General features: G+C 38.6%; 10 protein-coding genes and 1 non-coding gene across 28 annotated transcripts in view; 4 read left to right on the top strand and 7 right to left on the bottom strand.

Annotated features, from left to right (window-relative positions):
* The window catches only part of LOC133710795 (uncharacterized), a 3002-nt gene extending 1046 nt beyond the window's left edge, over nt 1-1956 (top strand). Inside the window, exons 2-6 of the mRNA XM_062136925.1 lie at nt 1-66; nt 467-503; nt 743-848; nt 974-1084; nt 1610-1956. The exon at nt 1-66 is cut by the window's left edge and continues 187 nt beyond it. Coding sequence (XP_061992909.1) covers nt 1-66; nt 467-503; nt 743-848; nt 974-1084; nt 1610-1726 — 437 coding nt within the window. The 3' untranslated portion in view covers nt 1727-1956. The remainder of the gene's footprint in view (nt 67-466; nt 504-742; nt 849-973; nt 1085-1609) is intronic.
* Nucleotides 1957-2762: 806 nt separating this feature from the next.
* On the bottom strand, nt 2763-4731 carry LOC133710794 (cytochrome b-c1 complex subunit Rieske-4, mitochondrial-like). The gene is made up of 2 exons (XM_062136922.1): nt 4472-4731; nt 2763-3629 (listed from the first exon to the last, which is right to left on the bottom strand). Exons 1-2 carry the CDS (start codon nt 4662-4664, stop codon nt 2983-2985), a joined length of 840 nt encoding a protein of 279 aa, XP_061992906.1. The 5' UTR covers nt 4665-4731; the 3' UTR covers nt 2763-2982.
* Nucleotides 4732-5268: 537 nt separating this feature from the next.
* LOC133710793 (glycine--tRNA ligase, mitochondrial 1) lies at nt 5269-9286 on the bottom strand. The gene is made up of 9 exons (XM_062136921.1): nt 8778-9286; nt 7829-8211; nt 7559-7676; nt 7153-7350; nt 6838-7068; nt 6464-6523; nt 6302-6382; nt 5809-6214; nt 5269-5693 (listed from the first exon to the last, which is right to left on the bottom strand). Exons 1-9 carry the CDS (start codon nt 9267-9269, stop codon nt 5461-5463), a joined length of 2202 nt encoding a protein of 733 aa, XP_061992905.1. The 5' UTR covers nt 9270-9286; the 3' UTR covers nt 5269-5460.
* A 3917-nt stretch (nt 9287-13203) lies between these two features.
* On the top strand, nt 13204-16996 carry LOC133712159 (E3 ubiquitin-protein ligase ORTHRUS 2-like). The gene is made up of 9 exons (XM_062138243.1): nt 13204-13835; nt 14286-14809; nt 14889-15014; nt 15297-15399; nt 15496-15557; nt 15644-15746; nt 15841-15988; nt 16083-16300; nt 16474-16996. Exons 1-9 carry the CDS (start codon nt 13368-13370, stop codon nt 16783-16785), a joined length of 2064 nt encoding a protein of 687 aa, XP_061994227.1. The 5' UTR covers nt 13204-13367; the 3' UTR covers nt 16786-16996.
* A 116-nt stretch (nt 16997-17112) lies between these two features.
* On the bottom strand, nt 17113-18758 carry LOC133712161 (uncharacterized). Its single transcript, XM_062138244.1, has 5 exons — nt 18407-18758; nt 17930-18293; nt 17764-17834; nt 17457-17555; nt 17113-17342 (listed from the first exon to the last, which is right to left on the bottom strand). The coding sequence occupies exons 1-5, from the start codon at nt 18620-18622 to the stop codon at nt 17253-17255; spliced, it is 840 nt and encodes a 279-aa protein (XP_061994228.1). The 5' UTR covers nt 18623-18758; the 3' UTR covers nt 17113-17252.
* A 109-nt stretch (nt 18759-18867) lies between these two features.
* Nucleotides 18868-18948, top strand: TRNAL-AAG (transfer RNA leucine (anticodon AAG)). Its single transcript has one exon. It is a non-coding gene; the product is annotated as a tRNA-Leu (tRNA).
* A 6241-nt stretch (nt 18949-25189) lies between these two features.
* LOC133710449 (ethylene-responsive transcription factor ERF113) lies at nt 25190-27774 on the bottom strand. Its single transcript, XM_062136516.1, has 2 exons — nt 27269-27774; nt 25190-26113 (listed from the first exon to the last, which is right to left on the bottom strand). The coding sequence occupies exons 1-2, from the start codon at nt 27387-27389 to the stop codon at nt 25518-25520; spliced, it is 717 nt and encodes a 238-aa protein (XP_061992500.1). The 5' UTR covers nt 27390-27774; the 3' UTR covers nt 25190-25517.
* Nucleotides 27775-31393: 3619 nt separating this feature from the next.
* Nucleotides 31394-35627, bottom strand: LOC133711041 (uncharacterized). The gene is made up of 5 exons (XM_062137209.1): nt 35510-35627; nt 34689-35157; nt 33241-33357; nt 32712-33106; nt 31394-32180 (listed from the first exon to the last, which is right to left on the bottom strand). Exons 2-5 carry the CDS (start codon nt 35148-35150, stop codon nt 31808-31810), a joined length of 1347 nt encoding a protein of 448 aa, XP_061993193.1. The 5' UTR covers nt 35151-35157; nt 35510-35627; the 3' UTR covers nt 31394-31807.
* Nucleotides 35628-38848: 3221 nt separating this feature from the next.
* Nucleotides 38849-42276, bottom strand: LOC133709707 (uncharacterized). Of its 17 annotated transcripts, XR_009846355.1 has the most exons (6): nt 41696-42273; nt 41106-41135; nt 40869-40943; nt 39966-40780; nt 39648-39801; nt 38849-39137 (listed from the first exon to the last, which is right to left on the bottom strand). XR_009846355.1 is itself a non-coding variant. In XM_062135539.1 (4 exons), the coding sequence occupies exons 1-4, from the start codon at nt 41151-41153 to the stop codon at nt 39039-39041; spliced, it is 273 nt and encodes a 90-aa protein (XP_061991523.1). In that variant the 5' UTR covers nt 41154-42276; the 3' UTR covers nt 38849-39038. The 17 variants fall into 17 exon arrangements, 3 of the variants coding, with proteins under 3 accessions (XP_061991523.1, XP_061991524.1, XP_061991522.1); XR_009846351.1 differs by having other exon boundaries at nt 41106-42274; XR_009846358.1 differs by lacking the exon at nt 41106-41135 and having other exon boundaries at nt 39966-40016; nt 41696-42274.
* A 1109-nt stretch (nt 42277-43385) lies between these two features.
* Nucleotides 43386-46949, top strand: LOC133709329 (OVARIAN TUMOR DOMAIN-containing deubiquitinating enzyme 1). Its single transcript, XM_062135037.1, has 10 exons — nt 43386-43520; nt 43811-43993; nt 44077-44142; nt 44238-44321; nt 44452-44574; nt 45230-45282; nt 45397-45446; nt 45527-45627; nt 45970-46250; nt 46631-46949. Exons 2-9 carry the CDS (start codon nt 43814-43816, stop codon nt 46231-46233), a joined length of 921 nt encoding a protein of 306 aa, XP_061991021.1. The 5' UTR covers nt 43386-43520; nt 43811-43813; the 3' UTR covers nt 46234-46250; nt 46631-46949.
* A 1331-nt stretch (nt 46950-48280) lies between these two features.
* Nucleotides 48281-55886, bottom strand: LOC133708441 (protein MEI2-like 4). 2 transcript variants are annotated; one of them, XM_062133897.1, is made up of 15 exons: nt 55231-55886; nt 54742-54826; nt 54523-54568; nt 53026-53340; nt 52414-52841; nt 52149-52307; nt 51909-52025; nt 51673-51824; nt 51306-51403; nt 50834-51208; nt 50087-50735; nt 49632-49716; nt 49444-49512; nt 49187-49366; nt 48281-49027 (listed from the first exon to the last, which is right to left on the bottom strand). In XM_062133897.1, exons 2-15 carry the CDS (start codon nt 54811-54813, stop codon nt 48872-48874), a joined length of 2901 nt encoding a protein of 966 aa, XP_061989881.1. In that variant the 5' UTR covers nt 54814-54826; nt 55231-55886; the 3' UTR covers nt 48281-48871. The 2 variants fall into 2 exon arrangements, with proteins under 2 accessions (XP_061989881.1, XP_061989882.1); XM_062133898.1 differs by having other exon boundaries at nt 50834-51184; nt 55231-55885.
* Between the last annotated feature and the right edge of the window lie 11423 nt (nt 55887-67309).

Below are 67309 nucleotides of genomic sequence, written 5' to 3'. Positions count from 1 at the left end.
AGGGGCGCCCCATTGTTGTTGTCTATGGTGGGAGGCATAAGCACACCAAGCTAGAGGAGTTTAAACGTATGTGCCTCTGAGAATTTTGTTTTCAGAAGAAACCACGAAATTACAGTATTTAGGGAAATATACGATATATTTAAGACCTGCATATAATGTGGCTCTTTTTTTTTTTTTTGACTTTGTCAAGGGGAACCCAAAGGCTTCCTAGGCCCAAGATAAACCCCTTCGGGGTATGTGAAATGCTTCAACTGTGCATTGCAGCCCAGTGCCTGGCCACTTTGACAGCTTCGGGATTCGAACCTAGGTTGGGGAGCACACCCGACTAGGCAAGAACCACTAGGCCACTTGCAGTGGTTGCATATAATGTGGCTCTGATACTAGAGTATCAAATATTGAGACCTACATTCAGTTAAACTTCCATATCACTTGCATTCACCTTAAATTTTGTTACTTTCCTTTGCAGGTTTTGTAGTCTACACTCTTGAGAAGATATGTGCCAGGTAGCTCACACATCATTATACCATTGGTAACGCACATCATTATTTGTAGTTCAATCAGCTCAATCAGATTTTTAATGGGTTATTGTAACCACCAAAAAAAGGAAAGGGGTTATTGATGTTTTAGAATTGTTCGAGAAATTGAGTGCTGAAGTTAATATGGATGAAATTAGGTTTGAATTCGTAGCCAGTTTCTCTCCCAGAGAGTAACCATGATATTGACTGTTGTTTTTATCTTTCAGAATGCCAGCGGGGCAGGAAAAGTTTTTATCCATTGCAGATCTTGAAGGATGGGGGTATGCCAACAGTGATGTTCGTGGATACTTAGCAGCTCTAACAATCTTACAGGTTCGCTGTTGCTTGCTCCTTTTCATCAAATAAGATGCCAAGTGATTTCATCAATTGGTTAGGTGAATAAATAAACATTTAATCTCACCTGATAAGTAAATAACACATATTTGTAAGCTGGACAGGATTGCTATCCGGAGAGGCTTGGCAAGTTATTTATTGTCCATTCACCGTACCTATTCATGACTGCTTGGAAGATGGTTTACCCTTTTATCGATGACAAAACCAAAAAAAAGGTAAAGTAGTTTGTATCAGGAACTACATGATCATGCCCATTTGCATATGTGCTGCCATATTTAAAAATGAATGGAGACACTGCTTCCATTGTTTAAGGTTCTGCTGACAATTCTCGACCTATTCAACTGGGAAAAAAATCGAAGGGTTGATTGGATACTAACTGCTAAGATTTAAATATAGTTAAAAGAGAAGCATCATACATTTAGGGCAGAAAAACAGGAAATGAGTCTCTCATCAGCCAAAGCAGTTTGTGGATGGACAAGATTTGAATCAGTAAACATGGTGTGGAAATAAGGTTGATGTATAGAAATTAGGGATAGTGGGAGGAAAGACATATCATGATATAGTGACTCTGGCATGACTTGAAACATTTCGCATCCCAGGAATTTTTCTGTTCTGTTATTAGTTATATGAGTTATCTAGAATGAACGAAGGAAGCATATTTAACTGATATTTCATAGTAATTGTTACTATCATCTTCAGCCTAGTTCAACTCATCAGTCTTTTACCATATATCCTTGCAGATAATTTTTGTTGAGAACAAAAAGCTGAACTCCACATTACTCGGTGATATTGATGAGAGCCAACTACCGGATGTATATGGCGGCAAACTGCCATTAGTTCCGATCCAAGACTGCTAATGAAATACCTTCACGCCCTGCTCAGTGATATTGATGAAAGACAAATACATATAAACGCTTCTTCATTCCAAAACAAAGTAGTAGCTTCATCTTCTCTTTTATGTTCTACTACTTTTATGTTATACTACTTGATAACAAATTCTACATTCTTAACCCTTAAGACATCTGCCACTCGAAGGGGGTCATATATTGTATTACCATTTTGAGTTATTGCTACGCTTGTCTGCTCATGCCCTTGTTTCTACACTACTTTTTTTTTTTTCTCTGATTATACTCTTTGAATATGTCTATCTTGTCTATCATTAGGCTTTTGAATTTGATCCAAGCAGATGTAGCTTCAGATACAAGAACACCGTTACAAGAGGGTTTAGCCCATTAGGCTAAAATTGATCATTGACCCTTTACCGATGAATGAGAGGCTCAATGATCAACAGCCTTTGTTGAAGACGCCCGGGGTTGTTTTTCAAATTAATTTGAATAAAAGTGGTTGGCAAATGTTGAAGACGTTTTTGCTGCTTGATTACAAATTTACAAGGTGTTTAACCGGTTACAGGCATCCAAAGACAATTTTGCTGCTTGCCCTGAGTATTGACCTTCTCCAAATTTATGCAGAAAGCAAATTCAAATTCAAATGGAAATATTGATGTATATTAATATTACAGGGCCTTACAAGTTACATCTCATTTGGGAAAAGTAATTCCTGATGCCATAGTACGCAAGGCTATCTTATTAAAGAAAACATAGCTTTGCTCCTTCCATGCAAGGAGCTAAAGATTTCCTCTGTCAAAAGCCAATATTAACATGGCCTATAACCAAAAAGAAAACAACCAACCTGCCACGTCCATAGAAATTTACACTCATTTTACTTAGATGGCTCAAAATAACCATTTACTTTACGGTACTCATTGGTTAAGGCTTAGGGAAACCCTAAACTAGTCAGTCTACAAGCAAATCAACAATCTGTGTCGAAAAACCAACAGTATACCCAAACTTAAATTAATCGATTGAATAATTAGATACCATAAAACATTAAACATGGTCAACAAAAATTTGATTATTTTTGTTATTCAAAAATCTGAACTCCATCCAGTGCAGACAACAGATACAAAATCCAAGTATAAATCACAACTGAAATAGGCAAAAAGAAAAAATTAAGGTTGCAAACATCACTTTTTCCCTGATGTAGAGGAACTATGAATAATGAGACCTCATGTAAAAATTCGGCACCAGAAAAAAAAAAAACTGCCCAGCAATTCTCACCCAATGAGTAACTTGTTCTCGGTCAAAAAACTGTAAGTGGGTACCTCAAGATTGTAGGGTGCAGGCCCCTTGCGGATCCTACCAGAAATGTCATAGTGTGAACCATGGCATGGGCAAAACCATCCGCCAAAGTCACCAGCATTTGGCAAGGGGATGCACCCCAAGTGAGTGCAGACCCCAACAACAATAAGCCATTCTGGATCCTTAACCCTCTCTGAGTCCTGTTGAGGATCACGAAGTGACTGAACATCAATACTATTAGCCAACTTGATGTCATCTTCAGTTCTACGCCTAATAAAAACTGGCTTCCCCCTCCACTTGACAGTAACAGTACTGCCAGGCTCAATGCTGGATAGGTCAACCTCAAGGGAAGCAAGAGCAAGGACATCTTTGCTGGCAGACATGCTCAAAACAAACTTGAGGACCAGAAGCCGGATCAAGGATGCATACACAAACCTTCCACCTGTCAAGACAAAATAAGCAAATGCACGCTTGCTGGGATCACCAGGTGGGTATCTTTCATGGTTGTAGTCATCATATACAATCTTTGAAGAAGGATTCTTCAGTGCTGCCACAGTAGCTGGGACATCTGAGATCATACCACCAATATCATGTCCAGGAGCGAGGGCGTCAGAGGAAAATCCTGTAGAGAGAAATCAAACTTTCAATAAAAATAGTTCCATAAACTATTATCTCAATGCATATAAATTTCAATTCTAAACTGAAGAGAGACATAACATTTTCCATCCCACTGCTACTGAGAGAGGTGTATTTGGCAAGGCATATTCTAATCAACTTGCTAAAAAGATGATAACGAAACCTTACTACAGTTCCGACCCACCTAGCCACATACACACGGAGTTTTAGAAGGCAAATGTATCTGTGCTACAGAAAGACCAGGTGCAGACCAATCAACAGAATAAGCAAGCATGCTCAGTCAAAGCAACAAATGTCCATTTTTCCCAAAAACCTCAATCGCAACAGCTAACATATGACACTATGCACCGCCGCACACGGTCATTGTATCGACTGTGCTAATGAAATTAACCACGACTCGTATAGAAATAAGATTGAATGCATATAAAAACATTTTTTCAGATAATAGATAAAAACAAACAAAGGCTTAACTATAATTAAACGATTTCAGTCCTTTCTTTTCAATTGTAAACAACATTGAATCTCATAAAACAAAAGCAGAACATTACTAAGGACACATTTGAAGCCAAACTTCATGCCAACCCTGGTGATTAGAACGAACACAGATTCAGCAATACAGTAATGGGGCTAGGTTTCCAAATTAAAAACCAAAACCAAATCGAAAACAGATGGATCCAGAGAAAACACAAAAAAGTCATAAATCGCTAATCCAATCGCAAATTCCGAATCTACAGAGCTAGAATCGCGATCAAATATAATACGTACAAGCAAACAATCAGAGCAAGCCATTATAGATAAGAAAACCCTAGGTGAGAGCCGAGGGCTGACCTCTGATGAGAAATGGAGATTGGGAATTGAGGAGAGAGTGAATGGGGGATCTGGAACGGACGTGGGAGGACGACTCGTCGTTGTTGTTGAAGGAAAGTGGATGGGATCGAGAGAGAAAGACTGGGGATGTCTGCGACAACCTCCACGCGCCGCCTACAGAGGAGGAAAGCCTTCTTCCGGCGACTCTCAGCATCTTGTTCCTCTAATCGCTATTGCCCTCGCCGACCCAAAAAGCTCTCTTCTATTTTTGTTCGCAGAGTCCAAATCCAGCATTTAAGATACGAGCAGTTACAATGAAACGACAGCGTTTCCTTTACCCCATACACTCATAGCAATTCTATTCGGGGTAATTACTGAAAATAATTCTCTTCCAAATAATGTAAAATGTTTAAAAAATTATTGAAAATCACAGTTTACAAAAGAATTACTACGAAATCCCTAAAAAAATAAATAATAAAATTACGAAATATTGTAAATGACTATGTCCCTTAATTAATTAATTGTGACCGAGGGCGAGGACTGGTTCCTTCCCAAGGGACTGAAAAATTAGAAAAGATGGTATGATCACTATGATATAATTGTAATATGTATCATTCGCCGCCATAAAATCAAACAGAAACGATTTTGGATAGGAAGTTTAACTTTATGTATCAATATATTTTAACTTTCATAGTTATAAACCAACTTGATGCAATGGTAGACCTCATCAATGTTCTGCAAACTGGCATTAACGTAGAGAAGGCTTATAGATAATTAATTGATCCAGAGTGTGCTGCTGGCATGCCCAAGGCTGCATATTCAGAGGAATGCTTTGTTATTGCACAACCTTGTATTGCAGTGGTATAAGTAAAAGAAATGACAATAGAAGACTGTCGAACAAATTTAAGAACAAGTATGTATCCAATTAGCAACCAAGTATGCTTTGTATTGTAACAAAATTCCAGACTCAAAAGCTACATCATATGTCGACTATGATGGTTTTAAATAGCCTACTCGTCTGCTGAGCCAGAAGAATGGTGTGGGAAAGCCGACCACACATCCGCCCATGTCCTCACTCCCTCAGCTATATCCTTGACAACAGACGCCGCCTCACTCACATCAACCCGGATCTGATCCTTGCTGTCTCGTTCCCGGATTGTCACAGAAGATACGGAATCAACTGTGATTGCAAATGGTACACCCAGTTCATCCGTCCGTGCGTATCGTTTCCCGATTGAGGTACCTGAGGAAAATCCAAAATCAAACAGTTGACAAACTCATAACCAATTGGTTTATAAATTAGGGTCAGTAACCCATTAATTCCAACTAAAAGCATAAAATGGCTTAAGTTCCCATACCTGTAATATCAATTTTATGTGATATCCCAGATGCAGTCAATGATTTGGAAATGACTTTAGAAACTTCCTCATACTCTTGCTTCTGAACCAACGGGAAAACTGTGCACTTGATGGGTGCCACAAGAGGGGGAAAACGGAACACATTAAACTGTTCATTCCCATCTTTACTTGGCCTCATGTAGTATGAGTGCTCATAGAGGCAATATATTATCCGACCGATGCCAAAAGAAGGCTCAATTACCGAGGGCGTGAATACTCTCTGGTGTTCTTTCTTTTTCTCCTTTGAAATTGTTACCATACTTGAATTAATAGATACTTTCTTCTCTAGAGTGCAGACATAAAACTCTACCTCCCCTTTTGACTCTAAATCAGTCTTCATTTTCAAAGCTTCTTCTTCTTTCATGGCCTGAAATGCACAAGGCAATACATGCATAAACACAAAATCCCATTTTCAATCAAGTCACGAAATGACAAACCAGTAGAGTGAATTCACCTCCAAAGCTTCAAGTACTTTCTTTTGGTCCCCCTTGAAAGCAAGACCAATCGCTTTCTTTACAGGAGATATAACCAATTTCTGAAATTACAAAAACAAATCAGTAATGAAAAAGCATGTTTACTAAACACAGTGGCTGTTCACAGGATGAAAATGCATTACCTCAACTTCTCTTGGTTCGGAATATTTTTCCTGTGCCTCAAGATCAACTCTACTTTTCTCCTGCCATAAAACAAAAAACAATAATCGATGAGCATATAGCTATCATATCAAGCCTCATAGCAACAGTTTATGCTGTAAATCTTCTATTCTGAGGGTATATGAATTTATTTTAAAAAGTGAAATTTTAGTTCACATTCAAAATACCACTGAACCAGACGTATTAAATAGAACAACAATAGCAATTGCTTTCTTGATTATAAATCCTACCATCTGGTTATAATGATCACTGACAAAGAAGACTGCATATTTATACTTTTTGACTGCAAATCTATACTTTACTTGAAGTCCGTTAGCAATAGTTAACAAGTCATTACCGAATGAGCCTTCAAGTCATACGCAGATCTATCTGCAATACCCACGCACTCAATCCAGCCATATGAAGTCTCAATCTCAGCATCCCAACAGTCCTGGGCATAGTGAGCCATTTCATTTGCAAGGTGCTGCCGGAACCTTAACCGGTTCTTGTCTATGCCCAGACGAGTGAGGAAGAGGTATACTCTCCCAATAAAGTAGCCAAGGGTTTCGTTGTCGACAATTTTAGAATCCTACATGATATTAAGAAACAACAATGTCAATGAAATAGGGAGAAGAACACAACCAAGGTAAGGTCAAATGAGATAGAAACCAACCTTAGAAGATACAGCTTCACCTAGTGAGATTATCCTTGCAGACTGGCCAGGCTTCTGTTCATCCCTTGGGAACATCAGAAACTCCAAATGTGCAACATCAGAGAATTTTGGGTGAGATTTGTCTTCGGGGTCAACGAAGTGCTCAATCTCTGCAAGTGTAAACTCACGGACTCTCAAAAGACCTTGGCGAGGAGATATCTGCATCAGGAATAAACTATGAGTCCAACAAAGAAACAGAATCTGGACCTTCCATCAAGAAGAATGAGCACAGAACCATTGGCTGGTAGGAGAAACCACATATTACAAACCATTTTTATTTTGTAATTTCACAGCCATATCAATATATAAACAAATATCTGCCCACAAGGAAAGCAGTATCACAGAATCAAACGAAGAAAAGTATGACCTCATTTCTAAAAGCCTGGCCAATTTGGGCTGCAGCAAAAGGGAGTTTGTTCCCATTGTAATAGTACAAGTCCCTAAAATTCACAAATATGCCTTGGGCAGTTTCTGGACGCATATACCTGCAGCAGAATATATGTTATAAGACACTATATACAATAGGGAGGATTAATGGAAAAAGGAAGCTTTTGAAATTATCTGGACACATATCATGTAGGGAACTAATACATAAACAAAGGAACAAAATATGTTTCATGAGTTTTTAAAACCTCACCCGGTGCTCACACCAGAAGGACCAATTGATGTTTGAAACATCAGGTTGAATGGATAAGGATCCGAGAGAGTGTTCTTTGTGTCAGGGGCTGTAATACCATATTTCTTTATACATGCACCCAGCTCTTCAGCGGAGAGGACATCTAATTTTGAAAGTACTTCTTTCAGTTCCATTGCCATCTCTGAAGTAATTCTGAGGTCCTTTTCAAGCTTATCTTTACAGTGATCCTTGAGTAAGTGATCAGCTCTGTAGCACATCCCAGACGCCTCATCCTTAACCATAAGATCGGTGAATTTCTCCACATGACCCGATGCTTTCAAAACAACCTCAGGTGTGACACAAGGGCAGTCAACTTCCAACATGTTCTCTTCAAGCACAAAATGCTGCAAAATTGAATCCCATAAGACTTGAAACACCATGCCACTCTTAAGTTTCGCTTGCCAGTTAGAGTAAATTTTACAAAGATATCAAGAAAACTAATACAAGTAGAAGCAAATACCCACGTATGAATAAACTACGATATATGAAGTTTGGAAAAAAGGCATCTGATCCTTATCTAGTTCTATTTGTTGTTCAATTGTTTCAATTTGTTCTCCCCATCTTTTCAAAAACAGGACTAGAACCGAATACATGAATCCATATCAAAGTAGCACGATAGAATCAGCACAAAAGACACATGATTAAAATTCAACAAAACAAGTATGAAGCCTCTAGCATTTAGTAATGAAATACTCATAGCAAACGAATACATTTTGCTTCTCATACAAGTTTCTGTTTTCATCTATTCTCAATCCATTGTAGAACATGAACTTATTCTTCATTTGTATGCATAAAAATTGAGTATTAGCAGATAGAACGCTTTAATCACTTCAGTATGAACAGCTTGAATTGCAAAGCAAAATAAGTTCATACCAATTTAGCTAAAAATTGGAGAAGAATCGTACTGTACCTGACGCCAAAACCCTAGGACATTGGACTTGACGGCGCAACCAGGAGGGCCGTAATCGTAGAGGCCAGCAACGCCGCCGTAAATCTTGAAAGCGGGAATATAAAACAAACGGCGCTCCAGAGTATTCACCACAGCCTGACGTAACGCCTCCTTGTTAACGGAGCCGCCGTCGCCGCCGCTGATGGTGGCTTGGAGGTCTTTCTCGATCGACGCCTTCTCAAGCTTGAGCGCGTTCAAGGCCTCAATGGCGGCGTCAAGTTCCGTCTTGGCGGCGCCGGATTTCTTCAGAGAACGGACCTGGTTGCCCTGGCTCTCGACCTCCGAGAGCTTCTCGGAGAGGGCTTTGCGGAGCGAGTCCTCGGAGGAGGAAGAAGCGGCCATGGTGGCGATGGTTCTGAAGCGGAGAGGTAGAGACGATGAGGAGTGAGTGAGGCGAGTGAAGAAACTGTGGCCAATTGGTATCGATGAGGTTAGGAAAGTGAGGATGCGCATGCGAAGAGTGGATGATAGTGCAGAATGCGACTGTTTAGGGTTTAGTGAGAATAAACCCCCTGAAACGACGTCGCGTTTGGGGTGCGGATCTTTACCGTTGATTTCTGGATATCTTGAAACACTGTAACAACCACTAACCAGAGTAGGTGGCGAATAATTCGGGCCAATATATATATATATTTTTTTTTTCTCAATTGATATGCGCGATTCTTTGTCTAGAAAAAATTATCCTTGAATTGGATGATTTTACGAACAAATACACCATAACTAAAAAATAAAAATAAAAACAATTTTTTTTAAAATATTAGACTGAGTGATAGCGCCATAGCAGTAAGATTTGTTTGTTGGAATAAATAAAAATAATTTGCTCAGTACTAGTACCATTTTTTTTTTAATATATGGGGCTATTTTATAAACTTATCTTGGGTCTCAAAATTCCAGGCTCCATCTGAGATACAATTAAATGGTTTAGATGTTTAATAATGCGATTATTAAATTCAACAACTTTTGTATAATGTGAACAAAGTAGGGCACGAAGTTGAAATGTACAAAGTTGTTTTGACTTGTAGCTCTAGAGAAGGTTAAAAGTATTAAGTCTTGAAACCCTTAGGCCATGTTTGGTTGGTGGAATCTGGGCATTGGGAAATGAAACACTTTCTTTTCCTGCGTTTGGGGTATTGGTTCCCCCCCCCTCCTTTCCTTTCATTTCCTTTCCACCAACCAAACATGGCCTTAGTCCAAGTGGTGGAGGGGTGGGGGGTTGGAAATAATTTAGGATAAAGCTAGGTCAAAATATCAATCTCTCTATAATATAAAAGAAAAAGTACAAGTCTCGTGAATTGAAGATAAGTAAATAATCCAAATTCCTTACTTTTTTGTAATAATATAAGTAGATAAAATTGGTCCCGAGTTCTCAGCCTCTAAATGATATAATGTCTCGGTACAATTAGTCTCATATCTTTTTAATGTTCGTTTCCTATTTTACCCTTACTTAGGGTAATATACAATTGCGTTTCTACACTATTGATTTTGCATCGAAATTGTTCCTCAGCCTCTCGTGTGGCATTCGAGTTCAAGTTGGAGTTCTAGGTTGCAAACCTAGGCTGCTAGGCATCGTTGTACGATTTTATCATCTGAGTTCGACACTATCGTATTTTAAGGTTTGCGCTTTATTTGTCGTCTTGTTCAATTTGAATTTATTAGATTTTGTTTTTGTGTCTTTTTATCCATTTCCAGTACAATCTGAAATTGAATCTGTTTATTCAAACAAATTAAGAACTTAAAATGTGAGGAAAGTGTAAAGAACAATCCGATGACAAAAACCAATGCACTTACATTGCGCTTGAAAAAAGAAATGATTGTAATCCTATTAAAGGTGGAATAGGTTGAACGATTTCGCTTTTGATCTTATATGTTGTCCCTTTGCATTGTCATCAGTTGTATTATTCTTCACTTCAATCATATATGATCGAGTTATCATCTGAAATTCAATCGTATTATCTATCTACAGTGTGATCTGAGATTGAATTATTGTTCAATTGAATCAATTATGAAATTCATATGACACTAAAGATAATCTGAAACTGAAAGAAAAACAATATAAACAAACAGATTACAAAATAAAAAATTAAACTTGTAAGGATAAAACTGATTATGTTATATGGATTAAGGTTGAACAAATATAACTTTACCCTACCTCAATTCGTTTTTTGGTGGTGCTTGATTTTTTTTTCCTGTTTGTGTAAAAATAGTAAACTATTTTCCATTTATTTCGATATTTTTCAGATATTACTTTCCTTCTATACCACCACTTCCATGTATTCAATATGACATTTGATTTCTTATAAAACGTTGGTAGCAGGTAAAAAAAATAAAATTATAAGTCTAGCCATCTACCCTTTATATTTAATTTTTTTGATTACATCAACAATTGAGAATTACAACAACCAGTCTTTTATGAGCTAAATTCACGACGAGACTTATGCCACTAGACCAAATATTTATTTTTCCACAGATTCCACCACAATGCTACATTCATTTTGTCATGTCAGAATATTTACTCAAATACACACCAGATAGGAGGTTTAATTTTTTTTTTCCGACCAATGCCTCCGTAAGAACTTCTCATTACTTTTTTTTTTTTTCACTCCCCCTCACTATTCAGATTAACTCTAACAGCTTCACAAGTAAAAGCTAGATTAAAATAATACAAAATAAAAAAGTTGAGTGAATTTACTTTTCATGACGTGCAAACTACGACTCCATTGACCCTTTTTTTTTTCTTCTAATTATTTAAAGGCACAGGTTGAAAATAGGATTACAGACATCAAAGGTAATATGAATGGAGAAATTTGTAGGTTAGTCGTAGTCCCACCAAATCTCAAATAGCATTGTCATTGACATTAGCTAGGAGTCATGTAATGGTGCTATGGTGGTCAATTGATTATGTACTCAGTCGTGCTCAACTGTCGTTAGAGTTAAATTCAACATTGGAGAACAAGGAGCCAAACAAATTCATTCTTTTGTCCTTATTATTGTTTGCCGAACATGAATGAATACATAATCAAATGATCACCTAAATAGGGTTCCATTAGCTACAAAAAAAACACAGATAAACACATATGTTTATAATAAACATAAGCACACTTATTCACAAAGTGAAAGTAAGAGATAAAACAACCACTGCAAGTGGCATAGTGGTTCTTGCCTAGTTGGGTGTGCTCCCCAACCTAGGTTCGAACCCCGAAGCTGTCAAAGTGGCCATGCACAGTTGGAGCATTTCACATGCGCCGAAGGAGTTTATCTTGGGCCTAGGAAGCATTTGGGTTCCCCTTGACAAAATCAAAAAAAAAAAAAAAAAAAGATAAAACTAAACCAAGATATAACACAATTAGATAGTCTCGTTAGTCAATTGATTTTGTAGTCAGCTGTGCTCAACTCCTATTAGATCTAAATCCAAGAGTGTAGAATAATGAGGCAGTTTAAATGAATGTATTTGTCTCATTATCCTTCATTGTTGAATTTAGATTCAACCATAGGTGAGGAAAATTAGTTAATGAATCAATTAAACATAACTTCATAGCCATAATCCCTGACAACCACGAATCTTCACTAACAAGAAACTAAGGTAAGTGACAGAGTAATAATTATTTTTCTAGGGTACTAATAGTCTGTCGTTATATCATAGATGTTACTTTTAAGCTCGTGGATGTCTTATTTCATGTGATTATTGTTTTATTTGCCATAAATGTGTATCACGTTGACTATTTGATCGAAAACAACAGACTAACCAAATTGCGGCGCAACCAACTAAAGGTAAAAGATTGCATTTAAAGTTTTTAATTTTCAAAATAAGAAAAAACAAACAAAATAAAATTACGGTGCATCTAATCTACGTAGACGATTGCACTAAATAAGGAGGAAGAAACAAATATACAAACAAAATGTCGGCGCATATAGTTGTAAAGCGCAAGAGAGAAATAGACAAACGAGATTTTCGTGTATCTAGTTTACATAAATGTTTTCACTAAAAAAGGAAATAAACAAATATACAGCAAAATATTGGCGCATCTAAACATACGGCGTAAGGAAGAATAAACAAAAGAAATTACGGTACATCTAATATATGAATCGAATTATGGGGTGCATTCAATACAACAATAGAATTCGAGAGTTAAAAACACTGTTAAACTACGTAATCACCTGTAATTTCTACCCCAGTACCCAAAAAACATGCATGGTGGTAATTTCTACATTCTCCTCACCTGCCCTTCTCGTTTTGGTAAATAATCCCAACACATTTGTATCCATCTAATTTTGGTCATGCATTAAAGTTTTGGAGCGTGACAGTTGAACGTGTACGTACCTGGATATTTTCCCTTATATATCGCCCGACTCATAAACCAGGGTAGATACAAAAAAATCAAAATTTCATACCAAAAACCAAAAAGTTGAAGTTTTTTCAAACCCCCGCCTATGCTATAAAAGCCCCACTCACATCTTGACATCTTCCCCACCCCCTGTCACAGAAGAGGAGTCTGCTACTCTAGTTTTTCGTGCTGGACCCCACAAACTCACGAAATCCACGACCTCGCTCATATGGCTGACGTCTCCGTTCTTCCCTGCAACGACGGCATTTGCATGATGTGCAAGCAGATGCCGTCGCCGGAGGAGATTCTCCCCTGCAACACATGCACCTCCCCCTGGCACGTCTCCTGTCTCTCTGTCCGTCCCGATACTGTGGCCGAGGCTTTGGACTGGGAGTGTCCGGACTGTGCTCCGGCGGCCGATTCCGAGCAGGCTGCTGTGAATTCTGTCGGCGCCAGAGGTGACGGAGGCGGCGACGACGGTCTCATCGCCGCTATCAAAGCCCTGGAGGCCGACGAGTCATTGACGGAGAGAGAAAAGGCCAGGAAACGACAGGCGTTGATGTCCAAAACCGCATTGCTGCCGTCCGATAGCGATGGCGCAGATTCCGAGAAAAAGATGAACGGTGGTAATGACGCAATACTCCTACGGAGCTTTTGCTGCACGATTTGCATGCATCTTCCTGAGAGACCTGTTACGGTTAGTACACCACTCTCTGCAAAATTCTATATCTTCTCTTTCAACTATATTTTGTTTCGGATAATTCTCAGCTTTCAGCTTTATTATTAAACAATTTCGTTTTAAATTTTCATGATCCGAACAATTCATTTATGAATTTATCGAAATCTAAAATAAAATGTCTTAACGCAACTCTCTTACAGAAAAGTAATGAAGCGGGCCGGGGTTAGAAATTGAATTAACATTTAGGTATCAGGAGTTCGATTAATGTTATGTTTGTTCAAATAAAAAGTACGTGTTTATCGAATCTTGGGAAATATATGTTTTTTTTTTTTTGTCTCACTGATTTGTATTATTATTATTTTAATTGTGTTGTGGAAATTAGTGTCAAATGTGTTGACGGAATTGAATTTTTTTTTTTTTTTTTTGGGACATGTGACGGAATTGAATTTACTGATCCTTGTTTCCCAGACACCTTGCGGTCACAATTTCTGCCTGAAATGCTACGACAGATACGTAGCACAAGGAAAACGACAATGTGCAAATTGCCGCCAACCGATTCCATCGTCTCTGAGAATCAACGAGGTTCTTGTGAGGGCGATTCGTAGAGCGAACGTAGACAAACGCGCCACCGCAGGCGACGGCCAACGCCCCGTGGCGCATTACCTTCACAACCAGGACCGTCCGGACAAAGCATTCAGAAGCGAGCGAGCGAAGAAGGCTGGAAATGCTAATGCATCGAGTGGAAGAATATTTGTTACTACTGCTAAGGACCATTTTGGTCCCATAACGGCCGAGTATGACCCGGAGAGGAATGAGGGTGTGTTGGTGGGGAGGACTTGGCAGTATAGGATGGAATGCAGGCAATGGGGGATTCATCGCTCTGTGGTTGCAGGGATTTCGGGGCAGAGTAGGCATGGTGCTCAGTCGGTAGTTTTGTCCGGAGGATATGAAGACGATGAGGACCACGGCGAGTGGTTCATTTATACCGGAAGGTATTGAAAGATGACAAACTCATTACTGTTATTGATTCAGCTTCATTTTATTTGTTGTACTAATCTCGTTTGGTTACAGTGGTGGAAAAGATTTAAGTGGAAATAAACGGACGAACAAGGAACACAGTAAAGACCAGGAGTTTACGCACATGAATGAAGCGCTGAGGTTAAGTTGCAGAATGGGTTATCCAGTGCGAGTTGTGAGGTGAGTTGTGTATAGTTAAGTTTTGCTCTACTGCTTGATTGCTATTGCCTCTGAGTCCCAACTCCTTAGGAATAAAGATAGTTTGGCGTTGACAAATCTGACATATATAGTTAGATGTTTTCCATTAAAAATCATGCCTTTCTTTCCATATAATGGCACAAAAGCTGAGTAAGTATGGATTCCCAAAGAGATTACAGTGTCGCCGTAATAGTTCTCTAGGTAAATCTTTTGATGTTTTAGCAAGCATTTTCTCAATTATTTTAGTTATTCTTTTTTGGGCAGATCCCACAAAGAGAAGCGGTCTTCATATGCGCCTAGAGAAGCAGTGGTGCGATACGATGGGATTTACAGAATTGAAAAATGTTGGCGAAAGAAAGGAACGCAGGTAAACAATCACTCATGATTGCAATAGAATAATTTACAAAAGCAAGTCTTAGATTCGACTCTCAATATGTTTGGTAACAGAGTTTTGTTCTGGCAGGGATTTAAGGTATGCAGATACCTTTTCATGAGATGTGATAACGAACCTGCTCCTTGGACATGGTATGGTATAATGAATTCCCCACACCTCCTGCTCAAATCTCGCTATTTCTATGTGCACAATTAACTTTTGGAAACTCATTCTGTAGTGATGTTCATGGGGACCGTCCAAGGCCTCTGCCATTTATAAAGGAGTTGAAAAAGGCAACCGATATAACAGAAAGAAAAGGATCTCCATCGTGGGACTACGATGTAAGATTGTTTGGATTGCTGCTTTAGTAGGATTTAGCTTTACATTTCATATCGAGTTAAAAATGTGACTGGACATGTCATTTCTGGGTCTCAGGAAGAAAAAGAGTGCTGGTTGTGGAAAAAGCCTCCACCACTTAGCAAGCAACCAGTGGAGGATAGTGGGGATGCAGAGGAGGGGAAGAAAGTAAAAGTGAAGAGAGCTCATCGGCAGAGACAGATTATGGAAGAAGAGATCCAGAGAGGTATAGTTTTCTGATCGCACTATGTATGTGATGACTTGTTTTACTATTATTATGCATAGTGATGTGTTTACGGAACAAAATGTGGCCAACGCAGAGTTTGGCTGTCATATATGTCATAAGGTTTTGACTTCCCCTGTTACAACACCATGCGCTCACAACTTCTGCAAAGCATGCTTAGAAGGTGCCTTTGCTGGTTTGACTTATATAAAAGAGAGGACATGCCATGGAAGAAGAACACTGAGACCACAAAAGAATGTCATGAATTGCCCGCTGTGTTCGACTGACATAGCTGAGTTTCTCCAAAATCTAAAGGTATGGCTGGCTGCTTTGTTGGGAAGGTCAATTGTAATGTCTTATGTGTTCATCAATTTAACCGATCGAGTTGATACTGATACATCTAATCTGAGCTTCAAATGGTTACAAAGTTTTACGAGTCAGTTGATACAAGCGTAGTTGACTTATTCTATGATTTCCTCATTTGACAGGTTAATACGGATCTCATGAATGCCATAAAAGACATGCAGCAGAAATTGGAAGATTTGGAAGAGGAAGAGGAAGCTGAAAAGGAAGTAGAAGATCAGGAACAGGAAGAAATTGACAATGACGGTAAAGAGACTGTGGATGAAGCCAAAGAAAGCATCTCACCAGCACCCCAGACTGAAACTACACCGCAAGAAGCTTGTGAGCAAAAGAAACCAACTCGTAAGCGAAAGAAGTCAAACAATGCCGAAAATGCGGTGGATGCTGGGGTAACGGCCAGGAGGAGTAAGAAGAGTAAAATGGCAGTGGCAGTCTGATGGATTCATGATCAAGTTTTTCTCATGGTCATCCTATCAAGTTTCCTTCACCAATTGGCCTATCAATTCGTTAATAAATCTATTGTTCTCAATAAGAAAGCTGGTCTGCAGCTCAATAAAGTTTTCTCCTATGTCATTCTTGAGTTCAGCTTTGTAAATGGTTGCGACTTTTTACTAAGCTTATAGTGTCGCTTCTCAGAAGCAATAAAATTCAGGTCTCAATTTGATGTCAAGATTAATGGCTCGCAGACTTTATGATCTCATATGTAAGATGAATAGTTCTAGTTCCTATCAATTCAAAATAACCAAGCACCAAGACACCGTGAGAATGTGAAGAACCATTCTACATTTGGTGAGTAGCTTTACACTAGGCTTGTACAGTATGTTTAGCACAAAATTCTTGTTCAGTAGAACTATAGACTAAACTGCCATTGCGGCTCATCATACTAATTGGGATTCTAACTAAACTACTGTTGCTCAAGCTTCTTAACCAAGGCCTTCTTCTCGTCTTCGGGCAGAGACTGGAATATGAAGACAGACTTGTCACCGATGTCATCCTTGAAAGTGAAAATACAGTTAGTTCATTAGCAAATGCATTGCACATTGATCTCAAATGGTAACAGAAACTAAAAAAGGAATCTTCATTACAACCAGGTCAATTAGAAGACTACCTTAATGGGTTGTGTGAACTTCCTTCCAGCAAATAATACAAACAGGGCCATCCATGAACCCAGTAGAGAAAGTTTCACTCCATCATCCATCAAGCCACTCTGTATTTCAAATGCGTACTTCATCAGTGCCTCGATGAAACACGATATAAGAGAAGGCAGTTGTCTCGGGCCCTTAAATTTATTCTCCTTCTCATTGTATTATTTCAAGTGTGTATATGGAAGATCGATGACCTGATTTCTATAATTCACTTCGCATTCAACATTCTAAGTGATCAATTTGAACAAGACATATGCAAGAGCAATATACCAGGTGCCCAAGAAGAACAATGGGTATAATAAATGTGAGAATTCCAGCTTCCAACTTTCCATAGCAAAGACCTGAGATAAGTTCAATACTCAATTTAAAAATTACTCTGATAACAATGCAATATTCTACTTCTACATAGCTCTCATTTTGATTTATTCAAAATTACCTTCCTTGAAAACCAGTCCTGTGAGCGCTGCAAACAAAGGACCAACAAACCAAACAGCAACTGGGTTATCAACAACATACTGAACCAAGCCCTCTCCAGCTGGTTGAGCCAAGCATACATATGTAGCCAAAGACCCAACAACACCAAGCCCCCAAAACGCTTGCAAAGTGCGCTTAATCTCAGTCACATAAATGTGAATCAGAACCAAGGACAAACCCAACCCACCAGCTCCAATTGCGTATATGTAATCAAGATTGGGCTTAACAATCTCAGTGGCCAAGAAACTGTCGGGCAAAAAAGCAGTAGAAGCTGCAATTACAAATGACGTAGCTGCAGTCACCAATCCTGACCTGTACAGAATCACCTGCCACACCAAAAACAACAGCCCAGAAACCAAAAAGGTTTAAGCTTTAACAGTTAAGATAGAAAACTCAATCTGGGTTTTATGGGATTGGTTATCAGAATAGCTAGTGGTACCTCTTTAACGTCGGTGGAGTCAACAGACCAAGGGCCATAGACGCCCTGATAAACAGTCTGAGACTGAGAGCTTGAGCTTTGAGCCTTGCACTTGAAAGACCCGAGTCGAATTGGAAGTCTGGGTGGTGATGAAGAAGAAGAAGGCCTTGGAAGCTTGGTGAGGTTTGATGCAGGAGTAGGAGTGACGATGGATGCACACAACATATGTGAAGCCATGGCCGGACCCAGAAGACAGAAACTTGTGTAGCTAATTAATGCAACTTCAATACCAACCGGGTGTTAATTTTTGGTGTTTTAGTCGATAATGGAAACCGTATTGGCTCTGTTCGGATGTGTGGACGCTACTAGAGCAGAGCGAGTGTGTGAAATTCAGTTCGAGTCTTCGAGAGATGGTCGTGTCTAAAATTCGATAAGAAACTATATATTATAAATAAGAATTTCTTTAATTGTTGTTCAACAATGTTGATATGGCCGAGTTGGTCTAAGGCGCCAGATTAAGGTTCTGGTCCGAAAGGGCGTGGGTTCAAATCCCACTGTCAACATTTTATTTTATCCCTTTGTTTTTCCCTAAAATTGACCTTTTCATGTTTGGGCCAACTTGAAACTTTGAAAACTGTGTGGTTTGGGCTAACTTTTTTTTGGTGAAATTTATGAAAATTTTAGAATTGGATTAACTTGTTTTTGTCTTAACTCAATTCCCACCTTAATTGGGCCATAAATAAATGAAGAAAGCTGCTTGAATCGGCACAAGCATTATAAATTATTTTATATATCGAATACATCACACCATATGTTGCTATATGATATAATTGTTGAGGTCGTTATTGCCCGCCTTTTGCATACCTTTGCTAACAAGTAGTGATGTTGGGCATGCTCCTTCGACAATTTCACATTAGGCATGCCAGTTTTTTTCCCTAAAATTGACATTTTCATGTGTTAACGTTAGTGATCCGTGGGATCTCTAGTTAGCTTTAGAGAGAGAGAGAGAGAGAGTGACACAAGCGAAGTATAGTGGTTCACCTCCCGCCTTAGCGGGAGACTACGTCCACTTGAATGTTGTACTAGTGTGTGTCGAGCCTTGCGGCCTAACAAGATTACAAAGTGTGTTGTAATGGGATGTTGGATGTTGAATTGGTGTTTAAGTGGGAGGAGGCATTCCTTTTATAGGTGAAGAAAGTCATCTCCTTTACATGGTTTTCGATGTGGGACAAGCAAACAACTATTCTAGTATAGAAATGCCTAGTTGTGGAGGCAACTTGGCAAGGCCGGAAAGGTGGCTTCCCGGCGGCGGATTTGCGACTTCCGGATACCGTAGCGTAGCTTGAACATAGGGCTACAAGATGCAAGTAGCGGTTGGGCCTCACCATGGCTTGTGGGTGTCCCAAAGAGGGTGTTAATTATGCTTGGTGATGTAGCAAATAGCCTTGGTAGTGTAGGTATGAACAAGTCCCCGAAGTCCCCGAGTAAGAGTAGCTTCTTGGTTGGGGAGTTCAAATCATGAAGTCATCAAGCATAAGTAACATCCGAGAGGCGCACGGCCCCTACAAGTCCCCGAGCTCCGCAAGCAAGAAGGGACTCGCCATCCTGCATCAAAAAAGACAAAAAAGTTCGTATATGTAGTTACATCGGCGGTGCACTAATGTATGAAGTGCATGAGATAATGGGGCGTCGCCCTGCCGCACGGCGGTAGGACGTAGACTATAGACTCGTGGAGCCCGGAGGCTAGACCATATGTAGGAAAACGTGAAAAAGTGTGGTGCCCGGAGGCTAGACCACATGTATGAAGCATTGTGAGCCGAGAGCGTAACTAAAGCATGTTGGATAAGCGGAGCGAGTTAGGTGTTCGAGCGAGTTGGGTGTAGGCGCTGTATGAGCGTGCGGGGCGTAGCCCAAGTGAGTCGCGGCCATGCTTTGATACCCAAGCGAGTCGTAATCGTTTCGCAAGCGTTTATCCGAGCATGTTTAATTGAGCTATAAGTGTCACAAGGTTCACAATGAATGTCACATGAAAGTGAATTTAAGCATGTATGTGTGTAGCATGTACTTGTAGGAAAGTTGCTAACTAATAACATGTTGCAGGCATGCTTAAGGGTTATAGAGACATGTATAGTCATGGCATCAGCGGTAGCTCAAATTGCAAGAGCGCAAGAGATAAGAGAAAGGCACTTATCTGGCAGATGCGGTGTTTCGATGTCGAAGTTGGGCGGAACTTCGAAGTTGGGCGGAGGCCTGCAGTGGGCGGAGGCCTGGGGTAGGCAGAGCTGTGCCTTGCCGTTGAAGTTGGCCGGCGGTGTCTCAGAGCTCAGCGAGGCTACAGTTGGCGGTGCTGAGGTGACGGCCGGTGCTGGTGCTAGCGGTAGCGTTCCAGAAGAGGCTGGTGGCGGTTGTGATCCCTCTGGCGGAGGACTCGCCGGCGGAAGGATTGGCTGGCGGAAGCTTTGTCTGGCGGAGCGGAGGTTTGGCCAGCGTTGAAGCTCGGCGGAGCGGAGCACCTGCGGAGAGGATGATCGAAGATGGAATGGTGGTGGCCATGGTGAACAGATGATCTCCATGGGTGCCCAGACCAGGTGGGGGATGCTCAGCGGAGATGGAGTTCGGCGGTGAACAGTCCAGCGGAGGAGAAGTTCGGCGGTGAACAGTCCAGCGTTGGCTCCTGGAGGGGCAGCGGAGGCTCGTGTCGGCCTTTTGCTGGCGGGGGTTGGCCAGCGGAGCGGAGCCTTGGCTAACGGAGGATGCTCGGCGGAGCGGAGCTCGATTTGGTCGGCGGAGCCTGTCAGCGGTGCTCTGTCCATGACCGGCGGAGGCAAGCTAGCGAAGACAGTCTGGCGGAGCGGAGCTCGGCGCTCGGCGGAGTTGGCTAGCGGGGTCTGGATGAGTTTCCGCTGGAGATTGGCGGTGCTGCCACCTGGCGGTGTCTCAATCCGCTGGCGATGGTGGTGAAGTTGCAGGCGCTTGATGGGAGAGAGGAAGCTTGTTTGGCGGTGCCTGCTGGGCGGACTGCCCTTGTGCTTGCCGCTAAGGAGTTTAGCGGGGGAAGCTCAATGGTAAGCTTAGCGGGGCCACCGATGAAGCTTGGCGGATGATTGCTAGTGGTTTATTGCTTGGCTGGTGAAGTTCAGCGGAAGTGGCTGCCAGCGGTGCATCCCGGCGGTGAAGCTCGAAGTTCGGCAGTGAACTTCCAGCGGTGTCGCTCGGTGGTGATGAGGCTGGCCGCTGGTGGAGCGAAGCGTGGTCAGCGGAGATTGCTTTGACTTGGAGTTCGGCGGAGGCTTGGAGTTCGGCGGAGCTGGGGTGCAGCAGACCTGGAACTCGGCGGAGGACTCCGAAGAGGAGCTACGGAGCGGCGGTGATGTTGATCAGATCTGTGCAGCGGAGCAGATCGTCATCTTCATACCCTGTTGGCTGTTGACTCTTGAGTTGGGCGTTGACCCGCCATGGTCAGCGGAGATCAAAAGTTGATCAAGCCATGATGGGCGTTGACCAAGCATGATGGGCGTTGACCAAGCCCTAATTTGATGTTTACCGAAGTTCATGGTACGTGACGAAGCCTTTGTGTGTCGGCTTCCCACAGACGGCGCCAATGTTAACGTTAGTGATCCGTGGGATCTCTAGTTAGCTTTAGAGAGAGAGAGAGAGAGTGACACAAGCGAAGTATAGTGGTTCACCTCCCGCCTTAGCGGGAGACTACGTCCACTTGAATGTTGTACTAGTGTGTGTCGAGCCTTGCGGCCTAACAAGATTACAAAGTGTGTTGTAATGGGATGTTGGATGTTGAATTGGTGTTTAAGTGGGAGGAGGCATTCCTTTTATAGGTGAAGGAAGCCATCTCCTTTACATGGTTTTCGGTGTGGGACAAGCAAACAACTATTTTAGTATAGAAATGCCTAGTTGCGGAGGCAACTTGGCAAGGCCGGAAAGGTGGCTTCCCGGCGGCGGATTTGCGACTTCCGGATACCGTAGCGTAGCTTGAACATAGGGCTACAAGATGCAAGTAGCGGTTGGGCCTCACCATGGCTTGTGGGTGTCCCAAAGAGGGTGTTAATTATGCTTGGTGATGTAGCAAATAGCCTTGGTAGTGTAGGTATGAACATCATGTTTGGGCCAACTTGAAACTTTGAAAACTGTGTGGTTTGGGCCAACTTTTTTTGGGTGAACTTTATGAAAATTCTAGAATTGGATTAACTTGTTTTTGTCTTAACTCAATTCCCACCTTAATTGGGCCATAAATAAATGAAGAAAGCTGCTTGAATCGGCACAAGCATTATAAATTATTTTATATATCGAATACATCACACCATATGTCGCTATATGATATAATTGTTGAGGTCGTTATTGCCCGCCTTTTGCATACCTTTGCTAACAAGTAGTGATGTTGGGCATGCTCCTTCGACGATTTCACATTAGGCATGCCAGTTGAGATTTTAGGTATGGCCGAAAGACGCAAGTAAGTATCTCAAATCGTGCATTCACGTCCCTAAGGTATTCGTATTACCCTTGCATACTCGAAGGTGTCGCTGAGTTTGTTTGCTTTTGGAATTGGGTGTCTTGGTGCCTCGCCACCAATTCATGTGTGAAAAGTGTAGTTTGGGGAATTTGTAACCTAACGGCTTGAAATTGGGTATCATCATCATAAGTTCAGAACGTCTAGTCATTCAATTTGCAACTCCAAAACAAACACAATCACAAGAACATAAACAAGCATCCGACATACATTTTATATACTAATTACAGACCGATTCTCATGTGCTTACATAAAACTTAGACAGCTGCCTCATTTTACTCAAAGCATAACAAAAAAGATGAACACTTCAAGTGCTTCTTGCTTTTGTACTGAACACGATCTAGGGTTTTCATTTCTCAAAACATAATGGTGTAAGAAGAAAGATAAGCATAGTAGCCGCAAAACTTGACATAAGTGAACCGAAAGCGTGGAGAGAAAAACCAGTCCCCCTTCTTGTCTGGGTCCCACTCCGATCCCCTCCGGCCTACATGTGTCGTTTTCAGATCTTGCCCTAATCCCATGCTCCTGCCCCTTTCCCTCGATAGCCGCGGCGCCCACGTCAGCACCCACGCCCTTCATAATAAGCGCGAGGATTAAGGAAGCTTCTCCCTGTCGTTTTTTGATTCTGGGCTTTTGGACGGTTTTGCGGCTGGGCCCGCTCCAGCCTAACCTTTTCCTGGGGGGGGATGCAAGTTGGGTAAAGGCCCACTGGGTGCTTTAGCACGCGCATCGTTTAGCGGTTTCAGCCATGAGTTGGGTAATTTTGTCCTTGAATCTGTACTAATCGTCTATGACAAGAAAGAGTAAAGATCTTAGGGTTTTAGCGGTGTACGTCAATGCCACATATCTAGTTTAAACATCACTAATACTTGGATAAATGGATGATGGTTTCATAACTAATTCTGTGAGAACTCGATCTTTTCCAAATGATATGAAAACGTTAAATGCTGTGTAAAAGGTTCTTGAATTCAGTCATTAATTTTTGATTTGGTAAGAAATTTAAACACTATCCGTACATTTCGGTTTATATTCTTGATCTTACTTGATTAGACATATTAAATATCTATCTAAGGCAAGTGGGAGAATAAAGGGTTAAATTGTACGATATGACACATTTTATAGGTAGTGGGACTGTGGGAGCCAAAGTTCAAAAGCATAATCAACATGTTTTTTTTTTTACATAGCTTGTTATAAATTTGACTGTTACAAATTGCATCACTTTACGTGCATCTAGGGTAATTAAGGTTTTTTGGGTTTGCTCCGACTTTTGCAAATTGAAACGTGGATGAAGTCGATACCGGCGATTGAGAAGTGATGATGATGGGTCATGATGATGGGAAACCCATGGTTCGTGCATTTAAAAAAAAAAAGAGTCGGCATGCAGTAAAAGTGTATCGGAAAGCTGTACTATTATTTCACTTTAAAGTTATTTCTAATGATTTTTTTTTTTTGGTGAGAAATTGATGTGAATAAGTAGCATGGTGATGGTGATTGTTGTAGACTAGCCGACTTAAAATAGAGCGTTTGTGGGTTGAGAAGTGTGTGAAAGGAATAGAGTGGGGATGGAATACTTTCTGAGTAATGTGATGTTGATCTCCTGCATACTTAGATTCGTTTCTTATAACAAGGATGTCTCTTTTGATTGGAGTCGAATATATATGAGGTTGATTGAAGACGTGATGATGGTGTACTTTTTCTCATAATATGGATATAAGCGAATGCTTGTGTACCGAATTATGCATATGCTGAAACATGAAGATCACTAATAGTGGATTCGAGTGTTTTCTGTACTCTGATCGAGATGAGCTTCATGCTAATATGAAAACTAGTTTTCTCTCTACTATATATATACTGACCGTCCGTTAATACAAAATATGTAGAGCCTACCCTCCATGCACACTATGCTCAATATGTAATATTCTTTTATGCACTTAATGAATCGCGATTCTCGTAATTCAACTAAAATATGTGAAATCTATTATAAAACCGCAGATACAATTTTTATGACGATGCATTTCATTTTGAGTTTGTTTTATATGTTCAAGAACAGTGTGACTACTTGCTTGTTTTTTCTTTTAACAAAATTTGGATGTGATGCTTAATTGCCAAAAGAAACAAAAAATTTGGAACGTGAAAGTGTAGAACTATTCTATTTTCTTTTCCTCATATTTGGATGAAAATCTATTTACAAACACTACTTTATTTCGTAATGCAAACATGCACCTTCCCCAACTGCAGGTCTTATATGGGATTTTGCGTCCAAGTACCCTTATGCATCAAAATATAATGATAATCAACGGAACTAGAGCATACTCACATATATATATGGCTGAGATGGACTACATAGACTAGTGCTTCTTTAAATGCATGGCTGCAACAATACATACGTAAAAGTTCTGGCAAACTTACCAACCGAGTCTACTAGTATATAGTAATGGGAAAGAAACAGCTTGAAGATCAAACTACTAGATAGAACTTGAAAAATATATAAGAATAACATATAACAAAACAAATAAATGCTCTCAATAATATATATATATATATATATATATATATAGATCGAAAAGAACCTCAAAATTAAATAGCAATACTTATGCAGCACTACTACCACTAGCTCCGATTGCGCCTATTCCAGTTCTTGTTATCATACTGATCTTCCTGACCATGATCGTCTTGCTGTCCTTGTTGTTGATGAGACGGATAATATGTTGATGGTGGAAACTGTGGAGTAGAAAACTGTGGATGATTATCTTGATTGAATGGATTGGAAGTGTACTGATAATTCGAGCTGAAATCAGCATCATTGCTTTGAAGCAGCTGCGCATATTGATATAGATCAGGAAAACTACTACTTTCCTGCTGCTGCTGGGATGCTGCAACCAAGGGAGCATCATGATGAGGAACGGTTGCAGCTGGTCGGCCAAGATTTCGTTCAGTGGAGACACTGCGGCCGCTACTTGTTGTGCCGGATGAACCCTGCATAATGAAGCTTGAGTTGCCTTGAACTCGCTCAGGAAAGTTGAGCTTGGCTTTTGTGCCTTTGAACTTGAGAGCTGCATTATCATATGCAATGGCTGCATCCTCAGCTGTCTCGAAAGTTCCCAGCCAAACTCGAGCTGCTTTCTTAGGGTCTCGGATTTCGGCTGCCCATTTGCCCCAAGGCCTTTGCCTCACTCCTCTATAATGTCTTTTTCTCACAGTACTCTCTTCACAAACACACAAGTTCATAGCTTAGTATTATATATGTCAAAGTCGGACAAAACAAGTCATAAGGGAGCTAGCCGGCCAGAAGAAGAAGAAGAAGAAGAGTGTCAGTTGCAAGTGTGCCCTATACACTAATATTATTATATGTCAAAGTGTTATAAAGAGCTGGCTTTAACTATATAATCTTACTATATATATACATATGTTTTTCTTTACAAATTAACCTTCACTCTCAATTTCATATAGTTGAGTACCTATTGATTTTGGAATGTAAGATGACAGACTGAAAGTGATCATAACAATCTCATTCGTATATTATTCTGAAATGTAGGTAAACCCTCTTTTAGATAAACAATTTGAGCTTAATTAGTTTACCAAATCTTCCACAAAACTTAGCTACCTGAGTGCCAACACAAAACTATTACGTACAAAAGCATTTAAAGGTTAGATGCATGTCATTTTCAAGATTAGATAATGCTGAGGCAAGATGGACTAGACTTGGGAAAAACCAAAAGGATGAGACCCCACGGATTGGATTGTAATTAAACTAATTAGTGAGGACAAACACACAAGATCCTTGTAGTGAAATGAGAAGAACACGAAAGAATTAATGTCCCAAGAAGAAACAAGAACCAATTTTAGCTAGTTGGGCGAGGTATATAGAAAGAAGGTTCTTCACGGAAAGTAGCTTTGCTAGGATACATTGAACTTCATTGTCTACATTATTAAAGGACCCTATATGATTTCTCCTAGAGTTCTAGTCAAATCTGCGTCTGGGTATTTAAGTCATACACACTCACACAGCTGGTACAGGCTTGAAAAATTTGATAGGGCTAAGGAAGGTAAGAGCAATCTAGCTAGCTAGTGATGACCAAGTTATATATATTATATATCTTTGTCCAAAAAGGAATTTGAAGATGGACAAGTGTAAGATCATGGCCACTTTGACAATGCAAATGCAGTGTGAAAAAAAACAAAGGGATCAAAATCAGAAACTAAATTGTGAAGCACACCTTACACAAAAATCCAATAGCACATGTCAGTATCATATGAACTAAATTAAGGAAAAAATAAAAGAAAAAGGGAATCAAAAGGAAAAAGAAGTAAATCAAAGATACTAGAAGCTTGGTTGGTATATCTAGCTATGATCTATGTACCTTGATCTTGAACCGGTTGAGACCGGTCCGGTTCATCTTTCACTGAAGGGTTTGATTGCACCTTGTTATCTTCTTCGGGGTTTCCGATAACTTGAGTGAGAGCAGAAACCATGGCTGACATGTCGGCTTCTGTCCACGAAGATTCGTAGCTAGAAGGAGAGAACTCATCGTGCCTCTCTTTCTCCTCCGACGTTTCCGAAGGAAGTGGCCGCTTTCCATGCCTCCGGTGATGATCCACCTTTTCGAGCTCGAGGTACTACTTGGCAAAGATGGTATATAAAGATGGTCTAGATTTGTAATATCCTGCTTGGTGTGAAGAAGATTAGGACATATATCAAGATTTCAAGACCAAGGATCTATCAGATCCGAGAGTATATAAGTGTTGTGGGGAGAGGTGGTAATGAAAAGAAAAGCAGAAGTAGGAGAGAGAGAGAGAGAGAGAGAGAGAGAGAGAGAGAGATCGAGATCGAGTACAAAATAGGGTTAAGAAAGGAAGGCTTTCATTGGTCTGATTTTTGAGTTTATCTTCTTTTGGTTTGGTAAATATATATGAGAAGGAAATGAGAGTTGTGTTCATCCCCTGAAATTTAAAAAAGGAAAAGTTTTTGACCCCTTTCTTATCCTTTAGTGAACATAATTTTGGTGTAACCGTTATTTTGAGAATAGCGTCATCTTTGATTTATTCGATAACATTTATATTTATCCTCTGATCTATGTAATTTTAACGCTATTATTTGTTTAGACTAACATTTAGTTCGATTCTTTGATATCATTTATGTTCATTGTACGATGTATATAACTCTGGTGCTATCGTTTTTTTGAAAACGATAATTGCCCGATTGTTTGATAATAATTATATTTTTTAAAATATAATTTTCTTTCAATATTGTACATAATAATTTCAAAAATAATTGAAGACCAAACCATGTTCAAAGAAAGTGTTCTATTATCTAACCTTCTTTAATCCAACCTAGCTTTATACAACAATATATGTTTATCTCTCTCTTTTTTTCCCCTTTTAATTCAGACTTCATAAAATAGGGTTTTCAAATCGAAGCTTTTTGCAAATTGACTTGATTGTAACTTATGGTTCAATTTACAGATCTGATATCTTATGGAGTTGTACCAAAATTGGACTGCACTTGCCCACTTTTAATCAACCTATGGAATCGATTTGGGTAGTAGCTAGTATTCCATTTCTGATTATACACCAAACTGACCCAGTTCGATATGTATACGACTAATATAAAATTGGCCTTTGAAACAGTTAGGAAGCTAATATCAATACTTAATAGGGATTTTCAACCAAATTGATCGTCACGCCGTACGTGTCGCTGTTTTAGGGTTTCACGTTTCTGTAAGGAGGAGGATCTCCCTATAGTTATATACCCTCACATGGCTACTGTCCACTACTACTTATATTGATTTATATATGTTGGACTTGGACCTTTCTTCACCGTCGAAATGGAAATACCTATATTATGCTGTGATTTTGGTTTATTATGTAGGTCAAGATCATGAACAAGTGCTTTTTAGTTTTTATTACACGAGGGAGCTTTCAAGTGAATGTTTTGACTCCATCAACGTAAGTTAGTACGTGTATATAAACAAGTTCATAATTTTTTTTTTTTTTTTTTTTTTTTTTGAGAATGATATAAACAAGTTCATAATTAGAATTAATAATCGTTAAAGCAGACTACCTCTATGTACTAGCACACTAATTTTATGTAGTGCGCAGTGATAAACTAGTTTTATTTGGTTTCAAACTAGTCTACAATTATACAAAACAAGTCGATTGCTTTAAGGAGCTTATATACGATTAATGTGCCGATACGAATGCATTGTATATTCCATGAAGAAATATATATATATATAAGGCATCCTTCGCAGGAAGCTGCGGACAATTATTAGTTATACAGGGGGAAGATTTTCTGCACATGCAGATGCAGTTGCAAATACAGACAATTGTTTCACATGTATTCTCATCTTTAAAGCCAGAAAAAGCCCTTCTTCCATGCTTTTATCTAGCTTTAAAGTACTTGAATATATAAGTTCATGTACATGCATATGCATGCGAATTCAGCTGTCCAAATCACAATGATACTGATATATCATTTTCCCGAGAGTCTGAGATCCTCCTCCTCAACCAGAAGAAGCACGAGAGATGGAGAAGGAGATCAATGGCCGGAGTAGTAGTAGTAGTACTAGCTAGGCAGGAAGGTGAACCGTGTCTGCAGGGAACAGACATGCATGCATGTTCACTTTTAATTAGAAATCGAATATATATTTGGATGTCTTTTTCATCGATCCTCATGTGATCCTTGTCATTTCTTCACGCGTACACATGCTATTTCTAGCTTCTAGTTTTTCTACACTTAAATCCGTATATATATATATTCTTCCTCTAAAGTCCAAGCAAACCAGTAAATCCAAATATAATATATCAAGCATGGAAATCCACGCGCATGGGCTTAGTATATAGACATAAAAGTTGTGAATTTTAAAGGTACTTTCTTTTAGTGCGAAATGAAATAATATGTATAACTAGCGTTCTCTTAACCTATTTGAAGAAATTCGTCGAAACATTCTCATTTTAACTTCTTTTGAGAACCGGGTATTCGCATCTTACTGGATTTGTTACCCTATAGGGCCAACTCCACAGTTGTATAAGTTCATCATAAGGCGGCTGCGTATGACCTCCGATTTCTTAAGACCTTCGAAGTCTATAAATTTCTTTTTGACATATTTATTGTCTATATATGTCAAACGCAAGAAAGAAAACTCTGTAAGAGCAAGTCCAACAACTTCTCTATAATTTATGTATTATAGGGAAGCAAAATTTAAAGTTTTAGCCTTTTTTCTTATTCTCCAACTCCAACAAATTCCCTATTTTACAACAATCTCTAAAATCTCCATATTCTTTCTTAAAATTTTAGAATTTGCTGTAAATATAGTGAATTTAGTTTTCTTTTTCCTCACTTTCCCTAAAATATGGTTAGTAATTATAAGAAATCTGTTAGAGCAAAATAAGCTTATTTTTCCCTAAAGTAAAGAAAAATAAAAATATGGGGAATCTGTTGAAGTTGCTAAATATATATTGAAAGTCAATGATATCATAAATAGTTTTAATTTGTCTTAAACTCCAGAAATCTCATATATATCAGACTCTGGATGAGAGAGAAAAAACTTGGTAGGATCCGTGTGCTGAGTCTTAATCATATGATTATTGACCATTACTAGCTTGGTCACGTAATGGATACATTCCATTCTTCTTCTTGACCTCTTCTTCGATTCTTGATGGAAATTGTCTCCATGTCCAATCATACACATGTATGCATGAGGCTAGGGGTGTGCCTCCACCATGTAATCAAATCAAAGGCCCGGAAGGACTTGACAAACCGGTAAACCAACTTGCTGCACTTGCATTATTATTATTATTATTGATAATGCAGTCAAACTGGTTCAGTTGAATTTGTGGCTAGCTTACCAATGGAGGTCAGTTGGTAAAACGTCTGACCCAGAAACCGGCCTTGGTGGGAGCTGTCGCTGACTTAGTAGGCCACTACAAACGTCACCGTTCAGAGGGACGAGACGACCAAAATTACTTGCATATAATTATATACTTGGTACTTGGTCATGAGTCATGACTTCCCCAAACAAGAAAGCAGGCATCAAATATATTCAAATCAGAATTGGGCACAGTCCATTTTGAAGACTTGATTGTTTAGGAGCTAGACGACCACAAAATGAATGAGATTTGGTAATCCCAGTCGAGCTAGGTAGGTCACGGGTGGATGCAAAATGTTAAGACAATATTGTCAAGCAGGTCGAGGTCGAGGTCGAGGTCGAGGTCCAAGGGGACCAACCTAAACCAAGGAAGGAGGGACCAGATAGCCATAGATGATGGTTTAGATGCATCATCGTGACATTAGAGAGGTAATGATTACTTCAAATGGGTTCTATAATACCATTTACCGAAGCTGTAAAATTGAATTTGAAATGCTAAACCCATGTTCTTTTGCGTGCTATGAGCCCAGGATTCACAAAGTTCTGGATCCATGAAATGGTCATTCCACTGTTTTTGTCAAAAGAAATAAACCAATTAAGCAGCAAGATTCAAGAAAATATGATATCAGATTATGAGGAAATCTGTACTAAAAAACACAATTTGCCCCAATTCTCAAATAAACAGCGAAAGAATATATGAATCCATGCTAATCATACAAGGAGTGATCAACTTATGTATATACAAAGTTTCCCAAGTGCACTAGTCTGCAGTCATTCTAGCAAGGTGCTAGCCAAGGCAGATTCTTCTAACTGAATCAGTTGCTTCAAGCACTGGATTGCGCCTCTAAACATTTATCAAAGGAATGGGACACCAGCTCCCCTAATATAAAAGAACAAAATGACAGACTGCTGGCAGGAAAAAAAAAATATGGTGTATGATGATCTTACAGTGAGTTCGAACCGGAACTTGGCAACAGAACAATGGCAACGACAGCAGCATGACTTGAATGAAGTTGCACATCCAAGTCTCATTCAGTAGTAGCGGGCAGCTCCAGTGGAAGACAAGTGAGAACAGATTGGCAAACTTGCCTCATTAGAGCTTCCATGCAATGGTCTCTGAAGAGGATCACGATCCACCGGGTTCTGATCCTGATGGATCGTTGCTTGATAATATGGTTGGTAAGTTGATGGTAACTCATAAGATGATGCCGAAGAATGTGACTGCAACCTAAACTGTGAGGCTGGATGAGTTGGCAAGTGTCGACTATAGGTTTCAGCAATATAATCGGAATGGGAAACAATATCTCTTTCTCTCTCCTTCAGCAACTGTGACAAGCGATACACACTTCCATATGAAACATCTTGATCCCTAGGAACCATCTCCTGTGGAAGTGTGACCCCATGCCTGTGAAGAAGCCCAGTGCACACGTTTATAAATCAAAGAGGTGGTCTAACCTTGCAAGGATCAGATCCTAATAAAAACAAAACTTCGAACTCAATTACCACAAGACAGAGCAGACAACCCCAACCTCACTTCAACCATCCATTAGAAAAAAAAAAAAAAACAAAAATTGGTCCATATTCAAGGCCAAGCACTTGATAGGTTTAGAGTTTAGACCACTATCTAAAACTAACTGTAGACTTTAGAAGCCAAAACCAAGAGATGCATGAAGTCAAATTTAGCATAACCCTCTGAATCAAAAGAATAGTAGATTTGACTCTAATACACAAGTAATAGCCATCACAGCTCATGACAGAGTGAACCTGAAAAAGAGAGGACAAAGACAGAAGGTAATTGTTGGTTGCATAGTTCTCCATTTTAATATAGATCTTGGTAGTAGTATAGCAGATAAAAGAAACTGCCACATTACAGAAGACCACATAATAGAGGCTCAAAGGGTACTAAATTGTACAAAGTTGTGGCAGAGGAAAATACCTTCTATATGCATCATGAGAGGACAAGAAAGGTTTTTCAGGCACGTATGGCTCATGGGCCGCTGCTAGATAATACGAATCTGGCTGATGCTGAACAACATCTCGAGGCTCTATGGGAGGCTGAACACGTGCCACACATCTTTCTGCTTCATATTTTGTAAAATGTGGATATGGAACAACCTGTATGGATTGCGTATTAAGAAGTGGCAATGCATGAGCACGTTGTACACTAGATAAATATAAGCCCTCTTGAAGAGACGGCCTTGCTGTTGGATGAAATCCTTCTTCCCTAATAGGAGATGGATATGAGCCTGTTCTTGCCACATCTCGGTGATGGGCAGCAGAAGTAGGCATTGATGCAGTGATTGGGCGGAACAATGAGATCAGAGCACGCACCTACATCAAAATTTGCAAAGCAAAATCTGTAAGAAACGATTCTTTACAAAAAGGTAAAACTACTATTTAGTGATAAGAAACTAATTGAAAATCTTTCCAGTAACAAGCAAAAAGAATATAAATGACATTTTCACCTGTTTGTTATTCAGCTCTTGTTTAAACTTACCACCACCCTGGTAATTGTCTCTTATGGCTGTTTTAAAAGAACTTTCGTGAAGCGGTAAACAATCCTTGGAAATCTTAAACCTGACCTAAATAAAAGAAAACAATTGACATAAAGAAAAAACAATGATCAGAAATGAAGCAAACCACAGACAGAAAGTTACATGTTTTTCTATTAAGTAGACAGGAATTCAGAAAAATTTTCAACTAGGGGTCTTGCAAATCTTGAATTTAACATCTGGGGCCCTGAAAATAAAAAGGGGGATTCAGATAAAAAGACGAGGAATGGGCAATATCTTCATTTTCCACATTAAAGTGATAATTTGATGGCATTGTGTTCCAAACTTGGTCCTGTTTCGCTGGATCTGCCCATCAAAGCCTCTTAGTTGTAAGTCACCAAGAATGTGTCTTTTGCGGCTTCAAATAACCTTCTACTAAACTAACTTTCACACCAAGACTCTTATTGTCTTGCCAACCGCCTCTTGCCCTTGCTGTACGCTTACATATAACTATGACAATCAAACCCTACTAAACCCTTCTGGTGTGCTAGTCACTAAGATTGTGCCTTTTCTGCATCAAACCACCTTCTACTTAACTATCATCTTTTACACCAGAACTTCTATAGTCTTGCCATCCCTGACACTAGCTCTTGCTATAAACTACACTATCATATAACTATCACCCGTCAAGCTAATCATGTCCCATGATCCCATCAGTAGTATGATGCACTTACACACACAATCATGTGCAAATAAGTAATAAGGGGCTAATTTAAATGAGAGCATCTAAGCCCTTCAATCATATATGGTAAGGAAAACACAGATACACTGTTGGGTTGGACTTCTTTTTCTAAAGACAGGTCCATGCAGTCCACATATAATCCAAAACATAAGATGCTAGTAGATCTAATAAAGACTATACACACAGGTGTATGTGGTATATATGCATGTATATACTATATAGTTATATACACATCAATGTGTGTATATAGGTAATATGAATGGGTGTGTAGTGTCAAACAGTCTTGATGTATAAAGGACCTAAGTTAGGAACTAGAATGACAGTCATTAAATCACCTATGAACACCTGAGATTCATATATGAATTAAGAACTGAGATACTAATCCTTAACTTCAGCCCAAAAAAAAAAAACAAGTCTTTATTAACCCTCAACCTGGGGAATGTTCTGCTAGATTGACAATCTGTATGTGTAGTCTAGATTGAAACGACAATCCCTTATGCCCGATAACTTTGAAAGTGAACATTACCTGACATATATACCACTATAATTATTGAATACTATAATAAAAGAAGGAAGAAAAGTGAAATAAATCCTGCATGAAGAAGCAAGTAGTTTATTTGTGTATGCACTTGTTACTTTCAAGGAATTTACATTTTAAATACGTATAGGACAATGTTACCTGTGCAGGAAATTTTCCCTTGAACGCAATTGGCTCCAAATCTAATGCTCCATCCGAAGTTGCGCTGTATGTGCCATAAAGGAGCTTCAAGTCAAAGTCATATAAAAATAGATGTGTACCCTGTTTGATTGTCTTCACAACTTCTACTTTTGCCATTGGTAGCCCAAAAACGCGATACTGATAACATTCGGGTTTAGTCTTTCCATTACACATAAAGATAAAACCAGAATGTGATTGCCCACTACCCTTCCCTCTAGTAGCTTGATTAGCATGACTAGAAGAAGTTGCTTTATTGGAAGCAGAATTGGCACTACTACTAAGCCCAGCTGCAGTCTCAGGCAAGGAAGATTCGGTTATCTTCTTAGATTTCTTCTTTTCCTTTGTAAAACTCTTCCTAATCCTACCGTCATGATCTCTAGTTAGGCCTCTTTTGCTTAGACGCTTGCCTCGTCTTTTTCCCATGGATAGGCTGTTATATATAGCAAAAACAATGCATTATTCCTCTGTAATATGTACTGCTGTTCTATATCTACATCAAAATTCTCAACTTTTCACTCCAAATTTTCAAAGAACAACAATTTACTACTGCCCACAACTCTTTTTGGGGGCATCCAACATTAACTAAAACAAACGATTCTAATCGGAAAACAAGACCCTATATCCATTCCCTTGTGTAAAGCGTAATTATAAACAACTTGGCAAACCCAGAGCAGCGTCTTGAATTGATCCAATAACAACAGCAATGCATGCAATTAACAACTAAAAGTGGTTATTGGGAAAGATATGAATGAGATGATAGGAGTGATTTGATGGAGGAATACCCGGAAATCGAGGTGGAATAGTGGTGGAGGTTGAAGACGACGACACTGCGGACTGAAGCGGTTGCCGTGAAAAGATTGACAAGAAGAAAACACACACTGCTAATTTTTACTATACGGATTCTCTTTAAGCATTTATCCACACATGCACATATTATTATTATTTTTCAGAAAAAAAAAAAAATAGTTGATTATTGCAGAGAAAAGAAAATGGGAGAGAGAAAAGTGGGATTGTGGGTATTTTTTTAATTTTTTTTAATACAAATACATTTTGTAAATGTCTCAATTATCCTTGTGATTTAATTCATTCTCAAAGTTTATTAATCTTGTAGGGTCAATTCTGTCAAAATTTTAGATTTTGACTAACAAAGCCTCTTCTCTTAATATAGTATAGATAAGTTATTAGAAATTTTTTTTTTTAAAAGGAAAAATTGGTGTGATTTTATGACAATATATTGGTTTTTTTTTTGAGACAATGATAAAAGAGTTCATTTTAAAGTGTCTTATGATAATTCAGATAGCACAAATGTGCTGATGATACTTTAGGTCACTCCTTATCAATCTAACACTAAAAATAACAACAATTACGAAAACTGCCACTGGCAGCTCGCAGTCTCCCTCCCTCCCTCCCTCCCGTTACTGGAGCTCATCTAACCCTTGTCCATTCGAACACTCGACCCCTACCAAAATCTCTCTCTCTCGAATTCTCTGCATCTGGATTATCTGTTCGTTCGTGAAGCTCAGAAATCGATGGCTTCTTCGTCCTTGAGACCTTCGTCGACGACAACGACAGCGGCCGCGGCGAACAATGGCGGAGTTGGAAGTTCCGAGAGGCAACAACTCCATCCTGCTCGGTAAACGACTTCGTCTGTTCGATCCAAGCTGGCATCTTCCTCGACTTCATGGTTGAAAGAGGAGGCGGCGCCGAATCCAGTAATTTCTTATTTCTGATTTTCTGCTATTTCTACTCTGTTGGATTAATATTAGGGCTCTAGTTAGGGGTTTACTATAGTGCTCTTCATTTAATTTCTGGGTCTACTCAGATTGTTGTCATTGGCCTTCAAGAGTGTTTTTAGAGTTTCTGGTTTATTTGTTTCTCACAATCTAAGCTCTTCTGTATTGATTTGGGTAAACCATTCTCACTTTGACAACTATTTCCATCTTGTTCTTGCATCACTTATCAGAAACTAAATTTTGTTAATTAGCCAAACCAAAAAAGTAAAAAGTAAACACACATGTATCATACAACAAATACATTAAATAAGGGACCAACCATATCAAAACTTCAGTTTTCTGTCATTTAGAGATGAAGGTATTGCAGAATTTTTGTGGGGGAAACTATGCTTTGATACCAATATGTTGTGACAAAACTCCTCTATATATCTTTTCCTTCCCGATTCATATCTTGTTTTCTGTTTTGGTGAAATTTTGGTTAATGATTTTGGTGATTTTGTGGTGAGCAATCTCATAATATTCGATGCACTGAGTCGTTTATGCGAGATAATGTGGTTGGGGAGCTAGGGTAATTGGGGCCGAATGACGAAACGAAGCAGAAAATGATGGACATACTGAAGAGATTTCATTCTGAAGAAGAAGCTGATGGAATGGATGAGGATGTGGACGGTAATTTCTTTGTTTATTTTATGAGTGCTGTGATTTATTTGTACTGTAAATTTTAGGTTCATATTGTGAGATATAAGATAACACATTTGCTTCTTAGGAATAGAGAAATTTTCGACTGAGAGTTTGATACATCTTTGGTTTAGGAATTAGATGTGAACTATGGTACAGATAAGGGTCTGTTGGGTTAAGGTTGAGTGAAGGATTAGATTTCTTTGGATGATTGATGAACTTGGTGTTACTGAATCATTGATAAGCCCAAGGCTGCCATTAGATGAAGTTCCCAAGTAGTATGATTAGTATCATTGGGAAATTGCGCTATGGAATGTGAAACTTGTTGTAGTTGGTCTATAGATGATTGAAGCCTAATCACGGCTGCTCGCTACTTTTTCAGTCCATATTTAACTTATGGTCTTTGAATATAATTTAGAAAATTGAATTCTTGACCAAAGATCTTGTCTTATTTTTCAGTTGATTCTGCACTGTTTGAAGAGACTATTCAAAAAGGCTGGCTGGTAAGATTGTGCTTGTCTTGCATGCATTCTGGTCGAATTGGTATCGAGCATACCAACTATTGATCTCCCTCCCTACTTGCCTCCAAGAAAGAAGTTGCGGCTTCAACAAAATCAAGACTATTCTCTTATTGGCCAACTGCCAATGTCGTCTGTTTATACCTCTCAGTTTTTTTTTGTTTTTTGGTTGCCTTGCTAGCACCCAATAGCCTGTATACTTATATATCTATATAAGTAGATGGTTAGCTTGGAGATTCATTTAAATCTATATGTATGCTCTTTGGACTTTGGCCAACCTCGTACAACATGAGTTTTCATTTACCTTAATTTCTTTTTGAAAGCATCTATCCTGATTGGCAAGCTTTGCATGTAGTTAAAATGAAGATTTTCTTTTGTTATTTTTGGACTTTTGAATGTGATTGGCCAGTGAAGTCATTTAACCTCAAGTCACTGTCAATCCCTGGACAAGTGACATGGTCAGTTACTTAGTTAGTGACATGTGATTAACAGTGACTTGGTTATTAACTTGTGATTTAGCTACTGACAGTTACTTGGTTAGTAACATGATTAGTTACTTAGTTAGTGACATGTGATTAATAGTGACTTGGCTACTGACAGTTACTTGGTTAGTGACATGGTCAATTACTTAGTTAGTGACATGTGATTAACAGTGACTTGGCTATTAACTTGTGACTTGGCTACTGACAGTTACTTGGTTAGTGACATGATCAGTTACTTAGTTAGTGACATGGTCAGTTACTTAGTTAGTGACATGTGATTAACAGTGACTTGGCTATTAACTTGTGACTTGGCTACTGACAGTTACTTGGTTAGTGACATGATCAGTTACTTAGTTAGTGACATGTGATTAATAGTGACTTGGCTACTGACAGTTACTTGGTTAGTGACATGGTCAGTTACTTAGTTAGTGACATGTGATTAACAGTGACTTGACTATTAACTTGTGACTTGGCTATTGACAGTTACTTGGTTAGACAGTTACTTAGTTAGTGACATGTGATTAACAGTGACTTGGCTATTAACTTGTGACTTGGCTACTGACAGTTACTTGGTTAGTGACATGGTCAGTTACTTAGTTAGTGACAATCAACAGTGACTTGGCTACTGACAGTTACCTGGTTAGTGACATGGTCAGTGACATGTAATGTTTAACAGTGTAATTGGTCTTTTTTTACAGCTATGAAGTAAATGAATGCAAGTTTCTATCAATTTATTCAAGCATAAACTGGTCTAGATTATAGTGATGGACAAATTGGATACACCACTCCTGATACAAATATATACATGATGAGATAAAATAAAAAAATCTACTGATTTTAGCCTATAACTAGACAAGAGACCTATCCTTTTCCCGTAACCAATTTTTGCTATGGCTTTGTTCAAATACAAATGCATGCACAGGTGTGATATTTAATCTCATGCATTTTCCGAAGAGCTTGTGGCAAATTCAAGACAATCTGCATATGCTGGAGTAGGAGCTAAAAACACAAAATCAGAATTGTATTAGAAAAAGCAGATGCATATAAAGCGTATACATGAACAGCACAGTAAAAAAGTGCATGAAAAATGTTTTGGCCTCATCAAACAAACTCTTTGATCTAGATATCTTTGCTTATAACTATGCAAGGAAAGTTACAGCTAGTGAAACCAACACACTGCAAAACCGATGTCCTAAGTGCCACTCCAGTAGCTTCTAAATTAACATCCAGAAATCAGAGCTGCTTCAAATTCAGACTGATTGAGATTTCGTACATTTTAACTACCACTACTACTCTCAACATTGTATCCAAGTACATTTTCAACATTTCTGGGCCAAGAACCTGCCACAATGAGTCGATCAAGGTCCAAAGTGGGTAACAAGGCTTATCGAAGATTTTAAGTGATACCAATATAAGCAATATAAGCACAGTAGAAGAAACGGTGGTGAAAGCTATGAAGACAAAAGTTATAAGACAGGTATATAAAAAGCATCTGGGATTTTATCTTACTTTCAACTAAGCAGATAATCTGATTCATGTTCGAAGTGGACTACAATATAAAGAAAAGAAGCTGCACTCCTGCCCAAATTTTTGCTCATAGTACTCTCTTATCAACTCTTTCTTTAGGGGCATTAGGATTAAGCTGATATGCATGCCCTCTAATCTACAAACATAAGGAAATAGAAATGAGCAACATCATCCACAATAATAAGAGTTTGAAAATTGAGCACACGAAACTAGTAATAAGCTGTTAAATTTCCATCATCAAATTCGTACATTTTCTCAATCTTAATAGCATTTAGATAAGCATCCATAGACAAAACACACCTGCTTGTTATTTCTGGCCAAGATTTTGCAGCTACCCTTGTTTTCCTTATCCTGGAAAATGCCATTCATCCTCGATCGGGTTCATGAATTAATGAAGATGATATGATGAGGACCAGTTTTTAAGAACACAATCATCATCAAACTATTTTTGGTTGAATTAAAACTTTATTAAAGAGCTGCAAGCAGCAAGAACCAAACCAACAAGCCACGCAGAAAAGCCAACATCATCAACATGTAACTATGACGTTATCAGTAGTCTATATATAAAACTAAAAGAAAAGAAGAGCTTAATTGGTGTATATGTTTTCTATGATAGATTGTTACTGTACCAATTTCCAAAATGCAAACCATGTCTGACCATGGCTACTAACTTAAAAACCCAAACAACAAAAAAAGGAACAATGATTCCCCAAGGCTTAGTACCATCTTAAAGCCCACTTTTCAGAACAAGTTATGTCACCCATGTATAGATTTATGGTGTTCAATTAGGAAACTTCATATCATTGATAATTCATAACTGATAAAACTATTTAATCCTACATAATTGGCTTGACTAGTAGTGTTTTCACAAATTGGTACTGGGCTGCTACTGACACTGCTTTTGCATGTGATTTCTTATATAATGCAAGATCTTGCAGCAAATCTCATGTCCTCAACTAGTTGCAGGAAACAAAATTATACATGATTAATAACATTAGATTGGCAACCTTGACTGAAATACAGAAAATACCAGAACCAAATTAATATAAATAGGTCGTTATCAAAAGCATTTGTAAACAAATTTCCCTTGTTGTATTCAGTCCAACAGCTATGGCCTGTGAAAAGAAAGTGATCAGATATATAGACAGGGGACTGGCGAAGGGGAAAATAAAAGAAAAGAAGATAACACTTATGGAGTAACACCTCTGGTTGTGCATGATCATCTATAAATTTGTTCACCATTTGTTTGAAAAGTGGTTCAACAACATTAGGACAAACCTGCTCATAAGCAAATGCTCAAATTAAATTGAGTCGACTGTCAAACTAGTAATTTGAATAATGCTTCATTTCCAATAGAAGTGGGACTTCAGTTAATGGAGGGACAGGAAAAAAAATGAACTTCTACTGAGGTCCAATCAAATATAGGAGTAGCTAACTGACCATATCATGATTCATGACAGGCCCGGACTGCTGCAGCGAGTAATTCATGCAGTGACAACATTTTGATTATCAAGAGAAAAAGACATTCATTGAATAGGTCAGATAACATACTGTAATGTAGTTGATAAAATAAGGATAGAAATTCAACAGAACAAGCGATGAAGCCCAATAGTTCGAGCAACTACTTTCAACATTATCATCTTGACCTTTAGTAAAACAAATGAGAAATGCACTATCCGGTGTCAATTTTACAACAAACAACATAACTGTATAGAAAGAAAAGAAACACAGAATTGTTATATAACAAAGTGGTTTGTAATTGAATCTCTTCTTTCCAGGTACTGTTGAAATATGATGGTGTTCCAATAATGTTGAGCAATAACTTTCTCTACAAATCAAGCATGTCAAAGTACCTTTTGAATTCTACAAATGTAAAACATCAATAGTTAAATCCCAAAACCCTAGCAACTAAATCAGCACAAACCAGCTCCAATCAAATCAGCCGCAATCACATTCAGAGAGAGAGAGAGAGAGCGATGAACATCAGCAAACACAGTGCAATAGATAGCCATAACAACAGAGAGATGAACCTGCAATTAGCCGCAATGGAGGCAAGGCCATCGGTACTGAATCCCTCACAGGACGAAAGCACAAGGAGCTTGAAATTCTTGAAAGGCTTGGCAATCAGCTCCAAGCTCCCGTCAGAGATCATGATTAAAACCGGAACGGTTGTTGGCTTCGATCATGTACATCGCAGCAACAGAACTCCCCCTGCGGCACGAATCCACGTGGGCAGAGCGGGTCGGGTTGCCGATCTCCTCGATGAAGCCACTGCCGCAGTCTAGACACACCATCAGTGAGTCGCCGGAGCTGGTGAAAACCATAACGAAACCAAAAACAAAAAAGCCACAGGAGGTCATTGGACCAAGCACAATCGGAAGCTGGCGCCGACAACGGTGGTTAATCAATTTGGCTGGAGGAGACGTAGTCGTCGATGAACATAAGCTGCAGCACCTTCGATCTGAACCAATTGAAATCTGAATCAAATCGGAGAGAGAAACTCCGATCAAAATCGAATCAAGCTTTTAGGTTTTGGAATTTCTGATAAAAGAGAGAGAAAATTTGAGCTTTGGGATTTTGAATATAAAGTTATAAACGTGGATTGCTTTCAGGGCCAGAATCGGAATCAAAAAATTGAAAAACTGACATTTTTTAACATCATCTTATTATTCATAAGGACTAAATTAATATTACTAACAATTCATTATGGACCTTTTTATCAAGTGGAAAACTAAGTGACTTTTTTATCATTTCACACTCTAATGTGACATTTTCCATCATTTCCCTTTTTTTTTTCTTCTTCTTTTATTGGTGTATTGGATAGAGCTGTGGTTCAACTTATGGCTTATATAAAAATAATTATAGATGAGAGAAAAACATTCGTTGAATCATAAGTAACGAGAAGCATTGAAGCTTATGTATCATTTGAAGTCATGTCAAAGACGTCGAAACCTAAGAATTTGAGTCACTAAAACTTAAGTTTCAATTTTGAGGCTCCGTTCCAAAACCTAAAAGCTAAACTCTATATCTACACTCTAATAATGGCATACCATCGGATAGGTGACGGTTCTTCCAATTGTTAATTTCTCGGTGATGTTGTTATTCACTGAGACGCTGTCAGGTTTTAGATACAAACATGAGGAGAGCTATACTTTTTGGGAGCTTGCATTTCGTGGAACATGCATGGTCCTGACAGGTGATTTCATTCAAATGGACATGCGGCTTATGGCTTCCACTTGAGGACTACATATCAAGAAGAGGACTATCTTTTGCTCCAGGGTTCGCTTTGGTCGTGTTATTTGCGGCTTGTGAACTTTGTTACGGTTAGTAAGTGATATTTTTCTTCGGTTTAGAGTTTTGTCAAATTGAGTTTTATCTTAACAAAGTTTTAAATGAGTGGCAGCGTTAGTAGTGAATGCGTTTTTGTTTTTTGACTTTCATATTAGATTTTTCAATTTGTCATAACAATTCGGTACATTATTGTATCTCATGTGAATAAATTTTCACATTCATTTCTCAAAAAAAAAAAAAAATTGTAGGATGAAATGTTTAAAACATTACTAATGATGACATGTGGCCGAAGCATATTATTGGAGGGCAAATTCACAGAAAGAGACAAAAAAGCTGCACGCTTGCACGGTAAAAGCATGCAATAACCATGAATCCGTACAGTAAAATTAGATGAAAAAGGTAAAAAGTGAAATTACTGAACAAGTGTAAGTACAAAGCTGACATCCAAAAGTGACTGCGCACCGCGGGACCTTCCAAAGTCTTCATCGCAAAAGACCCAGAGAGAGACCCATTTTTCCAATTCGATCCCAACGCCCAGTGCAGACGACGCCGTTTTCTCCCCAGGTATGCAGACCCCAATTTCATCCCATCCCTTTTAACCTAAATTTCAATGGGGCTGAGGAGTTTGCCAGTAGATAATAGTAATCAAGTTTCTTTCTTTATATGAATCAATGGATTAAAGACTCAATCTTTTTCATAATGCTAGAGGAAAATTACGCTGCTTTGCTTTTTGGGCGGTTAGATTCTTGGGTTTTGTGTTAAAATTGGAGTTTATATGCGTTAAAGAAATAGACAAGTGATGGAGGAATTAGGGTTTGAATTGGGGTTGTTGTTGTTGTTGTTTGTGGGAGTAGACAATGCAGAATCAGGAAGGGCTTCAAGTGCAAGTGGATGGGGAAGTGGAGTCTGGGCCGGCCCCCTCGGTTGCAACACCTGACTTTGATGAGTGGGCAAGCTTTGGGGACCAGGATATCATGCAGCAGCACTCTGCCATTCGCGCCGAGGAGGCCGAGAAAATTCCCTTCCTGGGGGACAAGGCAACACTCTTAACTCTAGATTCAGCCACTGACTTTTTTCAAATTCTTGCATCACGCAATGAAGTTTGTGATTGAATGAACAGGAACCACTCACCTCCCTGGCAGCTGAGTATCAATCAGGCAGCGCTATTTTGTTGGAGAAAATAAAGGTTATCTTTGTGCTCTGTGTGTGTTCTCTAGTGTTTGTTTCATTGATTTTAATATGAGATGATTCTTAAGGAACAAAATTTTAATGCCCATGCAGGTTCTTGGAGAACAATATGCTGCCATTAGGAGAACCCGGGGCGACGGCAACTGCTTCTTCCGAAGCTTTATGTTTTCATACCTGGTATGCTGTTGTATATACTCTTTGGAACAATTGTGGTTTTTGCATAATGGGAAGTCTGCCTTTTAAGCTTCCTGTTGGATGCAAGTACCTATTCTAGCTGCTAAAACAAGTTTGGGACCTCTATACGTAGGAGCATATTTTGGAATCACAAGATGTAAGTGAAGTTGATCGTATCAAGGCTAATGTTGAACAATGTAGAAAAACACTTCAGAGCTTGGGTTATGCAGACTTTACCTTTGAGGACTTCTTTTCGGTAATTATCTTCACTCATACACTCTAAATACTTGGTACCTTTATTTCAATTGTTAATCTTTTAGATGCAATTCTGGTGTTGAGTAAAGCCACTGACTCTCCATGCTAGTCAGCTTTCATATGAGCACAGGTTGACAGTAGATGAAATATGTTTCCTATGTGAACATCATATTGATAGATCTGCATCATGTATTTCTGGCATATGAACTGCAAAGCACATTTTTCTTTTTCTTCATCCATTTTCCATAGCTGTTTCAGACCAAATACTGTTGATATATGCTAAGACATTATGTGAGTATGTCATTGCTGATTAATACATTAAGTGAGGGAAAAAAAAAATAGTTCATAGGATCATGGTTGTCATTCGATGTTCGCTTGCATCGACTAAAAACTACTAAAGCAATGCATGCACTGAGGTAAATGGAACCTGTCTTACCTAGAGTTGGTGGTCGTTTTATAAATACGTCAGACGATACAACCATGGGTCTAGGGAAAGCTATATATGGACATATTAAAGCTGTGGTTCACATACAGAAAGTATTTGTTCCCCATAACGTTTTTCCCTGCTTAAATAAGAGTTTTGAATATTTAATCCCTTTTATTTTATATGAAGACAAGGTCATATGAATCTTTTTTCCATGTGGAAAATGTTTCAGCTATTTCTTGAGCAACTGGATAGTGTTCTTCAAGGAAATGAAGAATCCATTAGGTACTGATGGTTCCTTTACCTTTTCTTTTTATTGACAGTTCAAAATTGAAATTATATCCTACTTTTGAGTTGTATGCCTAACTACAGTGAACATGATTTTATTATTTTTCACAGTCATGATGAGCTCATACTTCGGAGCCGTGATCAGTCAGTATCCGACTATGGTGAGTGACTTTAATTGACATAAAGTTCTTCATGTGCTGTTTTTCTTCCCTCTGTTACTTGACACATTAGGTTTTGTTAGTTGTGATGTTTTTCAGATTTGTTACCTCTGGTGAAATAAGGAAGCGCTCAGAGTTTTTTGAACCTTTTATATTGGGATTAACCAATGCAACCGTAGAGCAGGTAGGTTCAATAAAGCCTACTCAGGAACCTTTATTGCATGATTTAGTAGCTGCAAGTTAGACCGACTAGTTTGAAATATTGAAAGATTTTAAAAACTACTCAGGAACCCTTTATTTGAAATATTGTGCAAAATAGCTTCATAATTAAGATGATTGGCTCACATTCAGTGTCATCTTACTCTTATCTTTTCAATAAAGTGATGGATCTTCAGTCCATGTGCGTTTTGCTATTTTTGTTTTTCTCTGAATTAAATCCTGTGTGGCTGCAAGTCATTTCTTCAGAGCTGTGGATCTGAGAAGCAATTATCTCTCTGACTCTCTCCCATGGTTTGTCTTAATATAGTTTTGCAAGTCATCAGTGGAACCAATGGGTGAAGAAAGTGACCACGTGCACATCACTGCCCTGTCAGATGCACTGGGTGTGCCAATCCGTGTTGTGTACCTTGACCGCAGCTCATGTGATACTGGTGGTGTTAGCGTGAATCATCACGATTTCGTTCCTGCTGGCAATGATCTGCCAAATGCAAGCGATAGCTCTGAGAAAGTTAGTCCTTTTATTACCTTGCTATATCGCCCAGGTCACTACGATATTCTCTACCCGAAGTGATGCTCTCACCTGTTCCTGTAAGTTGGTTGCTCTGACACGTTCTTGTGCCATTAATTTCTATGCTATAGGTTCCCAAACCTGGCATTGTTATAGCTTACCTACCAGGATGCCAACTGCTTTAGTGTTCATTAATGTTTGCTTTCCTTTTCTGTTGACTGTTTCTTGCCAATCACATTACACTATGCCATCATGTTGTAAAGGGTTGCCTTTATAATGATGTTGTCAAACATGAAATCGTTTTCTCAGAATATGTTAAAAAAAGATCGAATGTGAATGATGGCAGCACCCTCCACTTGTGATTGGTGATAGGCTCGCAATCGTTTTCTTAAGTGTTATGATATGTCAATATATGTTTATATGATGTTCATTAGAGATTTTGTTTATGTATTACTTGCAGGCAATTGTGAATGTCTGGGTTGGTGATTGAGACGATGAAGGCCAAAGCTCTCTTTCATTTGGAGGATGCAACTCTGTTCTGAAGTGTTCAAAGTATTTGTAATCTGTTGTGTGTAGCCCTAGCACAATATTGCCTGAAAAAAAAAAAACAGAACGGTTAGAACTATCAATTCAGGAATGCTTCAAGTGTAAATGAGCAGGTCATCGTCCATAAGAAATTGCAATTTGAAATGAACTATTTCTTCTGTAATGGATGTGCTTGAATGTCGACTTTATGTCCTCATCTTTTCAAGGGAATTCAAGGCCTTACATTTGGTACATTCTGATGGTATTTTGCAGAATTTTTTTCCTCTCTTTTTCCTTTTTGGTGGATGCATTGCCTGTTAGAATATGCTCACATACAAAATGCAGCAAAAAGAAAATCCATTAACCGAACTCTGGAGCAGGAAACAATAAGCTGCAACATCCATGCTATCTTCAATTATATTGGAGACTCTGGATAGAATATTTGCAGTAGATTACATATCAAAGAAGAGAAACAAGTTTTACTAGTATCTGTAACTAAACATTTCTTGAGACTGCGCGCGAAGAAAGTTGCATTAAAGTAATATTTCGCCTACAGAGCGATTAGAGTTTTCAGTGGAGACCAAGAAATTGCCTAGTATTGGGTTTGAGTCAATGACCTTAAATGGGCTTTGTGTTTATATTGTTTGCATTGTTGGTCCATTTGCTTCATCCACCCTGCAAAATCTGCAACAAGTCTTCATTATACAATCTGTCTTAAATCTGATAAGTTGGTGATCTCCATTAATAACCCTTTCCTACCTCAACCCCAATTGCTCTACACCCTGTATATAATGATAGAACAAGCTAACCTAGCCACATTCACATTTCTTCTTCGCTCTTTATCATAAACTTCTTCAGTTCTTCTTGTCACTCTCTCTCTCTGACATTGAGGGATGGCCTGTTTGGTTGGGGTTCTCAATGATGGGATTCCATCTCCTCCAGTCAGGTCAGGACTCGAAATCCTTGATTCTATTGCTATAAAATGCCACTACTGTATGTTTACCAAACCTTAATGTCGTGTTTAGATATGAATGCGTTTTATCTTTCTCATTTTTTAGTGGTTTTTGTTTCAGGTTATGTATCCTGAACTATCAACTAGGACGAGTGCAAGACAATCAGATTTTGAACAGCCATTTTTGGAGAGACTTTCCTTGAGAAGTTTGCAAGGATATGCTCGACTTTCCGAGCCTTCCTTTTGAGTGTATCAACCTGCCTCTTTTGGCCATGCTCCTCCTTTAGCTGCTTCAGTCGGTTCTATAATTCTCTGCATCATCTGCAGTGAAGTAGAACCTTACCCCTCCACCGAAATCAGCAAAACTCAAGCTGAAAAGACTGACGAAGATCAAGATCGACAACTAGTGTTGGAGACACCCGGTTCATTTGGACATGATAATAATTCCATGAATGCCTAAGCTCTAGAAGAGTTCTTAATAGCTACTGGTGTGCCATATGTAGTCTTAGCTTTCGAGGTAATGTTTATATGCAAAAGTTGCCTCTTCAATTTTCTGCATTAGCTTTCTATCTTCTCTAACCACAAAATGCAAAGAAGGTAAGCATTCACAAGAAATATAATAAGCACCTCTCATAATTATAAATCCAAAAAATATTTATTAATAACCAATATACATCTGATACAAGTTACAATGACATTTCAAAAATTTTCACTCTTACACCTTAATAGTTACAGATGGGTTCCAAGCCCCAGGAACTAAATTTAAATTACAGATAACCACCCGAAAAAAAAAATTTGCAGGGTTGGGGGAAAAAAGATAGAGCAGTTGTGGGCCTCGTCATCAATCCACAACAGACAATCTCTTCTCTGCACAGTAACTCCTATACATAGATATTTCTTGTTTCCTCTTAAAAAGTAATACTCTTAACTCTTAAGTCCATCCAAAATTTTTGAAGCTCTTCAGATGCTCCTATACTTCTTTTCTCGTTTTTTTTGTTTTTATCCTAAACTGCTTCGGAATTAAACACAAAAATAGTAAAGAAAATTGCTTAGTATTGGCTAAGCAGTCCTCTAAATTTAAGCAGGCTGGTAAGAAACTCGGATAGATACTTTCATTGGCCCCTCTTTAGCCACCCATGCATATTTCGCCATGATTCAGGGTGGAAGCAAATTAGATTTTCAGTCCTATAAGGTTAGTAACCCCAAAAAAAAAAAGCGGGTTTCTTAGTCCGAGTCCTTAGAACCTGCAGATGATCCTCCATTACAAGAATGTTCCCCATCTCCTGAGTTCGGTGGGCTCCCTCCATGGCTCTCCTCCTGGGTGGTTGTTCGAGACTTTCCAGTTCTCGTACGAACATTAACACCCATCGGGAAAGGCACCTGTAGACCAACAAAGCTCAGCATGCAATCTTTATTCAACGGCAATAACTGTTATTCTGTTTCTGTTGTTATTATTATTTCCAAACATATGTAAACTTGAAGTTGCACCATTTGCTGTAATTTGAATCTAAAGTGCATGTTCTGTCACAGTTCTCATACCTGATCACCTGCATTGGGGCCATCAGTATTGAAGAGAATGGGACGGCATCGCTTATCCTCATTCATCAGGCTTGAGTTCTGGAAATGTGCAATCAGAGCAGCTTTGCCTTGAATTCGAGCATAAGCAATTGATGCCACCTTCTCACTATTAAACTTCTCCCATTTCTTCCCATTGAATGACTGCAAAAATTGGACATTTCTTTTAGCTTTGACTTCCAGACCTCATTTAAAATCTTTAAGGCTTACACAAAACAAACCTGATAAAATGGAGCAATCTGTCTCGGATCAGTCATATTGATGAATGCATACCCCACATTGCATTTGTTCTGCAATACATATGAAGACCTTGTTTCATCATACAGCTATATATTTAAATTGAATTCTAAAAGCAGGTTCAATTCTTTACAATGTCAAAGGAAATAACCCAAACAGGGAAGGTACTTGCCTTAAAATCAATTGGCAGATAAATGAAATCATATGTTCCACGATGGCGCTCATCGATTGCAGCCAAAAGCATCTTTGAGGTATACCTGTTGAGAAAAGCACATTGATCCAGGACTTAGTATTCCGAGAAGAGAAATAAGAGGACCTCTCAGCACATATATATAATTATTCTATTTTCTACTCATTTGATTGGCGAATGTAGGCATTGTGTAAGAAAATAAGCTACATTTCAACTGACAGATGCACCTATCCTTTTCTGGAAGATATCAGGCATGTCTAGATTTTAGAGTTCTGAAGGTTTTGTATGTCTCCTAAATTGTATCAAGCTAATATTAATTAACTTTCTTTTTTTTTTGGTTACAGCTAATATTAATTAACTTTAACTACTGAAAATTTAGTGACATAATATAAAATGCAACTTCTTCAAGCTCCAAGAATGGAAGTGCAGTCACTTACTTGTTCGGAATATTCTTTATCATAAGTGTTGTTCTGTTGTCATCCCCTCGCATAATGCGGTCAATATCAAGTTCATACTGTTTCTTGTTGTCAACCTGATTAGAGCTGCCTTCATTTCTACGACTTCTCGGACGTTCAGTAGGTTGATCAAATGAATTCATAACAGGAACCATCTGACTTCTTCCAGGATACATCATGCACCTCTGATGATGGGCCTGGAGTCCTGCATTTTTGTGGGGAATTGGCAGTTCCATGCCATTTCCATTAACATGAGGAAACATGTTATGAGAAACAAATTCCAACGAATGAGGTGAGTTATTTGGCATTCTCATATTCCCAAGAGAGCCTGGATGAAATCCAGATGACTCGGGGGATTCCCCTGCATATGCTTGTCTCCGGTCCCACATTGGGTTAGCCCCTGGTGCTGAACCCACATGATGTTTATTTATGGGCATTGCTGGGTTTAACATATGAGATGGTGCTCTAGGAAGTCCATGCATCCGCTGTGGGGGATGGGCTGCCGAAATTCCATTAACAAATGATGGTGAGTTTGGCCACATCATTCCTGGAGCCTGAGACTGAAAGGAATTGTTCCATGCATAATGATGTCCAGGAATAGGGCAGTTCACGTTACCCATAGATCCAAAAGCTGAAGATGGCAAAAACAGATAATCAATATAAGAAAAAAAAAAGATCAAGCTGAAGCAAAACAAAGAACTGTACACTTTTGTTATTCTTTGTACTAACCACTATCATTAAGTTCACGTGAGTGCCCACTTGAGACTCCGGTAAAGTGCCTGTTGTCTGGTGGTCTGACATTGATACTTGCAGATACACTGCCTGTTGAATTGCAGTTGATGCCATTAGTTAAACCATTATGATACTCTGGAAGTGAATGAGGATGAAAAGCTGGTGAGCCGTGGATGTCAAATTTCAGCGGGCTTGCTGAATGAATGGACTCAGTATGGCCAGACTGACTGACTGCTGATTCAACTCTCATCATAGAAGATAGGCTGTTGGGTACACTAGATGAGATCCCATGAAACATGTTCTCAAAAGATGGAGCTGCAGAGTGTACAGTCATAATAGCTCCATTATCTGTGCCAGAGGATGTAATTGCACCTGTTAGCAACTCTATGAGACAAAATAATGAAAGGAAGAAAATGTGTGCTTTATACTAGATTCAATGAGCTTGAGGTTTTTAAGGCAAATACTTTACCAGAGAAACCAGTAACAGAGTTACTAGGAGGACTACTCTGCTGAAAATAAAGGCCACAATCATCCTGCTCTAACTCTTGAGGTAACTGTAGCCCCGAGCTGCAGTGAAAAAAGAAATACAAGGAAGGAAAATTAGTAATATATCAAAAGCAGCATTTAACCTAAAGCTCAGTTGAGCACATAATACTCAGCACTGCTATCTAGACTAATGAACTTTTCACCAAAAAAATAAAAAGTGTATAAAGTGTAATGGGTTTTGTGCCTCAAATAATTTGATTGCCAATCCAGGGAAAACCTAAAAGAAACATTGGAATATAATGTACAAGCAAAGAACACCAAGTCATTTTTCCAGGAGACCAGGACAATACCTCCTTTTTGCACCTCCAGGACGACTTGGCTCAAGCTTAATCCTCTTCCCGGCTATATCACTCCTGTTCATGGCATTAAGAGCAGATTCTGCAGCTCTAACATCATAAAATTCGATAAACTTGTGATGACTTCTATTTGGTGTTTCACGGATCTGCAAACCAGGATCAAGAATGAAAATATATCAGAGCCTATGCTTCTGACATGCACTATTATAAGAATTGGCAAACAAGCTCACCTCTTTGATTTCCCCATAGACACCAAAAAGCTCACGAAGTTCATCATTAGAAACAGAAGAATCAAGGTTAAATACCACAAGAGTGCCCTGATTAACATCTTTCTCAGAAGGATTGTCCTGACAAGAGATAGTCCATGCACAATCAGTCATGATAAAATGACATTCTGAAAACAACCATCGTGACTACAGTAACAGAACAATACTGTACTATCCGGAGGGTAAACATCACGGGAAACTCACCTTTGGAATCGAGTAATGAATGTCAAGCTTCCGGCGCCTCAATGGTTTGTTCTGGAGTGCTTTCATCGCATTCCGGGCTGCTCTAATATCATAATATGATATCATAACAAACCCACGGTGTTTGCAGGCTGTATAAAGAGTCCGAATGTCTCCGTATTGCTGAGTCAAGTTACAAGAATGTCAATGATGGATGGTCATAAACATATAATTGAAATGAATCTAAACCAAAAATTAAAACACCTAAAATACAAGAGAAAACACACACCTCAAACAGGGTTCTCAACTCAGAGTCTTCAATGTTACTATTTATATTTCTCACAAACAATGTCCTAGAAGGGTGTTCACCATTAGGGTGTTCTCCAGCTACTGAACCACTGCATTGCAGACCATTCGAAACTCCTCCAGGACAATCAGAATTGTTTAGTCCAGCTGACAAACCATCGTCTCCCAAATCCATCCCTCCACTACTGCTAAAAAAATCCAACTCCTCAATATCATCCCCAGCAGTGAGTGGAACATTATACTCGAGCCCATCGGTAACTCCAGAAAGCAACTCATCGTCATCAGGGAGAAGGTTTCCGATGGTTTGGGCCTCCATTTCTTCAAGGGACTCAAAAATTTCCTCTTCCTCATAGTTTGAGGCAACACTATCAACAGAATGTCCATATTGTGCATTGTTTGACGATAGTCTCACTGCAGAAAGTTGTTCATTTTCAAATGAAATAACAGGGGAAATAAGCAATCAACTGAACCTAGTATAGAACTGCAGCCTAGAACATAGTGTTCTAGAACATGTGTTCTTTAAGAACTGAATGTCACTTCTCTCAAAGGTCAAGCATATTTACAAATAAGGGATGAGGGAATTCAGAAGACTTACACTTCCTACTAAACAACTCAGATAATGAACTCGAGAAAAGGCTACTCTCATACTGCGTTCCCATCATATTGACTTTGCCACCTTCCGCATAGTAAGATGCTGTCTCAACATTTACATTAGATATTACTCCCGAGTCAAGGCTCACGGCTCTCGATAAATTCAACGAATGACTTAAGGCTCTCTCTGCCCCAACTGCTTGTCTATTGAAGCTGGGTTTCACCTTTTGTTCTGGCATTAAGAAAAAATCAGGGTGATCCAGAGATTTCACCGTCTGACACTTCTCAAGAGATGATGATGCAAGTGACTTCTCACCGGCTGTTTCACAACATTAGAATCAACAGTTACTCCTTAATACAAACAATATTAACTACCATGATAAAAAGGCATAACTTATTCAGTTAACTTTCTATAATTTTTTGTACCAGATGAAATCTATACCAACAAAACTTACGACTATGTACTAACATATCCACTATTACAACATCTTCATTACTTTAGGTGGAACTTAGAATTGAGCGGTCATGCCTATGCTTGACAGCCTGCTTTAATTTCTATAATTTATACAGATACTATACTCATGGCAGTAGACGTCTACAGATAAGGCAAACGGTTGACATGAAATTAATATTATGCACAGCAGGAATCCCAGTTGGAATTTCCTTAACATCTCAGATCCATAACTCATTAACCCATTAGAAATTGTTATTACAATAATCCTCTCATTAATTTCACCATTCCTTATCTATCATAATATGAATAAGCATCAGGTTGTTCGTCATCATTCTTATTGCCTACCCAAGATTTCAATCTTTTCTTGATGACGATTACAAACCAACCACAACACTTGAATCCCTATCAACTTGGTATATCAACATCTTTTTTTAGGAAGGTAAGTTTGACTTCTAAAAAGTCAAGATAGATCTAGTTTACTACAGGTGGTGGTAAAGAATTAATGTTCGGCTATGGCCTAGACTTCTTAACCAAGACACCTTTACTGTAAGAAGTTAGAAATTATTAGCACTTCTCAAGCTTCTTGCCCGTGTCTGCTGAGAAACGACTCTGTTTTATTTTTGCTAGTGTTTGCTGCCTATTTTAAACTGACTTGGTACAACTTTGATATGTTAAGTGATACCTAGCCTGCTAAAAAATTATCCAAACGTATGCTACAGAACAAACTCGAAATAAAGCCTATATTAATTATTTACTGTAGTGTAGAGCCAATTCAAGTTTATGGTGATAGAAAGATAATGGTTTGGCTGCATACGAAATAGAAAGAGCAGACAACAACTGTTCAGTTGGTTTCGCACTCTCTCAAAGAGGTGGATTAATTGCAATGAAATCTTAGTTCAATAGTATTCTTCGAGTTAGTCATTAATTACTTATAAAGCAATGGTTTAACAACAAGTCGATAAAGTATTAAAAAGTAACACTGGAAAGGCATGCTATTTACTGACAAGACAAAAACGGTAAGACCAGTTAAAGATTAACGGTACTGACCGTGTTTATCTGGCATGTTATCTGACTTCCAAAACCCAACCTGCCTCTGCCAAAGTTTTCAAAACATGGAGTAAATACAACTAGAACTATAAATACAAAATGAATGAGGGAACTAAAATTCCCAATGATGTATGCACTGCAATAGCATCAGCCTTCCTAATAGAAACATATATTCATTAAACTGCAGTTGAGAGCTGAAGGATGCAAATGTATTGATACCTCGTTTGGGAAATCTTCGGAGAAGAACGAAGAAGATGACAGGCCCTTAATGTCCATTACTTCAGATGGCATGACGAAACTTTGACTGCAGAATAATACCAAAAAAAAAAAAAAAAAGCTCAATCTCAGTGGCAGCTTCCAAACCTCTGTAGACTATTTAAATTCGTGCTTCCAGCATTAAACAGAAAAATGCACGCCAAAATTACTAATTAAATGCTTAAGAAAATTATATTAGCTAGAATTAGAGGGGGAAAATTCTACAATAGAACGAGCTTAAGATCTCGAAATTAAGCAACTCAATTATGATGGATTTGAAGAAATTAAGGAACATAAAAATGCTAGCAATGCATAAACAATCACAGAATTGGCAAATCTGAGAACAATTCCGACGAAGATCAGCAAGATCACGAGAAAATTAACAAACAAAAAACCAGAAATAAAATGAGAACTACGTACTTCGGAGCAACAATTCCGGCAATTCCAGCTTACCTTACGAACTTGCAGGTGCGAAATCACCGTCCGAGCTCCGGCAATTGACCGATCAGAGAGGAGGCGAAAACACAGACGTGGAAATCGCAGTTATTGCGGAAGAGACGAACAACAACCACCACTAGAGAGAGAGAGAGAGAGAGGAGGAGATGGGGAAACTCAAGAGAGGAGGAGGAGGAATTTAAATCAAAACCAATAGGAAGAAGAAGAGATATAAAAAAAAAAAATGGAATAAATTACGGCAGAAGGCAAGGGGATTGGATTGGAGAAAGGATCATGTAGGCATCTGTGCCGTGCAAGATCCTCTTAAGCCTTCTTTGATGCCCCTTTCTTCCCTGCATTGCACGTTAACCATAATTTTCTTCTCTTTTATGCCTTCATTTCCTTCCTTCCTTTTTTTTGGATTTTTAAATTTCTCCTCCCACAAGTTTCACGTTTGTTTCTCTCTGCATCCCTCTTTCTCCTTCGGGTTTTCCGGCGTCGGAATCTATGAAATTCTCCGGCGAGATGCCTGAGGCCTCCTCGCCAGAGAGAAAGAGAAAGAGGGAGAGAGAGAAAAAGGAGTATGGACTATGGAGAGAGAAAGATAGAGAGAGAGAGAGATTGGTGCTCTTTCTTTTTTGGATTTCTGGACAAACGGAGAGAAACAACTAAAACAGACAGACTCCTACAAAAATGGGAGAGAGAGAGAGAGATGGCCGTTAAAACTGCTTTAACGCCGTTACACTCCCCAAATCCGGTTTCTGTGGTCTCAGCCTTTGCTGGGTTTTGGTTACTCTGTCTCTCTGGCCGAGCTGGCAACGGAGCCGGTCATAAAAATGACGAGAATGCCCTTCCGTGAAAGTGGTTAAGAAAAAAACCTCTGAAACGGTAAAGGGGCCAAGGTGGGGTTTCTGATTCGGTACTTTTTGGGGAAAACAGAAACTGCGTGTTGGGATGCGTGCACTGTTCAAATTGGTACTTTCATCTGGGGAATATAATCTGGTGCTGCCAGGAACACGGTGTGATTTTTTTTTTTTTTTTTTTTTGTGGATGAGGATTGGGATTTTGGATATTTATGTGCCACGCGTTGATATTTGATTGGCTGAGATAATCATAAATGGCAGTTGATTGGACATCCTAGACAAACCCGAAAATGATAGGGGTACGAATTGGTGACGTAATGGGAAACGTGGACCCACCTTTTCGAGGACGTGTGTCCGATTATCCGATCCCCCTATCATTCACGGCCTGTAGAATTACTATAGCGCCCATCTTCGTCTTGCGAAAGAAAAAAATAAATTGCGACTAGGCTCATAGGCGGAATTTATTTTATTAATTTTTTGATCAATTATAATACACCGAGTCACCGACAATAAAGTGGAATTTACAAATTATATCCCATCCATGAACAAGAAATGAGCAAGAAAGATTTCGTTTGGATAGGGTACATCGATCTCCATTAAATAAACTCATGTAGATTTTTTACTTTTAATTTTCAGAATTGTGTGATTCTGCTCATTAATAAAAGAGTTGTCATCTTTCATCAAAAATGTCGTTACGTCTAAATATACATCTTCGTGTTCTTAAATTAATATTTTTATTTCAGTATTTATGATACAAATAATTCTAAAATCTAAATTATTGAATACTGTATGAAACGAAAATTCTTCTATGCATCGGCAGTGCAAGTGACCTAATACCTATTAGGTAATCTCAACCATTGATAGTTATGGTTAACTTTTTTTCTTTTAATAACAAAAAATATTTATGTTGATATAAGTGCACGTTGGTGTTCTGAATGTCTTCCCATACTGAAATACTCGATCATGTTTCTCATAGGTAAACCAATTCCGAATTAAGTTTTAACTTGAAGTGATGGTAGCAATTAAATGTCTTAAATTGTTGTTGGAAAGCCAATTAAAGAATTTGACAATGAACTATGTATATCGAGAACAAAAACATACAAACGGAGTTTGTTCACATTTGGGATTGATGCTGGTATTATACAATTTTTTCCTCGAATTAATATTCAGATGTAGGGAGCACATTGGTCTCTTAATGCTTGATTAATAAAATATCATGCGTGCTTAGCTTGGTAAAAGACACGGGATCATACATTTAATCTTGAACCTTATACGTTAATCAAGTAACAGGGACTGAATCATAAGTTAGCTAATTAGGAAGCCTATTACAATAATTCCTCCCACTGACCTAGCTTTGCTAGGGTTTACTCGAAGGCTGCCGTTTTCGACAAAATCTCATCACTATGGATGGTGGTGTATCTGCGACTGGGTGGACGGGGCTCTGGTCCCTTTTTCCTGGTTGGCGTGAGGGTAGCGGCGGCGGGGTTCGTCGACGTTTTTCCCTATCTCTGGGCCTTTGGCTGTTCATTGCTTTGGCCGTCGTGGTTGTTGGGCGGGTGATGATTCCGGCATCGTCTCAGGTTCTTATTCCTCATGATAACAGTTTGGTGTCGGATTGCTTCATTCTTGGAAGCGATGGGGATAGGAATATTTCGTCTATGATGGACAAGGTTGATGGCGATCTCGACATCTATACAGACGAGGGTCGTCGCTCAATGGACGATGGTGGTGTTTGGTGGCCAAGGGGTCTATCAGTTTACTTCTCGGATCACTGTTTGTCTGGTTTTGGAGGCTTGTGTAAGAGTTTATGGGATGGTGGAGGTTCTTCCATTGGCAGGTACGGCGGTAGCGGTCAAGGTGGAGGCGGCAGCCGGGAGGTAACCTTGATGGAGTCTGCTAGGGTTTGTGCAACCTTGGATTGTTGGGCTCCATTTTGGTTATTGGGCTGGAACTGGACTGGGCTGCTTTGGTTATTGTCTCATAGTCAGGCTTCTGAGACTGCAGATGCCAATATCATTGAGGTGGTAGGGGTGCAAGTTGAGGAGGCTAGTCCTATTGTGGCCTCGGTTTCAGTTGAAGGGGGAGTGGGCGAGGACTCGCCTACTTCATTTGTTTCTATTTGATTTATTTTCAGGTCGCAAAGATCAGCTGCTTCGTTGAATTTTTTATGTTTGCTTCGGAGTTGCTAGATCTTTGTTAGAATAAAGGTGCTTAATTTTTAAAAGGTGGGTGTACTTGGGGTATGTTGGGTTCTTATTCTGCTTGTAGAATAGGTTTTTAGGGTACTCTGTAATACGGCTCTTTCTGACGGCCCCTTGGGGTGTGTCGTGTTGGTACTGCTTGCTGAAATACAATATCAGGATGACCTCTTTTTACCCAAAAAAAAGTAACAGGGACTGACTTTGATTAATTAATCATGCTTAAAACTGAAATTTACTTGGTTCAGGTTTATATGTGGTTTCTGATCCTTAGACCCATTAGTGTTTGAAGTTTTTTTTTTTGTTTTTTGTTTTTTGGTCAATGATAGTGTTTGAAGTTTTTGTTTTTTTGTTTTTATACAAGATAGTGTTTGAAGTTTGATGCAGGCGAGTTTACGACAACAATGGTTAGTTCTTGTGACTATCTTGTATTTGGGTGTAGCCTAAGTTTGTTTCATGTTTGTTGAATTTTTTTTATATCAACCTACCGTTTATTTTTATATCTTTTGTGAAATTGTTTATACTGAGCTTGATGCCTAAGTCTGATATTTTATTTGATTTAAACAAATAAAAAACAACAACAACAACAACAACCATGTTCTTGTGAACTAATAAAAATGGAACACTAATAGCATAAAAATCAATAGCTCAATCACGACAGCAAAAACTCATACAGTATTCCAAATATGGTCAATTAATTCATTCCTTTTTTTTTTTTTTTTTGAAGCTCATTCCTTACTTTCATGAAAATGCCATTGCAAGTTTACCCACGTTAATCAGGTGGATTTATTAGGAAACATTAGGGTGCCTTATTTGCAAGCAATCATAGTGAAGGAAGAAAATTGAGGGTTTTTTTTTTGTTTTTTTTTGTTTTTGAGGGCAATGGAGGACTGATCTATTGATATAAAATCATACAACCCCACTCGGTCAAGCTTGAGAGGTTCGAAGACCGCTCATATTACAAATCAATGCTCAGGTAGAAACGACTAAAATCCAAAATAGAAACTCTAAAAACTAAAATCCTAAAAGAACTGCAGAATCAAAAATACAGAATTTAAAAAAACTCTCTACCCCTACACTGCCCTAAAATGGTACCAATGTCCTGAATATCTTGACTCCTAAGACTCTCTTGGTGTGCGTCGCAACATTCAACACTTGACATTCTAGATTTCTAGGGACAGGCATAGCCGCATAGGACTAAGTGCAGGACGAACCACCCCAAGAAGGCCCAAACCCAACCCGAGAGTAAGAGAATAGGGGAATTGGGCTAACCTAGGCCCAATTCACTAGACTGCATCTTTTGCAGCCCATGAAGGCAGAGGCCAAAAGACCCACTGCCCAAACTGTAATAACCCGAAAATTAGTGTCAACTATAGAGTACTATATTATTAGTTATATTCAAAATGTCTTACTTTGTTATTAAGCTCAAGACTCTCATTCATATTATTTTTATGATGCATGTCATTTTAGTACTAATTATTGATATTTTCTTTTTACCTTAAGAAAGCACTAAAGTTCTTTACTTATCAATTAGGTAAATGTGTATCTATATATATATATATATATATATAATTGGCAAAGCTGCTTTATGTTTTCTTTCTTTTACTACTCTTTTAATTTTACTCTTCCTTTTAATCATTTAACCTAACTAGTGAATTAGCCACTTGCATTACAATATTAGTCACTCACTTATCTTAGTGCTTAATTCTAGCCTATATATATCATTATGATCTGATCATACTCAACTTGAAGATCAAATGCAAAATTTGATCAAAAACTCCCTTAGTTGAAGAGAAAACCCAACTAAAAGTTCCTCACACAAATCCTTCATCCTATTTCCCTTAAGAAGTTTCCTTTTGTGAAAGAAGTCCAAAGTTTGATCACAAGACCTTCTGAGTTCCTTAAGTAAGTACATGAATACATTTCTATATTCTTTTGTCTTTAAGATTTATCAAATTGCATAATCAATGATAAAATGGAAAAGGATCTGCTTTGTTGCAAACCTGTATTTTCGTATATAAAAAAGTCTGTTTTGTCAAAAATATTTACAGTATTAAATTCCTCATCAAAAGTTCTTCAATTTAGGCTTTTGAATCACTAAAAAAGGTTAAGAAATGAAGAAGTTATGGCTAATCAAAGTTTTCAACTTTTAAACTCGCTGGAAATCTCATACAGTTATCACAACTTCAAAAATTCATATCTCCCTCATTCCTTAATCATTTTCTACAAAATTTATATCAATTTGAAGCTTAGGACCTCTACTTGTGATCTGGAGAGTTTGAGAATTAATGGTAAAATACACAGAACGTAAAGACTTAAACACCAAAGGTCAGTAACAAAAATATCGGTTTCTGCACTGTTATGGTTCTTCACCATTTCTGGACTATATCCCTCTGATCTGGACTACATGACTTATTCCATTGAATTCCTTGTGAAAAACCCTTTGACATGGTGTACTCATTTGACTAATTCGGACTTGTGATGGACATCATAACACATTTTGAAGTTTGATGAACTTCAATGGATTTGGACATAAGAACTGAAATACTAACTATAATATAATTTTGTTAAATTCTGTATATTTACTTATTTAATGCTTATACTTTATTATTTTACTTTATTTCAGTTATTTACAAGCTTATTAATTGTGTATATTTACTCATTTAATGCTTGTGCTTTAATATTTTACTTGATTTCAATTATGTATAAGCTTATTTATTTTATTATGTTGTTTACTAGTGAATTTACTTATTTGTGTTATACAATTATGTTACATATGTTTTCATATGAAATTATTCCTAAGTATATGTCTCTATATATATGTGTGTGTACATATACATATATATTACGATCTATAATTCATAAAGATTGTATTTTGAGGATTTGATTATGTTTGAAAAATACAATTGTGAAGCCGGGTGATTAGTATTACCCCGTACTTAAGTGAATTACTGGTAAATGTGTTTTGGTGTTATGAGGAGTTAGCCTGGGCCCTAGTCCCTACAGATAGTGCACTATTATACTCATAGGAAGGAAGTAGCCGACCTTGGGTATACATACTTTGGGTATAGTACGTTGGACCCTAGTATGCTGCGGCTTACCCGTACTTTGGGTATAATACGTTGGACCCTAGTACGTGGATTTATGATTCGTTACCAGTTAATCCGAAAATTCACTAAGAAGAGAAGTGTACTTATATTATTTCAATCAAATATATGTCTGCGATATATTATTAATATGTTACGATGCTAAGTGAAAAAGAGAATTGAGCATGCATTTCTTTGAGGTTACTTCACGTATTAATGCTGCAATATATTGTTGGTTCAATAAGGAGATGTGACTATATGATTTATTATAAACCATTCACACGGATGAATATATTTGTATATATATGTGTGTGTGTATTGTGTGTATACATATACATATTTAAGAATTCGTATGAACATATAAATGGTTCCCGGTACATTTTTACTTGGTTATTCACTTTGATTTCCTATAAGACACATTAATATAAGAATGTATGTTGTGTACTTACTGGGCTTGTGTTGCTCATGATGCTACACCTTCTTGTTTTCAGGTAGCGATTAGACGCTTGGGGAAAATGGGGCGTTTCTCTAAATAAATGAATGTTTTATTTTCTACTGCTTTCTCAAAAGAAATAATGTAATATATTTTGTTCAGCTTTAGTATTGTAAAAATAATAATTTCAATTTCTAATAAAAGTATTATTCAGACTTATTTGCAAATTCTTTTACTTTAATCTATCCTTTGAGGAAGTTTTATTTGTAATAACCCACATCACAAATTCGGGTACCATATTTCAGTATAATATTGGTCTCGGGTTTGGGGTGTGACACAAACCCTACGTTCCCAACACCCTGCCGGCCGAATCTGGAACCTCCAAGAAGTCGTCCGCCATTGCCTCGTCAATCTGGTGGTCTTCCCAGGCAGGAGGCCATGGTAACCATCCCACCGTCCATCAAACCTTCTCGTTGCAATAGTCCGACCCTGCAAGCAAGAACCAAAAGCCTTATCCGGCAGCCCAAAAGCTAATCTCTAGCAGACGTCCCTGACTGTGCTCCTCCTCTAGACCCGAGAGCGTGCCGCCTACCTCCTTCTCGTCAATCCTGAAGCAGCCTCGGAACAAAACCGGTCGCGTTTACAAACCCAAAGCAAGATCTGAACCTTTGACTTTCTCTTCCGACCAAACAGCCTCCACTAACGCACGAAGGAGGTGAAGCCTCGTCCTTCTACCACTTGCAACATCGGAGCGCCTTGCTGCAGATGGGATCAAAGCGCCGCCGCACTGCTACGCGAAACCTAGAAGGTTTCGGTTCGCTCCGGAAAAACGGGAGCCTTGTATAATAGAGTATTTCTTTTTTGTTTGTTTTGATTGCAAGTGTTTGCTCCTAATATTCTTCAGTTTTGTGTTTACCAATCTCAAAGAAAAAAGAATTAGATATGACTGAAATGAGGTTTGTACCATGCAAAATCAAAAATTGCTCTAAATTTTCATTTTTAAGGGGAGCAGGCACTAAACTAATTCTTCAGAAATGAACTTTTCTTATAATAAATGTTCTCGTACAACAAAACCTTTATACCTCATATTTTTCAATTTTCATCTTATAGACACAATGGATATAGACACAATTTGAGAGCCCCGAACTGCAAATAGGTTGTTACGTTCAAAGGAATTACAAAGTGAAGTGTTGGTAGCCTATTCGGATGGGTGCATTTTAGCCATTTTTAATCATAAATAGATCAAACGACTCACGACAACGGGGTGTGTGTGTTTGGTGGGGTGGTAAGGCTTTGGTCTCATATATAAGAGGTCAGGAGTTCGAGCCCCATCAAGGGTGGGAATGGGGTGGGGTTTAAAAAAAAAAAAAAAAAAAAAAAAAAAACGACTCACGACAACAAAAATTAAATTAAAGACATGTTTAGTTGCAACACGTTAAAGATCTTAACAGGATCTCCAAAGCTAGAGCCATAGCCCAAAGCTAAAACAGATACAGACTCATAGGCTATGTTTGGGGGAGCTTTTCAGCTCCTGTGCTTATAAGCCCAGTTCAAAATGGCGTTTGGTAACTGAGCTTTCTGGCAGCTTTTTTCAGAAGCTGCTGTGGCTTCCTTAGATAAGCAGAAGCTGAAGAATGCAGCTTCCAGAAGCCAGAAGCCACCGAAATACTGTAGCGGTAGTTACTGTAGATTAATGAAACCTCCAAAATGCCGAAAATTGCCCTTCCAAGCTGAAACAATTTCAGCTCAACCATTTTCGTCACTGTTCCCCATCTCTCTCCCTCATCACACCCGCAGCATCACAGTTCCCCTGCTCCCCCATCTCTCTACCTCATCACAGTTCAACAAATCTATCAAGGGTACCCAGAAGTACAGAACCTCAATTTTACCTTATGGGGTAGAATTTGCAGATGAAACCTCGATGACGAAGAACACAATTGCCGGAGATAGCCTAGTCGACGCCGAGTTGATCAACTCCATCCTACAAGCTCGACCGGTAATGGAGTTCGACGTTTGCAACCCAGCAGGTTCGTGGCTTTCTACTCCAATTGTGGCCACCTTCCTCCTACTGATGCAACCAAGCCAAAATGAAGCCGGGAAGAGCTCGGAAAGCTGCCGGCGTCGAGGAACCGCGACGGAGGCAGAAGCAACCCAGAAACAAATTCATCAAAAGTTGATTAAATCGGAAAACTAATCATACTGGGGTGTTAAGCATGACGAGGAGGTGGGTTTCCATACCAAATTCAGCTTATTCGGTCGCCGGAAGTTGCAGTGGTGGCCGGAGAAAGTTCGGGGCTTCTCGTCGTCGATTCTCCGTCTCCGTTCAATGCATAGACGATCTAAGGATAGAGGGCTGCTGGCGACGGCGAGACGAAGACGATGGTGTATGAGCGCCGGCCGGAGGTGACCTGACGGTGGAACGCCAGCCGGGTCGCGGTGCGTCTCGGGCTAGAGAACTCTGGTTCTCTCCCTCTCTCGATCCTTCTGGTGTTCCCATTGATCAAGGCTCATATATATAGATTGGTGCAATTAACAATGGACGACCCTGATCAAATGGTGGAGGAAATGGATGGCCAGGATTGCTCTAATGAAATTTATACAAATATTAATCATTTACCAAATAATTAATGCAAAATAATCTCTAATGTCCAATTTGGTCATTCCACAAATAAAAAGTACAAGCCAGTTTAGTTTACCAAACACTTTGTCACTGCTTTTGCCACTGACAGCACTTCTAAAAAGCCAGTTTACCAAACACTCAGCAACTTTGCTTTTCAGCCACTTATTCTCAGAAATAAGCAGAAGCCAGCTTTTTCTCAAAGAACAGCCATACCAAACATAGCCATAGACTTACCGTACATTACTTAGGCACTCAGCCCCAAATCCTTTTCTTTTTTTTTGACTTTGTTAAGGGGAACCTAAAGGCTTCCTAGGCACAAGATAAACCCCTTCGGCGCATGTGAAATGCTCCAACTGTGCATTGCAGCACAGTGCCTGACCACTTTAACAGCTTCTGGGTTCGAACCTAGGTTGGGAAGCACACCCAACTAGACAATAACCACTAGGCTACTTGCAGTGGTTCTCAGCCCCAAATCCTGAGCAACCTACAAAGTTTGTGAGCATCTACTATGACTGTGACACTAATTAAGTTGCATGTTCATAGTTTTGCTGTCCACTGCTCCACATTTATTGATAGATCAACTGCAATGCAAGCCTTTTCTTTTAGCCCGGAAGAAGGACATGGACTATCACATTAGTTTTTTGAAACTCATTTTCCAGCCTCCTTCAGGACCTTAAATCACTTTTCATATGAAAAAAGTTGTCCTCTTCCTTTGGCCAAAATCAATTTGATGACCGTCTTGATGATTTAACCGACAGCTACATAACCATGCCGTCAAGATTAAATTTTTCAAACAAGTACTGAGGACTATTATTTGCAGAACACATACATTTTCTTTCATTTACGTGTTCGGAAACACAATTTATATTTATTAATTCGACGACAAAGAAAGGATGGGCACACACTAATTAATGATCCCATCAATCGAACCCTTAACTCAAGCCCTATGAAGAGGACCAAATTAGATCATAATAGTTTTTTTTTTTTTTTTTTTTTTTCTATTTTCTATAATTCATTAATAGTGCATGAAATAAAATAGTGTTGAATGCAGTCTATAAATGTATATATTATGCGTAGGATGCAGGCATGGTATCTTCATTCCTGCAGCAGTGATCGGTCTACTTGCGTCATTATTTATTCAATAATTTTTTTATTTTTTTAGGGATTTGATCTTAAAAAATATTGTTTTTGGTGAGTTTCTAAGTATTATTAAACACAAACCTTTCATTACATACTCCAGATCTTCTTTCAAAATTACAGTACGAGTGGTTTTATTTGCAGCTTCATTCTATGCACATACTGACATACATCTCCTTCCTTTACAACAAGAAAACCACTCAACTATTTGTATCGTTTTCAATGATCCTCATATTGAAAAACTGCATGACCACCTATATGCGGTCACCGACATATTGTAATATTTCAATGACTTCCCACTATTGGATTTTGACAATGTAATTGCAAATTAGCGAGGGCATGTATTGTTTTTTTTTTTTTTGAAAGGGGTTTAGTTCAATATAGAGATAGACTTAGTTTGATATATAGGTAGACTAGTTTGATAGAAATGTAAAGTAGTCCCAAATCAGTCTACCAATTAATGAATGAAATCAGTCTACCTCTGAATCAAAGTTGTCTACGTATGTATTAGTATATTAATATACAGTAGAAGAATCTATGATTGTAGGTGTTCCAAAATCCTAAAAAAGTGCAAGAAATGCATGCAAACTTTAGAGGCGCTACAAGAACTTCAACATTCACCAAAAATAAAAAATTAAAAAATAAAAAAAAAACTTTAGCAAAAGTATAAGTTTTGTCAAACATTTTCATTTTCCCAAAGAAGTCGTTTTCCATCAGATTCCAACAATTTATGTTCACAAAAAGAAAAAGAAGGAAATTAGCTAAATACAATTGAGGTTGATTATATAGTTTAATTACTCTTGTTATTATAAAGGAATTATTTTCTTTCTAAATTCATATTACCAAAGTACCAAACAAGCGAAATGAAATATATTTCTACTTAAATCTTTACTTTATATACAAAACTAATTTGAGCTTTTTGGTTTAAACTTTTTGTAGGAGAGTTCTAAAATATATTATGATCAATATGATAAGGTTTGTGGGTTATAATTAATAAGTAACACTACCATGAGCAGTCCCTAAAAGCCGGACAGCAAGACTGCTAGATGCTTTGTCTCCGGTATAAACTACAACCAGAAGGAACATAACTGTCCGCCGGAAGAAAGGGTTTAAACAAAAATTTCAGACAAGAAAGGAGAAAATAAAATAGAAAAGAATGACAATAAATCTGGGAGAATAATAAAAAATTAAATGAAGACATGTGGATGCAATGATAGATTGGTCACAGAGTCTTGTTCCTACTTGGTTTAGCCACCCTATACAGATTCTCCACGTGCTTTATCTTTGCTACTCCATTCATTCATTCATTCAACTCCTATCCCCATGCACTTGTATATTGTTATTTTGAAGTTGCTAGCTGCACCAATGAAAACTCAAGATGAATTCATTTGGGACCCAAAAATAAATAAAAAGTTTATTATGGGAATTGAAAGAGCCCTGCTGAGAATTTAAAAGAATTGCAGATTTCAATCCCGTATGGCGTGAGTTGAGGGTTTGATTGATTGATTGGGCTCTGGTCAAATTTTAAGCTTTCAACTGCCTTCAAGCTTTCACCAGCCCTTTATTCAAAAAAAACAAAAAAAAACTTACAAAGACAAAAAATGAAAGTGGGCCTTGGTGAGAGGCCCATCGTATGGGAGAGGGGCAAAGTCTTCATCCAACCTATGGCTGCTGTGATGTATGTTGGTGCAAAGTCTAGACATGTTTTATTTTCTGACTTGAGCCGAAAGGGTGAAAGAGTTTGGATGGGAAGTTTCGGC

This window comes from Rosa rugosa, chromosome 5 (assembly GCF_958449725.1).
Source record: "Rosa rugosa chromosome 5, drRosRugo1.1, whole genome shotgun sequence".
Classification (NCBI taxonomy): Eukaryota; Viridiplantae; Streptophyta; class Magnoliopsida; order Rosales; family Rosaceae; genus Rosa; species Rosa rugosa.
Note: the sequence above shows the minus strand (reverse complement) of the source record. Positions and strands in the feature narration are given on the sequence as shown.

Coding starts and splice junctions, on each gene's coding strand:
- LOC133710793 (XM_062136921.1), bottom strand. CDS start 9,269: ATGCGCATCCTCACTTTCCTAACCTCATCGATACCAATTGGCCACAGT. Junction 7,351..7,558: donor GCCAGGCTTTTAGAAATGAG/GTCATACTTTTC, acceptor TTCCTGATGCAG/ATATCTCCTCGCCAAGGTCT. Junction 6,383..6,463: donor CCGAACCAAGAGAAGTTGAG/GTAATGCATTTT, acceptor TTGTAATTTCAG/AAATTGGTTATATCTCCTGT.
- LOC133710794 (XM_062136922.1), bottom strand. CDS start 4,664: ATGCTGAGAGTCGCCGGAAGAAGGCTTTCCTCCTCTGTAGGCGGCGCG. Junction 3,630..4,471: donor ATCTCCATTTCTCATCAGAG/GTCAGCCCTCGG, acceptor TTCTCTCTACAG/GATTTTCCTCTGACGCCCTC.
- LOC133712159 (XM_062138243.1), top strand. CDS start 13,368: ATGGCTGACGTCTCCGTTCTTCCCTGCAACGACGGCATTTGCATGATG. Junction 13,836..14,285: donor TTCCTGAGAGACCTGTTACG/GTTAGTACACCA, acceptor CTTGTTTCCCAG/ACACCTTGCGGTCACAATTT. Junction 15,015..15,296: donor TATCCAGTGCGAGTTGTGAG/GTGAGTTGTGTA, acceptor TTTTTTGGGCAG/ATCCCACAAAGAGAAGCGGT.
- LOC133709329 (XM_062135037.1), top strand. CDS start 43,814: ATGCAGAATCAGGAAGGGCTTCAAGTGCAAGTGGATGGGGAAGTGGAG. Junction 44,322..44,451: donor GCTTTATGTTTTCATACCTG/GTATGCTGTTGT, acceptor CTCTATACGTAG/GAGCATATTTTGGAATCACA. Junction 45,283..45,396: donor GGAAATGAAGAATCCATTAG/GTACTGATGGTT, acceptor TATTTTTCACAG/TCATGATGAGCTCATACTTC.
- LOC133712161 (XM_062138244.1), bottom strand. CDS start 18,622: ATGGCTTCACATATGTTGTGTGCATCCATCGTCACTCCTACTCCTGCA. Junction 17,835..17,929: donor AGGACTGGTTTTCAAGGAAG/GTAATTTTGAAT, acceptor AACTTATCTCAG/GTCTTTGCTATGGAAAGTTG. Junction 17,343..17,456: donor AGTTCACACAACCCATTAAG/GTAGTCTTCTAA, acceptor TTCACTTTCAAG/GATGACATCGGTGACAAGTC.
- LOC133708441 (XM_062133897.1), bottom strand. CDS start 54,813: ATGCCATCTGAAGTAATGGACATTAAGGGCCTGTCATCTTCTTCGTTC. Junction 52,308..52,413: donor AGTTGAGAACCCTGTTTGAG/GTGTGTGTTTTC, acceptor AACTTGACTCAG/CAATACGGAGACATTCGGAC. Junction 52,026..52,148: donor TTCATTACTCGATTCCAAAG/GTGAGTTTCCCG, acceptor ATCTCTTGTCAG/GACAATCCTTCTGAGAAAGA.
- LOC133710449 (XM_062136516.1), bottom strand. CDS start 27,389: ATGTCAGCCATGGTTTCTGCTCTCACTCAAGTTATCGGAAACCCCGAA. Junction 26,114..27,268: donor TCAACCGGTTCAAGATCAAG/GTACATAGATCA, acceptor GTGTTTGTGAAG/AGAGTACTGTGAGAAAAAGA.
- LOC133711041 (XM_062137209.1), bottom strand. CDS start 35,150: ATGGGAAAAAGACGAGGCAAGCGTCTAAGCAAAAGAGGCCTAACTAGA. Junction 33,358..34,688: donor AGGGAAAATTTCCTGCACAG/GTAACATTGTCC, acceptor TCTTTTATTTAG/GTCAGGTTTAAGATTTCCAA. Junction 32,181..32,711: donor TCTCATGATGCATATAGAAG/GTATTTTCCTCT, acceptor GCTTCTTCACAG/GCATGGGGTCACACTTCCAC.
- LOC133709707 (XM_062135538.1), bottom strand. CDS start 41,817: ATGATCTCTGACGGGAGCTTGGAGCTGATTGCCAAGCCTTTCAAGAAT. Junction 40,017..41,695: donor TCCATTGCGGCTAATTGCAG/GTTCATCTCTCT, acceptor GGCATTTTCCAG/GATAAGGAAAACAAGGGTAG. Junction 39,802..39,965: donor TGGCCAGAAATAACAAGCAG/GTGTGTTTTGTC, acceptor TTATGTTTGTAG/ATTAGAGGGCATGCATATCA.